The sequence below is a fragment of the Miscanthus floridulus genome, chromosome 14, assembly GCF_019320115.1.
Source record: "Miscanthus floridulus cultivar M001 chromosome 14, ASM1932011v1, whole genome shotgun sequence".
Lineage (NCBI taxonomy): Eukaryota > Viridiplantae > Streptophyta > Magnoliopsida > Poales > Poaceae > Miscanthus > Miscanthus floridulus.
Genome location: NC_089593.1, coordinates 27,987,322 through 28,059,164, shown reverse-complemented (window position 1 = coordinate 28,059,164; position 71,843 = coordinate 27,987,322). Strand labels below are relative to the sequence as shown.

Below are 71,843 nucleotides of genomic sequence, written 5' to 3'. Positions count from 1 at the left end.
GCCCCTACAAATGGAACAGCAGGGGCGGCTGGTGATATGAGCCGCCCCTACAAATGGAGTATGATTTTTAGGGGCGGCTCAATCACCAGCCGCCTCTAGAAATGGTATTTGTAGAGGCGGCTGGTGATTGAGCCGTCCCTAAAAATGGCCCGTATTTATAGCTTCTATTTGTAGGGGCGGCTCAATCACCAGCCGCCCCTACAAATGACCCCCATATAAAACTGAAGCAGCACCTTCTTCCTCCTCGGGTCATTCACTCCAACCCGTGAAAGAAAGTTGGGAAGGGCTTGGGCACCTCCCAAAAATGGCTCTACTAAGGGGGGAAGGTTTTAGTCTCAAATCCTTTGGTGGAGAGGTTGTAGAAGGTAAGAAAATGCTATTCCACATTTTTTTTGAAGTTTTAATGGTTGATTAGTGAATAATTAGAGTTTTGTTTTTCTCTCTTTTCTATGGTGCTTGAGCTATTTATGAGCAAATTAGACCCAACTTTTAAATGTACTAGGGTAAATTAGGGAGGGGAACAAGATCATACCCTTATTTGGTCTATGTTTCTTGATTTTAGTGAACCATTAGTTAGTTTTATGGATGTTTCATGTGCATGTGATCTAGATCTAGGGTTTGATTTTTTTATTAATTTCATTTTTGTAAATTTATGTTTGATAAAATTGGACTAGGGTTTGTACGAAAGATATTGTGTAAAGTATAATTATTGCTAATTGTTGTCTTTGAAATTGTTTATTGTAATCAATAAATATGTATTTTAATTATTTATGGATAAATGGGCCATTAATTAATTTTCCTCTACCATGGTGTGTTTGTATGCTTCATATAATTATATTAGATTTATATTCATATATATCTGAGGTATATACAATTATTCTCAAATAATTATTACTTTGATTAATTTTTATATATATCTGAATAAGTAGTCCTTTAATGTTTATTTTGTTGTTGTTGTAAAAGATGGAGTACAGGAACTCTTGGATGTATGGTTCGTTAAGGTTCAAGGCAGGTTTTCGTGAAGAGGTGGATAAATTTATTGAAGCCGCAACGAAGCATGCAACGACATTGAAAGAGAATAATGATACAATTATTTACCCCTGTAAAGATTGCAAGAATCGTATGGTATGGATAGATGTGACTATCATCAGATCACATTTGATTATACGAGGATTTGTTGAGGACTACACAGTGTGAATTCATCATGGTGAAACGGTTATTGTTAACGACGAGGATGAGGAGGAATACCACGATGAAACCATAGAATCCCTGTCCCAATATTCAGCCGAGCTTGATGCACAAATGGATTTCGAGTTTGGCAATGAACAAGGTGGTGATGCTGGTGGTTGGGATGGTAACGACGAAGGTGGTGCCAATAATGATGGTGGAGCACGTGTTGGAGTTGAAGATGATTTAGATGACATGATTCGAACCCTTGGACCAAAGATTTTACTAAATAGCCCGAAAAGTCTAGAAAATTTGGAAAGAGTGACAAAAGCATCGAAGGAGACTGTGTATGGTGTTGAAAAGGGTTGTCCGACACATTGGACATTGCTACGTTTTGTGCTTGAGCTGCTCATCCTGAAGGCTAAGTACGGCTGGTCAGACTGTAGTTTCAATGATCTATTGCATCTCCTGTCATGGGTGCTACCACAACCAAACTCAGTTCCCGCCAACACATACCAAGCGAAGAAGATCATAAGTCCATTGACAATGGGGGTTGAAAAAATACATGCATGCCCCAACCACTGTATACTTTTTCGTGGTGAAACGTTCAAGTCATTGGATAAATGTCCCCGGTGTGGGGCCAGCCGGTACAAGAACAATGACCTTTACGGTGGGGACGAACCATCCACGGGGAAAAAGAGGAATAAGAAGGGTACAAAAAAGGTGGTACAAGAATCTCAGCCTCCAGAGGACACTCCATTAGGCAACGATGCAAAGCAGAGAAGAATTCCTGCCCTGGTAATGTGGTACCTGCCATTGACCGACCTCTTGAGACGTATGTTCCTAAACCCTAAAGAAGCCGCACTCATGACATGGTGGGATGATGAGCGCAAGGTGGATGATGATAAGATTGCACACCCGGCTGATTGTAGTCAGTGGCAAAGGTTTGATGAGAAGCACAAAGAATTCAGCGATGACCCAAGGAATGTACGGTTTGGCCTGAGCACCGATGGAATGAATCCCTTCAATGAGAGGATGAGCAACCACAGCACATGGCTAGTGATCTTGACCATGTACAACATCCCAACATGGTTGTGTCAGAAGAGAAAGTACCTTCTCCTCACTATTCTTATTTCTAGCCCTAAACAACCAGGCATTGATATAGACGTGTTCCTCGAGCCCTTGATGCAAGAAATGGAGAGACTATGGAGGCATGGGGAGCAGATGTACGATGCGTTCCGAAAGGAGGACTTCATATGTAGAGGAATAATATTTGTTACTACAAATGATTACCCCACGTTGTTTGCTTTGTCTGGACAGATCAAAGGGAAGACGGGATGCTTGGTTTGCTTGGATGGTACTACATGGGTGTACCTGGATGCATCCAAGAAGATAGTTTACCTAAGGAACCGACGCTTCTTAAAGACAAGTCATAAGTACCGCAGCAAATTGTTCTTTAGATTTTATGACAACGCCCTAGAGATTGAACCCCCTTTGGAGAGACGTCATAACGGAGAACATGTGTACAGAATGGTGAAAAATATACGCGTCGTCTATGGAAAGAAGAATCCAGATGGGACGAACAGAGATAGAAGCACACCTCCTATCGAAGGCGTACCTTTCAAGAAACAATCGATCTTCTTTTAGTATCTACCTTATTGGCCAGACTTGGAGGTCCCCCATGCCATTGATGCTATGCACGTACAGAAGAATGTCTTTGAGAGTTTCATTGCTACCTTGATGGACATAGGCAAGTCAAAGGATGGTCTGAAAGCACAGAAAGACATGGTGCAGCTAAACATGATGCCACAGCTTCACCCGGTACCTGAGGCTAATGGAAAATACACTCTGCCCGTGGCGTGCTTCAACCAAACACCAGACGAGAAGAGAGCTATATGCACTTTCCTGAGGGGGATCAAAGTCCCGACTGGGTTTTCAGCAAATGTGAAGAAGCTAGTGTCGATAAAGGACTTGTCAATAACACACTGCAAGGCTCACGATTGCCATGTGATGCTGACAGTGTTTCTACCTATTGCAATCAGGGCTATAAAGCCAGAGTTCTTGAAAATGGCCATCACCCGCATGTGCTACTTCTTTTCGAAGATCTCACAGAAGACGATTAGCAAGGAAGAGCTGAGTGACCTACATGAATTTGTGGTGGAGACACAAAACCAACTGGAGATGTGTTTACCTCCTGCTTTTTTTGATATAATGCCACATCTCATGATTCACATGGTTCATCAAATACAGGCGCTTGGCCCTTGCTACTTGCATGAAATGTGGTCCTATGAGCGGTTCATGTCGGTTTTAAGTCGATACATGCATAATCGAGCATACCCAGAGGGCTCCATGATAGAGGGTTACAGTACTGAAGAAGTCGTCGAGTGCTGTCAAGAGTACCTAAAAGTACAGAAAGGGATTGGTAAACCCGATTCTCGTCACAAGGGTAGGCTGGCTGGGAAGGGCACCAGTGGTAGAAAAGTGTTCATCGACCATGATTACAAAGAGGTGAGTCGGGCGCATTACAGTGTCTTGCAGAGTACACAACTGATGCAACCGTATATTGATGAACACTTGGCTATCATTATGGCGGAGAGAAATGGCCGTTCGGATGATTGGGTCATGAAACAGCACAAGCAACGACTAACTATATGGTTGAAGGACCAAAACATACCGCCTGGAGAAACCATAGACTCTATTACCATCAGTAGGTTGGCGGAGGGGCCATCGAGACAAGTTACATCTTGGAATACTTATGATATCAATAGGTACACGTACTATACCCACGCAAAGGATAGTAAATATGTGAACCAAAACAGCGGCGTTCGAATAGAGGCTCTCGATAGATTAGGGCGAAAGATCCAATACTTTGGCATCATTGAAGAGATATGGGAACTTGACTATGGAAGGGATATAACGGTGGCAAAAATGTTTTCATGCTTTAAATGACCTTTTATGTGAACCTAGATAATATAAAAGTTGTAGATAATAATTTAAGTATCTTTGTTGTCCTAAAAATTTCATAATTTTATCCTATCTTTGCTGGTGTGTTGTACAGTTCTGAGATTTTGTATAATTCGACCATGTGGCTGCTGCTACTTGCTACTCCTAAGTGGCTGCTGCTCTTACTCTACTACTACCACTCCTTCTCTATTTTTTTGCTTATATACTGCTGGTGTGTAGTGGCTACTGTTGCTGCTACTACTACTACTACTACTACTACTCCTACCACTACTACTACTACTCCTCCTCCTACTCCTCTTACTACTCCTACTACTCCTCCTCTTACTACTCCTACTACTCCTCTTACTACTCGCTACTCCTAAGTGGTTGCTGCTCTTACTCTACTACTACCACTCCTTCTCTATTTTTTTGCTTATATACTGCTGGTGTGTAGTGGCTGCTGCTGTTACTACTATTACTACTACTACTACTACTACTACTACTCCTCCTACCACTACTACTACTACTCCTCGTCCTCCTCCTACTACTCCTCTTACTACTCCTACTACTACTCCTCTTACTACTCCTCCTCTTACTACTCCTACTACTCCTCTTACTACTCGCTACTCCTAAGTGGCTGCTGCTCTTACTCTACTACTACCACTCTACTCTACTACTTTCTACTTACTACTACTACTTGCTACTCCTAAGCGGCTGCTGCTCTTACTCTACTACTACCACTCCTTCTCTGTTTTTTTGCTTATATACTGCTGGTGTGTAGTGGCTGCTGCTGCTGCTGCTGCTGCTACTACTACTACTACTACTACTACTACTACTACTACTACTACTACTACTACTACTACTACTACTACTACTACTACTCCTCCTACTCCTCCTCCTCTTACTACTACCACTCCTTCTCTATTTTTTTGCTTATGCTGGTGTGTAGTGGCTGTTGCTACTACTACTACTTAACTACTACTACTCCTACCACTACTCCTACTAGTACTCCTCCTGCTCCTACTCCTCCTCCTCCTTCTACTCCTCCTCCTCTTACTACTCCTCCCTCTACTTGCTACTCCTACTGCTGCTCTTCTTTCATTGATGCTCCTACTACTACTCCTAAGTGGCTGCTTCTCTTACTCTACTACTACCACTCTACTGCTACACTTACTCTACTCTACTACTTTCTACTTACTACTACTACTTGCTACTCCTAAGTGGCTGCTGCTCTTACTCTACTACTACCACTCCTCTATTTTTTTGCTTATATACTGCTGGTGTGTAGTGGCTGCTGCTGCTGCTACTGCTACTACTACTCCTACCACTACTCCTACTACTAATCCTCTTACTACTCCTACTCCTCCTCTTACTACTCCTACTACTACTCCTCTTACTACTCCTACTACTCCTCTTATATACTGCTGGTTTGTTAAGCAGTAGTTGCTTTTTTTTTGCCAAATCTCCCCTCTCCTCTCCTCTCCTTTGTTTTGCCGATGATGAAATTGTCCAAGTCCATACATTATATGGAATATGAGCTGATGATCAAGAACTTGTGAGGAACTTGGCATCATTAGCAGCCGCCCCTTTTATATTGTTGTTTTATAGGACTACTTTGGTTTATAGACCTTTTTGATTTCTTATACCTTCTCGCATACCTAAAGCACACTTTCTTGCATCTTTTAGAACAAAGCGTGAAATAATGTCGCGGACAACAGACCGTGCAGCTCGATGCCCCGAGCATGATGAGTAGCCAACCCTTGAGGAGCAAGCACTAGAGGACCAGCTTACTCAGGAATAGTTCAATAACGAGGTAGAAAAAGATCTAGAAGTGATGCTTACTCAGGAGGAGTGTGACGAGGAGGAAGGCCCTAAAGGAGAGGCTGCTGAAGGCAAAGAAGAAGAGGATGATGAGTCAGAAGAGGGATATGAAAGTCCCGAGGATCCTTTCCCACCTGAAGCAAGAAGGAGGCCAACGGAGGAAGATTTGGACAAGGATTTTGACCCGAACGAGGAGGTAGGGAAGAAGTTTTAGCTTGTAAATTTTGCTAAAGCTTTGGCTGTGTTACCTCTGCTAACACTTTGACCTGTCCTATATATAGGTCCCTCCTGAAACTTAGAAAAGACGACGTCGATGTCCGCGACATCTCGCTAGACAAGACGGAGTAGAGGAAAGGAGAGCAGAGGCAACAACCATAGAGACGGATCACGATGCCTCTGCTCCACAAACTCAAGACACAACCACGACTACCAAGCCTAAGAGGAAACGAGGGGATAGAAAAGGAAATCTATATCCAGATAAGGCTTGCTATGTGATAACGGAGGTTGGGCTAGCAGGGGAGATCCTTGAGCCGAAGGAATTAAGAGGACGATTCCGTAATGCGATCGGGGCCCTAGTAAGAGATAAATTGAACCCAGCAATCCCTAACTGGAAAGAGGTACCAGAGAACATAAAGAATGCACTATGGGATAGGCAGCTGAAGGTTAATTTTAGATTTCCAGAGGGTAAGCACGAATTGGTAAAAAAAATGCTATCAGGATGATGGGAGAGTCATTGCAACGTTGGAGGTCAGAGCTTAACACGAAGTATATCCAAAAGGGGTTAACTCCCTTCAACAAGTTCGGCAAAATAACTCCTAGTCAATGGGAGGAGCTTGTGGCTCAGAAGACTTCAGCGGAGGCATTGGAGCTCAGTGCTCGTAACACCGAGCTAGCGAAGAGGAACAAACACCACCATCATCTAGGCCCCGGTGGCTACTATGCCAAGGAAGAGCAGTTTAGAAAGATGGATGAAGAGGCCGCAGCTGCTGGGAATATCGATGTGACGAAGTTGAAGGTATGCTCAAGGAACTGGATATATGCGAGGAGTATAGAACCATCCGACAGTAATCTTAAGTTTGATAAGCCGAAGACCCAAGAGGCGGTATCAAGGATACTGAAATATGCTGAAGACAAAGAGAAGGGCTCATTCAATCCTTCCAGAGAGAGGGACGAGCTTAGCCTTAGCTTGGGAAACAAGGAGCACACAGGCCGCACCAGGGGGCTAGGGAAAAGGATGACTTGGAAGCAAGGATTCGAAGAGGACAGGCACATGTACAAGAAACATGGCCAAGACCGGGAGACTAGTCTTGAGCTCCAAGTGAAGGCTCTAGTTGCGAAGGCGCTGGAGGAGCAAGGAATGTCTATGGAGCCACGTATATTAGTGACGCCACCGGGAGAACTGGCATTAGTTGGCAGCCCTCCGAAAGTTCCTAGCAGCCAAGGTTCCACTGCAGCCACAACCTCAGTCGATCTCATACGGGAACCTACTAGTTGCACCTTGGTGTTTCTCAGTGGCTGGCAGAACACTATGATGGAGGTGGCAACGGGTGTTGCACATCCTCCCAGTGGCTTACACCACAATAATAACATACCGCCGGACTACACTAGGGTCGAGGTGCATATAGTAAAGCCCGAGTTCATGCAGTGGAGGATAGACTACGCAACTCCCGAGGGGCTGGTGTTACTCGGAGATGTTATGGGGCAGTTCATCCTCTAGCACAAATGGGATATTATATTGACTGCTTCTTCGCCGCCTCCCCCTCTCCCAAATTTGGAGCGAGTTGTTGAGGCCGGGGAGATATTTTCACCGTCTCGTGACCCCCACATTCCTGAGATGCCACATTCTTCCTCGCCTCCTATCGAGCATGTGCCTGATGAGATGCCACAACCTTCTCCAGCTCGTACCGGGCAAGTGCATCATGAGATGTCACAGTCTTCTCAACAAGCACAACCGATACATGAACAACGAGTGCCTCCTGAAGAAGGTGATGCACAAGAAGATGAGGACGTGCCTGAATGGGAACTCCGAAAGAAGATTCCAATCCACATAAGGCCAGTTTATGTTCCGATCAAAGACGTCTCGTCGGTGTCCAAGTGGTATTCCCATGATCAGTTCAAGCCTGAAAACCAAGTTAAAAAAGTCCCATCACGGGGTTCTAAGGAGGCCGTCAGTAGCAAACTTCACCAAATTGCAAAGCAGTATCCAAATGTTGATGCCATCGAATGGTCAAAGGATTGCCCGAAAAAATATGAAAGAGGCAAGCCCTTCCTACCAAACCGGGACATCCAGCGCCTACCACTTGGAATGAGAAGGTTCCATGATTGGTACTTGCGTGTTCTCCCAACGAGCATAGATATCATACAAGCATGCTTTCCCACCGGCACATTTGGAAGCCCAGCCGGGAAAATTGTCTTTGACTTCAATGACATGCACACATGCTTTCACCTGGGAGAAATGGAGATGAATCTAATTCGCACATGGTGCCTATAAATCCTTGTCCTCCCGATATGATATGAATGTAATCTTTGAATTTTGTTGTAACTAACCCACGCCGTGATTTGTAGAATGCAAGTGCACATTGTCAAACAAATGCCAAGTGTGAAAGCCGGGTATGTAGACCCTCAAGCTATAGCCCAAACAAATTTTAATTACCCTAAACGGTGGACACTGGATGCCAAAGAGCTAGCAGCTGCAAAGACTCTTCGGGAGAAAGAGCGCATCCATAGTGCGAAGCTAAGGGAAGAGTCCCTTAAGGTTGCGGCATACATTGCTCTGGCTTTCAAAAATCTCCAACAACACTCTACTATATGGCTACCATACAACTTCGAGTAAGTTCAACTATAACTTAAAGCTATGTTCGATATATTTTATTCGATGTAAAAGAGCTTATCTAGTTCTATGATTAAATCCATGCAGCAACCACTGGATTTATATAGCCGTCGATGTCGGGAAGAGCATGGCATGGGTCTTTGATTCAATAGATAAGGACCCGGCGACATACAAAGACTTCATATCGATTCTCAAGACGTATACATATCGACAATCCTCATTAGCTTATATGTCTATATACATACTTGTAACGTTCACTTATGCATACTAACAAGTTGTATTTGCTAAAATAATTCGAACAGGGCATTTAGGTTCTATGTCTCTCATCATCATGGAAGGCATGATCCAGCGAGGAAGGAAAAGCTGGCTATAAAAACACTATGTGCGGTAAGTGTAACTTACTTCTTCAGTACTCCGTTACATGGCTGTCAAAAGCATTACCTAATATTTTCATATGCAAAACACAGTGCCCCAAGCAGAGGCCTGGGAGTGTACATTGTGGATACTATATATGTTCTATGATGAGTAACACCGGTGCCTACAGGAGACACCCCTTAAGGGTAAGTTTGAACCTCTTCACCCATAGTATAAAAACTTCATAAATGGTATGAAATACTAAACTGAAACTTGTTTTCTTGTAGTGGAGAGAAGAGAAAGGAATGAAAAGAGACCCATACAAGGATGACCAACTCTTAGAGCTCGTCGGCGACCTTTGCAACTTCATATTGGACCAGATTGTACACGTCAGAGGCGCCTACCATGATCGAGAGTCTGACTTAGGTACAAATCCTCAGTACCAACACCTTCGTGAGACTGAAAGGCTAGCTCTAGGACGTTGATAACAATGTGTATGAAATTTGTATATTTAATGATGGATTGTATATATATATATCATTATGAATTAGACTTGTAATTGTACTTTATATAATACTATTGTGCTTGTAGTCGTGTTTGGAACGTTGGTCGCGTGGCGTTCAGCAACGCGAACGCGGTTCGGAACGTTGGTCGCGGGGCATTCGGCAACGTGGATGCTGGATGGAATACGCAGAAACAAACAGTTCTGGTCGAATTTGAATTGTAAATTTGAATTTTTTTTGGCGGGAAAACGTACTGTAGGGGCGGTTCTAGATTGAACCGCCCCTGCAAACAGGTATTATAGAGGCGGCTGGCACTACAGCCGCCCCTACAAATAGATTTGTAGGGGCGGTTGGTTCTTGAGCCGCCCCTACAAATAGATTTGTAGGGGCGGTTCGTAATACTAGCCGCCCCTACAAATCGATTTGTAGGGGCGATCACCAACCGCCCCTATAAATCGATTTGTAGGGGCGGCCTGGGAACCGCCTCTACAAATGCATGATTTGTAGAGACAGTTCAGTAGGGGCGGCTGGCCAAACCGCCCCTACAAAGGGTTACCAGCCGCCCCTAAAAATGCTTTTTGTAGTAGTGGGATCGGATCGACGGAAAAGACGATACCTTTGACTTCTTCCACTTGCATTCATCACTGCATCATGCGCTTTCCAAATACTGCTATTACTCAAGTAGCCTATGCAAAGCAATTAGAGCAATTCCAGCAGACCCAAACTTGAGCCCTCATAGCTAAATATGGGTATTCAGGTCAAAAATATAGCTCCAACAGGGCCCATACTAGAACATCCAAATTTGGATGGGCACCAAAATCCACCCCAAGGACCGTATTCCTATGGCTCAGCTCCAGGCACCCAAAAGGCTGTTTTGGCCATTTCCATCCCAGCCCACTCGTGGAATCCAGTGCGGCAGCCTCTCCACGCCTCCAACAGAGCTCGCGACACGACAGACACGGTTGTGCAGGGCCACGCGGCTACCCAGAGGCATGGTGGCACAGATCTGGTCTTCCCAGGAGCTCCTCTAGTCCTGCGCGCAACTCCTCCCCTCCCTACAGCTCCCTGGCTCGTAGGTAACGTGACAGACGCGGTGGCGTAGCAGGCCTACACGCCCACCTACAGGCATAGCAGCGTGTGGATCTGGTCTTCTCGGCGGCTCCTACTGTCTACATGCGTGGCTCCTCTGGACCGCACTGCTCCAGCTCCTTCCCTCACTCAGCCTACATCACCGCCGGCTCCTTCCCCTCCCTTAGCCCGCCCCACCGCTCAAGGAGCGCTCCTTCGGTCTCCGCGGCTATGGCTCCTCCTCTCCGCCCTCTGACCTGCCGTAATCAAGGAGTCAGTGCGGCACTCCTTGGGTCGCTCCCCTTCTCTAATTGCGATAGCTCAGATGGTAAAGCATTGAAGATGACAAGTGGGTCCCAATTGTCACTGTCTATTGAAAGGATTTGAGAGCTTTAGTTCAGGGGCTTCTGCCGGAGGAGATGCAAAATACAGGACCAACAAGTAGGGAAGAGCACCCAAATAAGAAATAGGGGCCTAGTTTAGGTGCTTCTGCTAGAGTTGCTCTTGGCATTTACACACAAAAAATCTTTGTTTAGACATGTGCCAGGATGCACCAATTTGGGCATGTGTGTTACCATGACCCTTAGGTGTGTTGGCGGTCCTTAACTACTATTCTTAACCGCCAACACTCACATAAAACCTGCTAAAAAGAACACCAAACTTAGAATTAGGGCTTATAACTAACGAATTCCATAAGTTTTGGTGGTTGTTCATTTATAGGAGGACATGTCAGGATAAACACAAGAAATGTGCCAAAAGTACACAAGAAACACAACAAAATAAACACCCGACATGGGCCTAAGGGGGGAAGGCCCACTACCAGCAAATCAGGGTCCAAAAGAGGTGGAGAACAAGGCCAAACCCAAGTCAAAACATCTCAACTCTACGCAATACCACCATGGGCCAAGTCCAGGAGATAACAGGAGGCAGTCCAACAAAATTGGACTCAAGGTGGCCCACCTAGGGTGCGGCCGCACCCCAATGATGGTTACACAGGTGCTGGGCAGATTAAACGCACCTACAAGGCGGTTTGCTCCTTCCATAAAAGGATGAGGAATATTTCAAGGACCCCCTCCTCTCCGCCTGTAAAAGGAGGCCTCCACATCCTCATATCATCATCAATCACTTGGGAAAATACAACACAAAGGAGACACAATGTAGCAAGAAGAGAGAAAGAGCTCTATTCATATCTTAGTTCTCTAGCTAGCTTTAGTTTAGGGAGTGAGTGAGGAAGAGAAAGAGATGGTGAAGTACCGGCATTGTCAGCTACCTCCATTTGTGTACTTGGGGCCCCTTGTACACATAGCGGAAGGAATGCTGGGAATGTTAGCTCCCTCTTCACTGGTACCTCGGCGAATCTAGTACTATTTGGAGTGCAAAGGTTCGTGTTCTTTTATGGTGATGAGCTCTTACTTTAAGTTAGTCTTGTTTACTATTTACTAGCGGGTTCGTCGTCTGCCCCCGTGGAGGATACTCTAGTAGAGGGCTCCTAATAAAGACGGATAATCCTATATGGCGCTAGAGTAGTAGTTGATAGCATAGACGGGTGTCAAGGCTAGAGGCTACCTTCGTTTGCCTTGTATCCTCCGGTTGAGGGGTAGGCGGCAGGTGGTGACAGCCCTATCCATCCTTCATAATCCCCCACATTGAGATATGGCGTAGAGCCATAGTCCGGCAACGCTTGGCAGACCAAGTGTTATCCGGCGCTCGAAGCAAGTTTATAGTGGCAAAGCTATCTTAGCTTAGGATCTCTATCCCTAGAAAACCTCGCTACCCGAGATGGCTTTCTTCTTGTTCTCATAGGTGAACTAGCTAAGAGACTTTTACACATCCGTTCCCTGTGAAAATACGATACCCCGAATACTTCCGGGTGAAATGCTACAACGGTAATTCCATGCGCTTGTGGATTATTTTTATATGCATTAAGAAATACCAATAAGCATTTCTAGCACCGTTGCCAGATAACGGTTGTTGTAGTATCTCTGAATCTAGTTCACCGTGTATCTCTATGTTTTACCTTTCAAAAAAATTATTCCTTTTTCTTTTTTCTTCTCCAATGGAGCAACCTACCATTCCAAAATCTTTTTGCTCCTAAGGACGAGTTCTTAGAGCCACCACTATCAAAGAAAATTACAACTTCTGGCTATGAACTCCGTCCTGGCTTTATAGCCATGGTTGGGGAATAAAACCTTCTCAGGTTAAGTTTATGAAAACTCTTACCATCTTCTATGGGAGTTTGAGCATTCTTAGTTTTTCGCTAGCTTCAGAAGGAGCATAGGTGCTGGGCTAGAATTTCCAATCTGAGCACACTCTAGCCTAGCCTTGTCTATACCAGACCATGTGTTGTTACAACACTTTTGGTTAAGACTTAGCAAGGAATCTGCCATATAGCTTGATATCGCTGCCGGAGGATCTTTTAACCATAACGGAAGGAGAAGTGCTTCTAGATCACATCATAGAAAACTCTCTTTCCATCAAATCCCTCCGTATAGAACCTGAATCAAGTCATGACGAAGTCTTTCAGCTGAGGCCGAACCAATACCTCCCATCTAGAGACCCTCACCCAAACCAAAAACTCCAGAGGAAGGTTTTCAACCTTCGGACTTTTCCGAATATCTTGGAAATACCTCGAATCAATGAACAAAACTGAGGTTCATTCTGACTTCCACATCCTTGCTAGCCTCGATTTTGATCTTCTCATAGGCTACCCTTAAAAAAATTTAAGAAAAACCTTCCAATGGGAGCCTTGATGAATAGGTTGGGAAAATTGCTTTCGCCATGTTTATAACTCACCCAGAAAACCCTATGGCAAAGCATAATCCCAAAACACCAACTCTGGAGACCGGGGAGTAGGTTTTCGTCGTTGAGCATGAGAGTTTCCCTTCCAAGACCCCTCATGTTCTATGCTCACTTTTTGAAGTCTCCGGAGTTCATCTTACTTAGTGCCGCTTGCTTCTATGAGGATCGTAACCACCTTTTGACCCTCGTCTTCAAACTCTTTTTAAGAGGATGGTTGTGGATGCTTTTGTTTTCCACAAATATTTGTAAATCACGTAGAAGCGCTATGGCACTAACCTTGCAGCTTGAACATTAATACTAAATGTTTGGTGGTGAAGCTAGGAACTATACCACCATAGAGAGCTGCAAGATGAAGTTTCCGCGGTCAAGCTTATGACCATAAACTAAGCACTGTCGGGAGATACCCTGAATTATCATAAAAGAAAAAAAACACTTTTCTTATCAATAAAAGTAAGAACATGTTCTCAAGTTAGGATGCACCTTCGGGTATTCTTGTCGCTAACCATTTCAAGTTGAGACTAAGAAGAACAAGGAACATACAATACTAGAGAATATAAGAGCTATATCAACTAAAAACCTTGATGCCCTTCGTTGAGGGAACGCACTCAAATAGGAGATTCCGACCTTACATACTTGACTTTTACACAAAAGTCCAAGTGTGGGGGAGGATGGTCAGAGCCTCACTACAAGTTCCATTCATATCAAAGGCCATCCAAAAAATGATGATGTTAGCTCTACCGTGCTATATAAAAAAAGGGAAAGAAAATAAAATGATAAAAAAAGAATATATACATAGAAAGAGAGAAGAGAGAGAAGGAGCAGGTTAGCCCTACTAGACACCATAAACATCAGTGAGCCACCTGACTCCACCCAATTTTGCTATCACGCACATCCAAGCAAGAAGGGTTCTCCTCTTCTAAACCTTTGCTACTACACCAAGGCTCGTGGTCCTTACACGTTAATTGTGTGAGTGGCCTAGCCTTGTTACGCACCTGAGTGGAGTGGTGTGCCTTCCTCTGCTTTAACCTAGAGGATCGACGACCATACAAAATCATGCAACCGTTGTACCAGCCTCAAGCTTCCATCCGCATACGTTGTTGGTACATACACTCAGGTATGCAAGGGTATTGTTCATCAATTGTTTTACTCATTTTTTATCTCCATCTAACCTGATCATGAAAAATCATGCTTCCTTTGTTTCTATCATTTGCTCTGGTTTGGGTGTATTAAGCTAGTACATCCATAGGTCTTTTTAAATTAAGCATGGTGCTTAGGTTAATATGGCCTTCTTTAATAAAAAAAATTTAACTTAGTGTTGAATTTTGATTAATGAACTTTCAGTAATTTCTTTCATAAACAATAAAAGTAATTTACTATGGAGATAAATCAAGGCTATGTTTATTTCTGCAACTTTACTTTAGCTTGCTTGAGTTAAACTAAAAAAGTTGGATGAACAAATAAAATAAAATAAAAATAAAATATAATAATCATAAATAATAAATAGTAATTGAAATAAAAATTTATGCTCCCCAGTTTTCAACTGGTAGAGCCCTTGTTGTTTTGGTCTTTGTTTTTTCTAGAAAATAAATACAGGTACAAGAAACAAGTGAAGGGGAGATAATCAACTCAAGTATTTCTCCCCAAGATGCACAAAAGATCAAACATTTCCAAACTCGGTTTGTGCATCCTCGCTCCCTAAGTTTTGAATAAAAAATAAAATTGAACAAATTAAAATATGATTTTACGACAACGCTCCAACTCTATGCTACCTTTTTATTAAAGTTTACATACTCTTTATTCCTCGCCAATATTCCTACAACTTGTGAACACTTATCATAGGGACCCCATTTTATCTAAGTGATTGGAATGTGAGATATAGTAGGATGGAAATGAAACTTGCTCACTTTTGCAAAGTACTTGGGATTTATTTTACAAAGTCAAAAAATCAATTAGCATGCTCCTCAAATGATATTTAAATACCTACCAAGGCCAAAAGATGATTTCCTTTCAAAACCTTGTCAAATATGCTATTTATTCTTGTACTGAGCTTTGTCAAAATGTTGTGATACTTTGTGAAGAAATATTTCATGCTTTCTTGACTCAACAACAGTACACGCCACCCACAAAATAAAGCTAAGCTTCTACGCTGGAAGCTAGCACAAAAATCCCATCCGTCCACCCATAAAAAGAAAGCTCTATAAAAATTCTTGATCTCACTTCACCAAGGTTTCATTAAAAAAGATAGGCATGGCAATAAAAAAGAGAGAAAAGAAAAAATGGACAAAGAAAATCCAAAATAAAAAGGATTCAAAGAAGTCCAAAGAAAATGGACTCAAAAAGTCCAAGAAAAAAAAAGAAAAAAGATAGAATCAAAAGATTGCCATGGCCTCTGGAAAAAAAACTTATGGTGAAGAAAGAAAGATAAAAAACAATAAAGGAGTATTTCTTCCACAAAATACCACACACTTGCACCTCTTGATCAGATTGTATGATTTATTTCACCTTAGATCCGGATTTCGACTTCGCAACATGTGCAAGGTAAGTATGCCACACTTTACCCTACCTAAGAACTCCACATAAGCCTTTCTAGAGGTAGAAAGTAAAGGCAACATCTTTTGCCTAAGTGGGGAACCAAAAATAACAGATATGAGTGACCCAAGAGAATCATTTTGAGGAGCAAAGCTAACATTTACATTTTTAAAATCTAACAAAACCCAAGTTTCTAAGCAAGAGTAGAGTAGAAAGATTTGAATCGTTACTATTCCATTATCCAATCACTCAAGATTCTATGGTAATCACTTAAAAGTTCACAGGTGCAGGTGAAGCTTAGAATAACTTGTATGCAGATTATATATCAAGGAGATGACCCATCTTAGTCCTTTGAACTTTACTCGAGGACAAGCAAAGGGCTAAGTGTGGAGATCTTGTTGATGGTCCTTAACTACTATTCTTAACCACCAACACTCACATAAAACCTACTAAAAGGAACACCAAGCTTAGAATTAGGGCTTATAACTAACGAATTCCACAAGCTTTGGTGGTTGTTCATTTACAGGAGGAAATGTCAGGATAAACACAAGAAATGTGCCAAAAGTACACAAGAAACACAACAAAATAAACACCTGACATGAGCCAAAGTGGGGAAGGCCCACTACCAGCAAATCAGGGCCTAAAAGAGGTGGAGAACAAGGCCAAACCTAAGTCAAAATATCTCAACTTTGCGCAACACCACCATGGGCCAAGTCCAGGAGATAACAAGAGGCAGTCCAATAAAATTAGACTCAAGGTGGCCCACCTAGGCACCCCTAGTGGCCTGCCTCGAACCCAACCTTGCTAGGTCGGTTCATATCGCCATAGCAATGATGGTTACGCAGGTGCTGGGCAAATTCAACGTACCTATAAGGTTGTTTGCTCCTTCCATAAGAGGATGAGGAATATTTCAAGGACCCCTTCTCTCCACCTATAAAAGGAGGCCTCCCCCTCCTCATATCATCATCAATCAGTTGGGAAAATACAACACAAAGGAGAAACAATGTACAAGAAGAGAGAAGAGCTCCATTCATAACTTAGCTCTCTAGCTAGCTTTAGTTTAGGGAGTGAGGAAGAGAAAGAGATGGAGAAGTACCAGAGTTGTTAGCTACCTCTATTTGTGTACTTGGGGCCCCTTGTACACATAGTGGAAGGAATGCCAGGAATATCGGCTCCCTCTTCACTTGTACCTCAGCGAATCTAGTACTATTAGGAGTATAAAGGTTCGTGTTCTCCTACGGTGGTGAGCTCTTACTTTAAGTTAGTCTTGTTTACTATTTATTTGCGGGTTCGTCGTCCCCCCCCCCCACCCTCATGGTGGATACTCTAGTAGAGGGCTCCTAATAAAGATGGATAACCCTATATGACTCTAGAGTAGTAGTCGATAGCATAGACGTGGTGTCTAGGCTAGAGGATAGCTTCGTTTGCCTCGTATCCTCCAGTTGAGGGGTAGGCGGCAGGTGGTGATAGCCCTATCCGTCCTTCATAATCCCCCATGTTCAGATACGGCATAGAGCCATAGGTCGGCAACGCTTGGTAGACCAAGTGTTATCCGGTGCCCGAAGCGAGTCTATAGTGACAAAGCTATCTTAGCTTATGATCTCTATCCCTAGAAAACCTCGCTACCTGAGATGGATTTCTTCTTGTTACCCTAGGTGAACTAGCTAAGAGACTTTTACACATCTGTTCCCTGTGGAAATATGATACCCTGAATATTTCTGGGTGAAATGCTACAACGGTAATTTTGTGAGCTTACGGATTATTTCTATATGCGTTAAGAAATACCAACAAGGTGGATGAATTAGGTAATTTAAAATATATTTCTAAAACTATGGCCTGTAATCCACCTAGTCAAAACATATGCAATAAATAATCTATCTAGATGTGCAACCTAGGTTCAGCTAGTTGTGTTTCTATCTCTACTACAAAAGAGTTATGCAAGCTAGGTTCTAATCCTATCAACTAGCCTAACAATCTAAGCTAGAAAAGTAAAGCACACAACCAAAGTACATAAATTGAATCAGAACCTTAAGGGTGGACAACCTTAAGCTTCTCTACACTATCGTGCTTCCCGTTGTCTACACCATCGAGCTTCCCCACACACAAATGAGTCTCTAAGATGACCTATCTTAGACCGCTCCACGTTGTGTACACTATTGAGCTTCTGGCCAAATCATCGCTAGCTTCATTCCCTCGATACACGGTGGTAGCCACACCATAAACGTGGTTGGTGTGGTCTCGTAAGACTACAAACACCTCTGATGTACAACAAAGGTGCATGCCAGCACTGAGTAAGCAAGACATTTGCAAACCTCACTAACACTAAGCATAAACATAGAGCAAGCACTTTTAGCGGTGGTATAACTAGCCTAAACACATTGCAAAGCACTTACTCTAATCACCAAGTGACCTTTAAGCACTATATGTGGAAAGAGCTCTAAAACGGAGCAACAACTCTCTAGATATGTTTCCCAACTCCTCCATTACACATAGGCTACCCAATCCAAATGAGTTGTGCTATTCAGCCCGCGCTCTAGTGGACTTGGTGGTCCAACCATGAGGATGACCAACGGTCAACTACGCACCAACGGTCATCGGTGCCTCGATGACCCCACTCATCAGCGCCTCTTATCAGCAACTTCAAGAGGGCATGCTACAAATTAAAGGTGTTAGGCAGTAAAGTCATGGAGCCACCAGCGGCTTTCTAGTACCTGTCCGGGTGCCCATGGCAAGCACGATCTCCGGTGGCTTCACGCCCAACCACTCCAGGCATGCTCGGTCCTATCATAGCAGTATGCTATCACCAGTGGGGTAGAACTGATGGAGCTGGCCGACGTTGTCAACTCGCCAGATGCTCGCTGACACAGCGACACCGGCACTGAGCAGAGGCCCACTGGATGCCCGCCAGCTCTATGCCCTCCAGTGTATCGAGCGTTTTGAGGGTGAGGCCCAAGGAGGCTTCCATAGCCACCGTTGTGCGTGCCAACTGCTCACGCATGAGGTAATGGCTGCCCTTGCATGGGGAGGTAGGTTTGATTGTAGAGGAGCGCTAGTTAGGCGGTGAGGCACGGTCGTTGTCTTGCCTATGCAGTTCAGGGCTTAGAGAGCCTAGGTGAAAGCCGTGCACAATTTGTATGTGCTATTGAAGGCAATGGCTTTGGACGCCGCTAACCTCCTTGGAGGCATCATTATAGCCTCTCCTCCTTGCAATCGTTGGGTCCCTCTGGGTGAAAACCTAGCTCTAGTTCTCTAGGGCCGATGGCGGCAACGCCATCGACGTTGCATCCTACCTATAGGCGTTGCCATGGAGGGTCGTCTCAGCCTTATCACAACTATTTTGTAGTGCCCTTTTGTTGGTACTTCCTATACAGGAGCACAAGCTATTTGCTAGATAATGTCTGGTGTCGGTGTCTTATTTCTGGCGTTCTCTAGATTCCTTGATTGCATCTTCTCATCATATGCCAGGTTAGCAAGACCCTGATCACCTCTCTTGGATCTCCTCGTTCTCCAATCGTCGGTCATCCAACCGTGGAGTCTTCCTTCCCACTAGGGGTGTAGGTGGAAGGCCATAGAAGACATATATCAAGGCTATTGTCTATGTCAATCTTGACTCAGTGCCTTACAGTCGCCCATGGAATGGAGCTCATCGGAGTTTTGTCTATTAGTGGTGCAAAATTTGGTGCTCATCGACATGCCTACATAGTGGGAGTTGTAGCTTTGTTAGCTCTCCCTGTGGTTGTTGGTAATGGTTGTTTTTCTATGTATGTGATGTTGTTGTTGATAATGTTTGTCATCTCTCACCCCTCTCTCTTTGTAACTTATTGGACCTTTCAAGGTCATCCATGTACGATGTGCTTTACACCCTTTGTTATCGGTTTGACAGAATCTATTATAAATTTATCTAGGTGTAGAGCCTCTCGGCTTCTCCGATGTTTACGTAAAAAATAGTGGTTGCTACATTATTTAATCATATACATACTACCATATATAAGTAAGGTGTTGAAATGTCAAAAGAACAGTACGAACCTAACTTATTAATGTACATGCTAAATAATGTGTCGGTGCAGAAAGTGACCAACTAGTGAATATTTGTAGTTTTGCTGTACATTGTGATCGGAGGTGGCCTAGCACTCAATGACACATGATTTATACTGGTTCGGGCAACGTGCCCTACGTCTAGTCAGGGTTGGTCGGTGACTTTATTCCTGAGCCTAGGTGCTCGAAGTTTGCAGTGGGGTTACAAACAAGAGAGAGAAAGATGGGGTGTACAAGAGGTCCGGTCGGCTCCAACCGGAAGGGCTAAGAGTGATAGGAAATTCGCTATGAGCTAAGTGTTCAAGCGGATGCTTGCGGTCTGAACTTGGTGGTTCGATGGTTGTGAGCTATCGATCTAAGGAACTCTGGCCTACTGGAATCGGTCTCTTCTCTGTTGGAGGAAGCGCACCCCCTTTTATAGATGAAGGGGATGGCTTTACAAGTGAGAGGGTGAGGGTATGTATGCTGCCGAGCCTTGTCGCCCATGCCTACCGAGCCTTGTTGCCCACACCGGTGGGTACAAGATAGTGGTAGGCGCCTACAACACTGTTGTTGTCGCTGTAGAATGTCAGATACACACAAGAGGTCGTACTACCTTTTTCAGGGATGGTGGACGTTGGTACCTGCAAATATTGTTTGATGCTTAGAGGCATGTGAGGAGTTTTGCTATGTTCACCCGGTACGATAAATCCTGGTGCACATACTGTTGTTAATGTCTAGAGACACACGGGGGGTTTTACCATATGGGAGTTCTAGTGGCCCCTACAATACTATAGAGGGAGATGTCGGTGCCTATAATATTGTTTGTGTCAGGTGGCTACAGAGTACTATTCTGTGCAAGGTATGGTCCCTGGTATAGTGGTTTTAACTTGTGAGCCTTGCCTTGCCTTTCTCTGCATGTCTTCTGGTTCCTACCGAGCGGGCGTCCCCGGTCGAATGGCTCCAGTCGGCTCTGAATGCGCTGGTCGGAGAAGAGCGGTGAGCAGGGTTCCTACGAGCCCTGGTCGGAGGGATGTGGGGTTGGAGTCAGAAGTAGTGCTTTGGGCTAGGCCTTCCAATCGAAGAGGGCGTCCGGAGGTGGCTGGAGCCCGAATCGAGCGCTTCGATCGGATAGGTGGGCCGAAGTAGCTGACGAGCGGTCGTTGCTCTTCTTGGGCTAGGCCTTCCGGTCGGTCGCTGGACCACCCCTTTGCCCTATTGTTTTTAGACTCTTGGGCCCAGCCTTGGCGCAGGAGCCGGTCCCCGAGGGACCCCAGGTTTATGAACCCGACAGGAGCCCCCAAGCCCCATGTGATTCAGGTAGAATCATCCAGGGGATTTTTTTCTTGTTGATGGGTGTGTGCGAGTGCACCCACGGGTGTAGACCCTGAGCCCCCGGGCGGTTCGGGCAGAACTGTCTGGGGGTTTGTTTTAGCGGGCGTGTGTGCGTGTTTTTAGTCTAAGATGAAATTTTGTCAACCAAGGTGTCGTTGGGTAGCCGAGGCATTTTTAGGCGCGAAGATTGGATTGAAACAGAACTTACTGATCCCAGATGCGCGCCATGGATCGGGCGAGGAAGTTAGTTCGAACGTGAGAGAGCTCACTGATCCTGGCGTCGATGCGTGCCATGAGATCGGGTGAGGGAGTTAGTTCGGTTAGTTTTCACGCGAGTTCGGAGTCATGGTCCCTAGATTTTTGGAGCGCAGTCGGAAATGAAGTCGTTACACGAGTTCGGAGTCGTGGTCCCAAGCCGTAGCCGGATGTCGTAGATCCTGTCGACGCGAGTTTGGGGTCGTGGTCCCTGGATTTTTTGGAGTGCAGTCGGAAATGAAGCCGTTATGCGAGTTCAGAGTCATGGTCCCAAGCCATAGCCGGATGTCGTAGATCCTATCGACGCGAGTTCGGGGTTGCGGTCCCTAGATTTTTTGGAGTGCAGATGAAGTGTAGTTAGTGAGTTAAAGATTGGACGAGGTGGTGCTCATGGATCCTAGCGTCGGTGCGCGTCATGGGACTGGGCGAGTTGTAGTCGTGGATCTGGTGAGTTTGAGGTCGCTTCCTTGGTGTTTGTCTTGAGCCCCCGAGCCCTATTGGGCCTTCATGGGGGTCGATGTGAGTTGTGTGCGTTACCCCATCCGGTTCCTCACAAACTAGAGGGGCTAAGTTTTGTTGCTTATCCCGATCGCTCGGGCTCGAAGACTAGCTCGGCGAGTTCGCTAACGGGTGTGATCGAGTGTAATCCGGGTCCATCGTTCATGATGGGGTCGGCATAGCCCTCTTGTGACATTCCACTACTCCTTTACCTGCAACCCACTAGATGCCTAGGTCATTCCATAGACTGACCCGGGTGGCCTAACGGCCTCCCCTCGATGGAGATTCTGTGGGCCTGGAGAGAGGTTCAGGATCGAACGAGAAGGTTGAGATGACCCAGTCTATCAGACCAGGATAGGGCCGCACGGTGTTCATCTATGGTTTTCCCCCCTAGCTCTATAGGTTACTCATATTGAATGAGGCAACCGCCGCTTCATGACGCAACACAGAGCGTTCTAGTGCATTTTGCTGCACATGCGATGCTTAGTTCCTGAGCCCCCGGGTGATTCAGGTCCCGAATCGTCCAGGAGGCGCGGGCATATGGAATGAAATGCGCGTATGGATGTATGAAATGATTTATAAGGAAATAGAGGGGGTTCAGTACTGCTCACCTTGATGGCTAAAGTGACGGGGTTCAGAGAGCTTCAGTCAGAAATGTCCGACCGGGACCTGCGCTTGTCAATCGCGGGTGAGTCCTTGTGTGAACAATTTTTGTATTAATGAACACATGCTCACCTTGAGGGCCTGAGTGACGGGGTTTTGGAAAGCTTCGGTTGGAAATGTCCGACCAGAACCTTGACGACCTAAGTGATGGGGTTCGGAGAGCTTTAGTTAGAAATGTCTGACCAGGACCCATGCTCGTTGTTTGTGACGGAGTCGGCATGGCCTACAGGGGGCGCCCCTTCGCTTCCTTACCTGTCATTCGGTGTCTATCCTTACCTGTCATTTGGGTTCTTCTAGGACCAGCCTAGGAAAGCGGGGAGCCACCCGTGTGCGGTGGTGCTTCGGTTCCTGTTCCCGTCGTGTGGTAGTGGTTGATCATGTGGTAGTGGTGGGCCATGGCCAGGCCACGTCCCTTTTGATCAGGAGCCATTCCGTCGGGCAGAGCACGTCTCATCGGTCAGGGCACGTCTTATCTGCATTAAATGGAAAAGAGAGAAATTCTCGCTTCATCGTTCTGGCTTCCCTGACCGGCGCGTCCTTCCCTAACCGTTGTTCCCTTTTCCTTAAGTAGGAGAGGGGAGAGGGTTTTTGTTCCATTCTTTTGCCTGCTCTTCATCTACCGACGCCTTCTCTCTTCCTTTTTGTCGTGAGCATTCCTGAGAGCCATGGAGGTTTCTAGGGAAGGAAGGGGAGAGAGCGAGGGAGAAGAGAGGAAGTCATCGAAATGTCAGACTGGAGGTCGTCCACCATGAGGGCATCGGTGCTGGAGGCTTTCATCACGAAGGGGTTTCTGCCGCCATGAGAGGTGGCGCACTGGAGGGTCCCCGGGTGGGAGGAGTTCCTACAACCTCGTCCCGATGAGGTGGTTTCTTTCCTTACCTTCCAAGAGTGTGGATTAGGATACCCCACACACTAGTTCCTGCATGGGCTCCTCAATGAGTGGGGTCTGGAGCTGCAGCACCTCAATCCGATGGGGGTCCTGCACATTGCTGGCCTCGAGATGGAGCCGCACACGGATCTCTTCCGGCTCTTCTTTTCTAGGAGAGCTATGACAGTGGGGAATTTGGCCGAGACCGCACCGGTGGGAGGGTTCACCCTGCAGAAGAAGCCGAGCGTGGGAGGTGTGTATCCCGCGTACTACCCATGTGACTCCAACCGGGGATGGCATGGGGAGTGGTTTTACATCCAGAATCCGGCGGAGGCGTCGTTTCTGGCGTTCACCAGTGGGAGGCTGGTGAAACAGAAAAGTTGGTCGTGGGGTTGTGCCCGCACAGAGAGGCACAAGGTGGAGGTCATCGAGGAGGAGCTGTGGAAGCTCGTAAGGCTTGGGCTTGATGGGGTGCGGGTGTTCCACACCCTCTTCCGCTGCCGGGTTGCACCGTTGGCGGAGAGGATGCGACTGATGTGGATGTATGGTGGCCGGTCGAACCCAGACCGTGTGTCGTCGAAGGACCCGCTAGACGACGAGGTCTGGAGTCACCCTGGTCGGGTGCTGCAGCTAAGGCCCAAGGATACGGTTGCGGGGAAACCCATACCATTCAATGCCTCAGTCGTGTCCAACCTGGTATGATTCTTTATTTTGTTCGTGTTTCTTCCTCTGCTTTTGCTGTTTCTTGATCCTGGGCCATCTGTTTCGTAAGGGCTTGAAAGGTACAAGTCCCGGTCGCACCTTCCTAAGGGACCAGAGGGCAGGGCCCGACAGGCCGCCCAGAAGGAGGCGACAGATGCCTAGAAGAAGAAGAAAACCAGGGAGGTCCAGTGGAAGGAAGAGAAGAAGGAGGTTGCCCAGTGTGTGAGGGCCTAGGAACATAGGAGCAACGTTGAGTCAGAACTCGCGTCGGATGATCCTACAGACTTGGATGACATGGTCTTCTTCGATGAGGAGGAGAGTCAGGAGGTCGCTGTGACCTTGGCGGAGCGTCACGACCATACGGCAGCGTCCACTAGCGAGGAGCAGGAGGCCACGTGGCGTGCAGAGGTTCTTGCGTTGAGGAAGTGCGCAGCAAGCGTGGATGTCATCGGCGAATGGGCGACGAAGCGGACGCGGTCACCGCCCCCCTCGGTGGCGTCGCCGGTTCCATCGTCGCCTGTGGAATGTCAGATGCACACGGGAGGTCGTACTGCCTTTTTCAGGGATGGTGGACATTGGTACCTGCAAATATTGTTTGATGCCTAGAGGCATGTGAGGAGTTTCGCTATGTTCACCCGGTACGGTAAATCCTAGTGCCTATACCGCTATCGATGTCCAGAGACACGCAGGGGGTTTTACCGTATGGGAGTTCTAGCGGCCCCTACAATACTGTAGAGGGAGATGTCGGCGCCTACAATACTGTTTGTGTCAGGTGGCTGCAGAGTACTGTTCTGTGCAGGGTATGGTCCCTGGTATAGTGGTTTTGACTTGTGAGCCTTGCCTTGCCTTTCTCCGCACGTCTTCTGGTTCCTACCGAGCGGGCGTCCCCGGTCGGATGGCTCCAGTCGGCTCTGAGTGCGCTGGTCGGAGAAGAGCGGTGAGCAGGGTTGCTACGAGCCCCGGTCGGAGGGATGCTGGGTCGGAGTCGGAAGTAGCACTTTGGGCCAGGCCTTCCGATCGGAGAGGGCATCCGGAGGCGGCTGGAACCCGAATCGAGCGCTCCTGTCGGATAGGTGGGCCAAAGTAGCTGACGAGCGGACGTTGCTCTTCTTGGGCCAGGCCTTTCGGTCGGTCGCTTAACCGCCCCTTTGCCCTGTTGTTTTTAGACTCTTGGGCCGAGCCTTGGCGCAGGAGCCAGCCCCCGAGGAACTCCGGGTTTATAAACCCGACACAATGCGTAGCTAGAAAAAGACCGGCTAGGCATTACATGTGTGCTCCAACCTAAACCACGGATATTGTTCTAAAAAATGCCCAAAGAGAAAAGAGAAAACACTGATATCCCCATCAGTAGCACAAATGATATTCTCGACTGATCATTTTATTCAAAATCCAAATGATGGTCGAAGTTGATAGCACTGCACGACGTTATTAACGACTTCCACCACCATGTCGTCGTTTCATGCCAAAATATCCTCGAGAACAGTGAGTATATGCGCTATATGTCGGCCTTCGTGTAATAATTAATTAATTGATAAACTGAAAGAGAGTAAAGGGAAAATTATTTAATTTACATCCTTTTCATCCTCTTTATTAACCGTACCTTTACACATAAAGAAAACTATCTACGCTGGAATGATTGAAGTTACATGATGCAGTTAGTGGGCATAGAATAAGACTTCCAACAATTATCTCGTAGCCAAGCGGATGGATGTTGATGTACCTTTCCCTCATACCTCGTGCCTGCACACACGCACTAGCTAGCACAACACACTTTCAGGTACGTCTATGGATTCAACCAAGCTTTTTTAGATAATGGAATAAACATCCGGCTTCATCCTCTGCTCAAAGTGAGGAGTTTGACCACATTATTACAAAGAAGTTCTCACACTAATGCCTAAAGCAGACTCACAAAAGAAACAAAAAATTAGTTCGCAATCTTAGATATAATGGGCCATCCATAAGAGGAAAAAATGCCAAAGCCGATGTCTTCAAGGTCTGACAAGCCTCGTAGATGTATTTTTTCTTTTCTTCACTTCGTTAGCAACCCCAAAACCGGAACCAATGTGTTCCCCCTAAATAAGACATGCAAAATTATTTTAGGGACTGCACTTGTCAAAAACACTATCATTCCTAGTGAGCCATAAGGACCAACAGAAGGCAGCCACCCTGCTAGTAATATCAAGCTTGAATATTTTCCACGCTGCTTATACCAATTCACAAAAAGGTCTGCTACAATACCCGGTGAGGTAATACCAAACACCATATGCAACCCACGCCAGAAAAATTAGCATATTTACACTAAAGAGCAAATGTTGAATAGTCTTAAAGTTACTGCAAAAACAACAATGTTTACTTTCTTGCCAATTTCTTTTAGCTAGGTTGTATTTAGTTAGTATTACGCCCTTTTTTGGAACCAAAGAAATATCTTAATTTTAAGTGGCAGCTTTACATGCCAAATTTCCTATGTTACCTTGATGCCATTAGTAATTAGGTATTTGTACATCGACCTAATCGTAGAATTAAGGCCATATGATAGTATCCTTCCCTGCTTGTAGGTTTACATTCGCAATAGTTAGCAATCAGATTATTCCATTCCTAGCAATTTATTTCCAATTCGTGCCCTGCTAAAAGAGACATTAAGGGGAATAGTGCTGAATACTTTAGCTATTGTTGCATGTTTTTTTGTGAATTATGTTGAATAAGTTTGGGAATATGTAACTTAAGGGTTGGTTCCCTAATCAGATATCCTTTTAGAACCTAATTTGAGAACCGGCCCCTTAAGTTGAACCTTACCAAATCAAAAAAATTGATCCTTCACTGCCATTAAGCCCATCCAAAAATGGAAATCGTCAGCTTTCTTATTAACTTGGGAAAGTGTTTTATTGGAACCTATCAGATCTCACATCTACTAAAATGATTAGCACCTCGCTTAAACTTTCGTTCACGCTTCATGTAAAAAGGTTAACCCGAAAGTGATAAGTTTGGAATGAAAGTGGGACTAATTCTACCAAACAATACACATGGACCAAACGGGCCAAAACGTGAACACTAATGGGCTGAGGTATTCAAAGGGACCTCCAGAAATTCCATTTTAAGAGTTTGTTATCTTAAGCAACCACCTCTAGGAATAAAGCTAGTTCTAGAGGTGATCCTCTAAATAGTTGTTGCGCAAAAAGTTTATAATTATTTTTATATTAAGTAAGATGAAGATATAAATTTTATATTAAAATTATATGTCTCGACAAGATCTAAAACTCTTTGCGCGTGTTTAGTTTCAGGAAGTTGGAATTTGGGGCTACTGTAGCACTTTCATTTTTATTTGGCAATTAGTGTTCAATCATGGACTAATTAGGCTCAAAACGTTCGTCTCGCAATTTTCCACCAAACTGTGCAATTAGTTTTTTTTCGTCTACATTTAATGCTTCATGCACGGGCCGCAAACATTCGATGTGATAGGTACTGTAGCACTTTTTGGGAATTTGGGGTGGAACTAAACAAGGCGTTTATTGTTGTTAGGTTTTTCTTTGAGGTCATTTAGGAGGGCCAAGCCACCACCTCATTCAATTTTTTTCAGTGTCATCCTGTACCGTCAGGGGTAGACTAACAGGGAAAGTCGACCTTTTCTGACAGAAAACTGTCATGGAAGTCAGGAAAGGTCTAACATGTCGATTGGCAAGCTTCTCATCAGGGACGGTCCCTGACGGCTACTGACCCATCAGAGATAGTTCGAACTTTCCAATCGGTCACTAAACCGTCAACAAAGTTTTAAACTTTCACCGCAAGGGGAAAACAGGCTTTTCCGTTGGCCTGTCTACCATCAGGGTTGTGCAATTCCTATCGGTTTGGCTCCGTCAGGGAGCATCTTTCCTGTCAATTTGCATTTCTGGAAACACGAGTTATTTAGCCATTGAAACTGTCGTTCATAGCAACTAGTTAACCATTAAAAGTAATATTAACCGATCATCCAAACTAAAGTAATAAATATTATATTCAACAATCTTGGAACATCATTCAAGTTCTTCATAAATACTACAAAGCTATATAATAAATTTATTGCCTTGCTAGTTAGCCTTATAGGTAGGTACCTAACAGCCAGCACCATAATTATATATACCTCTCAACACAGCTACAGGCAGCTAGCTGCATACACAACCAAGCATATTCTAGGAGAAGAGAATCTGCATATGTTGCTTCACAACCTAAATACACAGTAGCTGATGCACAACTTAAATACTTTCCGGTGTACAAAATACTCAGCATAACACATATCCTTCAAACTTGCTAACCCGTAGTAGATAAACAAAAGACGACTACGGCTCCACAAAATACTTCCCCTCATCACACAACTCAATGACCATCGATGTTGTCTCTGTCCATAGTCAGCTGAGGCATGAGATGATGCATCTATAGTCCCCCCTACAACCAAAACAAAATAAATAAGACCATTCACGACCATATACAGACCAAATAAAATTTGAAAATAATTCACTATATAAGAATAAGGAACATACATATCACAATAAACATATATCCAAAGTATTAAAGTGTGTCAGGAAGATATATGGCAAGTTAACTTCAGAATTTAAATATGCATTTCAGAAGAAGAAAAAAGTTGCACACAACATTGATACACATGGAGCTAGCTGCTAGTTGTGGAGTATAAACCCTTTTTAGTATTTTAGTTACATGCAGTTCAGGTAGATAGCGTGAAAATTGTTTAAGATGCTAATCTTACCATGTCATTTTCTTCTTCCTGATGTAGGTGTGATGGTATATTGGTATCTCTATTTGTACTTTGTTAACAATAAGTTGCAACACCAAAATAGAATTGTATATATGTCAAGTACACGACCACCAGTAGCCTCCTCTATATATATATAGGCTCGTCCCTCCCCTCCCTTCTCCCACACAGCCTCGCCTCGCATGCATCTCCTCGATCACCTAGCATAGCAGGCTAGCACTAGCAGCCTCCCTCAACACTCGCAAGCGCTTGCCTGCTAGCTGCGTTGTTAAATTCACAACGATGAGGAGGCAGAGCTCGCTCGCTCGCTCATACTCCTCAGTGGCACCGGCACCGGCACCGGCATCGCCACCGCACAACGGAGGAGCTAATGGCAAGCACTTGGCTCCGCCCATGGAGGTGGCGGCGGAGGCCGGGAACGCATGTGCTGCCGAGTGGCTGGACGACGACGGCCGCCCTCGCCGCAAGGGCACGTTCTGGACAGCCAGCGCCCACATCATCACCGCCGTCATCGGCTCCGGCGTGCTATCCCTCGCCTGGGCCATCGCGCAGCTCGGCTGGGTCGCCGGCCCCTCCGCCATGCTCCTCTTCGCGTTCGTCACCTACTACACCGCCACGCTGCTCGCCGAGTGCTACCGGACCGGCGACCCCGACACGGGCAAGCGCAACTACACGTACATGGACGCCGTGCGCTCCAACCTCGGCGGCAAAAGGGTCGTGTTCTGCGGCGTCATCCAGTACGCCAACCTCGTCGGCGTCGCCATTGGCTACACCATCGCGTCGTCCATCAGCATGAAGGCCATCAGGAGAGCTGGCTGCTTCCACACCCACGGTCATGATGATCCCTGCAAGAGCTCGAGCACCCCGTACATGATCCTCTTCGGCGTTGTGCAGATTCTCTTCTCCCAGATACCGGACTTCGATGAGATATGGTGGCTCTCCATTGTCGCTGCAGTCATGTCCTTCACCTATTCTGCTATCGGACTGTCCCTCGGAATCGCACAGACCGCCTGTAAGTTATTGATTCTTCAATCGGATATTCGGAATCCTTAGACACTCATGCTTGCAGTTAGTTACTGGCTTACTGCTCGTTCTGAATGGATGGAATGAATTATTGCAGCCAACGGTGGGTTCAAGGGCACTCTCACCTAGCATCAGCTTCGGCGCCGGCGTCACCTCCACGCAGAAGATCTGGCACACCCTGCAGGCCTTCGGCGACATCGCCTTCGCCTACTCCTTCTCCAACATCCTCATCGAGATCCAAGTAAGCATGCACTACTGTTCTATTCCCTGCAAGCCTGCAAGGCTGCAACTCGATTCCTCTGTTTCTGCACTGGTTACCGCTGCTGGATGCTGCTCTGGTTCTTGTTCAGGACACGATCAAGGCGCCGCCACCGTCGGAGTCGAAGGTGATGCAGAAAGCGACGCGTCTCAGCGTGGCGACGACGACCGTCTTCTACATGCTGTGTGGGTGCATGGGGTACGCAGCTTTCGGTGACAACGCGCCGGATAACCTCCTCACGGGCTTCGGCTTCTACGAGCCCTTCTGGCTGCTCGACGTCGCCAACATCGCCATCGTCGTGCACCTCGTCGGCGCGTACCAGGTGTTCTGCCAGCCCATCTTCGCCTTCGTCGAGCGCCGCGCCGCCGCGGCCTGGCCGGACAGCGCCTTCATCTCACGGGAGCTCCGCGTGGGCCCCTTCGCGCTCAGCGTGTTCCGCCTCACGTGGCGGTCGTCCTTCGTGTGCGTCACCACCGTCGTGGCCATGCTGCTGCCGTTCTTCGGTGACGTGGCGGGGCTCCTCGGCGCCATCTCGTTCTGGCCGCTCACCGTCTACTTCCCCGTCGAGATGTACGTCAAGCAACGCCGCGTGCCTCGTGGCAGCCCCAGGTGGATCAGCCTCCAGACGCTCAGCTTCACCTGCCTCCTCGTCTCCATTGCCGCCGCCGCCGGTTCCATCGCCGATGTCGTAGATGCGCTCAAGGTGTACCGGCCGTTCAGCGGCTAACTTGGAAGAACGTGGAGGGATCTGTGTAAAACGCAGGACCGTGAACAACTCTTGAAACAATCGATCACTAGGCAAGCAAAGCAAGGCGACCTAGTGTTGAGCATCTCCACGGGAAAACTAATAACACCTTAAAACTGATATATTTGCGTGGTTACCAGTAAAACATCGGTCCAACAGCCGCACTGAAAAAACAAGTCAGCGCCTGCATCTCTGCAAAAGGAAGACGCGCCCCCACCGCGCCATTTTGCGGAGCTTTTGGCGTGCTCTGTAGGCATACCCGACGTCAAAGTTGCCTCCTATCTTCTTCCACCCAGTCGTCAAACGATTGGAAATCAGCTCGGCAGGAGCTGCTGGTTCTCTTTCATGGGCATGTGCATGTCCATCAACACGCAGATGTGGCAGCCCTTGTCCGTCAGTGTGCAGACGCGGCTTCCCCTGTCCGTCGACGCTTCGGTGAGGCCACTGCCACCAGTGCAGACGCCTCTGGCTCAGTCCGCCGGCAAGCATACCGTCCAGGGCTCTAGGCGATGAGCCGATGAGCGGACGGAAAAATTCATGATCCAACTAACTAATGACGTGGTGAGCTTAAATTATTTTTGGGTGCAAAGATTAGGGAGTTGTTGTGGAGGAAACTAATTTTAGAGGCTGACGAGAGGCCCGAATAAAGAGTTTTCAGGGTTAATTTTTTAGGAAGCTCTTGGATTGGTTCAATTAGGCTGGAACCAGCTCTAAACAATTTGGTCTATTCCTAATAAAATAAGAAAAACAAAAGATAAAATCGGCAAATAACTTTCCCCAACCATAACTGCACAAGTTGTGAAAATCAACCCCAAATAAGCAGCTCCCACATCAAGAAATCAAGCAAATCAAACACACATGACACATCAGAAAGGGAGTCATTTACCGGTTCAAACGGACGAAGAATGCAGTGCAATGTCGGGGTCAGGGATGGGTGGACGATGGCTTTTGCCCAAAAAAGAACCATTGGTGGTCAGCCGTAAACTTCGATGTCCCATCAGATATTTAACACATGCATTGAGTATTAAATATAGATTATTTATGAAACTAAATGTACAGATTTAGTTTGTTTTGCGAGACGAATGTTTTAAGCATAATTAGTCCATGATTTGACAATGTGGTGCTACAGTAAACATGTGCTAATGATGGGTTAATTAGGTTTAATAAATTCGTCTCACGGATTACTGACGGATTCTGTAATTTGTTTTTTTTTATATTAGTATCCGAACACCCTATTCGACACATCCTAAAGTTTAGTCACTGGATCCAAACAACCAAGCAACTGGATGTGAAAACATCCGACTGCTTGTTGTCCTTTGCAATTCGAAAAAAGTTATAGCTAGTGCATCAGAGGTCTGTCATGTGCCTCAATCAGGGGCAAAGTACTCACCTATAACAGCCACTAATACTGCCCACAGGCCTGTTTGCTTGAGCTTATCAGCCAGAATCAACCCTACTTTTTAGCTATGGGAATAATATTTTTCTCTTATAATAAATTAGCCCTACAAATCAATCGCAACAGCAATAAGTCCTGCCGAACAGAACCTGGCGATGCCTCTCCATTTACTGGATTCTTGCCGGCTCCAACCAGGCACGGTTCATCAGCTTGCCCTAACAGCTAACTCGTCAAACGAAGGTATGATTAGCACTAGTTCATTTATGTTCTCGTGTCCTAGTTTTACACCTTAAGATCCTATGAATCTACCAAGGGCACAAGAGCCTTTGTGTAAGCTCAAGTTTTTTCTTTAAACTCTGTGTAAGCTCAAGTTAGGACTAGCAGTTCTCTTGTTTATACCTAGTTCATGTTACGAAGCACAATAGTGCCTATCTTGGGTTTTCAGTGGTGTGTCACATCATCACGCATGAGGGTATTTAAAAGAAAGAACACCAAGTACTTCAAATTCCCAAGATCCAAAACCCTAGATCCCCAAATCCCCGAAATTTCCCCAGTTTTATCCAAACCCGAGCCCAAAAGGATGGCAGCAGACTACCATAGCCTTTCTTGATTTCCCGTCATCACGGCCCAGCTCGGCCTGAAATCTTCAATGGCCCGATTTTCTATTCATTTTTCCTATGCCGGCCGGCTTTTCCGTCTTTTTTTTTCGTCCACTCTTGCTTACCCGCTTGCACGGCCGAGTGGCCAAGCTTAGCCTTCCTGGAGCATTCGATCCAAGGCCCACCGGAGAAAAAAAATAACACAAACACGCACTGTGGGCAGAAGGGTTCGAACCTTGGGCCTGCACACCAAGGGCAATTTGCCTTACCACTGAGGTACAAACAGTGTTTATTCATATTTTTTAGATAATAAATTCATTAATCTGGCCTCTGAATATTTATTTATATAGGCCACAAAATGACCTGCCGCCAGGATAGAAGGAAATTTAAAATTAATGCTGTTGTTTGAATGATTGATTGGATTGTGTTGTGAAACATGTCGCTAACCTTTCTCTCTTCGTCTCTCACGATCAGCATAATAGTTAAAAGTAAAATATATAGACACAAGATAGAAAGACTATTTTTTATTTCTCTGAATATTGATGATTACAACATAGAACTCCCACGTATATATAGTCCTGTCAAGATATAAGAGTTTGGTAAGAGCCCACATAACAAACATACTAGGATTATGATTTTCCATTCTCCTTTCCTTCTATAATAGAGTCTATATTTTACAACAATCCCGCTGCTCCTCTAGGCCATTCCCCTGATATGCACATACCTGATATGTTGGGCCATGACTTTCCGAGATGGACACCTCATTTCTGTGCATGAAGTGTTCTGTCGAACTGTTAGGGAGAACCACCGGACTCTATGCCAAAAACATGTGTTCGTACAGATTGATAAGGGCATGTTTGGATCCACAAGCTAAATTTTAAATTTAGCTGCTAGGGATTAAAACGGCAAAGCTAAAATACCAGCTAAAATTTAGCTGAGTTTAGCTGTTTCAACTCAGCTAAACTCAACTGAGTCTGTAAGCCAGAGGATCAAACGCACTCACTAAAGTTTAGTTAGGAGAACTTTTAGTTGGTTAAAGTTTAACATTGAAATTTTAGCTAGCTAAATTTAGTTGGATGAATCCAAACCAAGCCTAAATCTAAAGCTATGTATTTCAGAATGATCCGGGTGATCTGCTGTCTGAGAACTTTTAGTTGGTTAAAGTTTAGCATTGAAATTTTAGCTAGCTAAATTTAGTTGGATGAATCCAAACCAAGCCTAAATCTAAAGCTATGTATTTCAGAATGATCCGGGTGATCTACTGTCTGAGAGTGCACTACAGAGTCTAGAAAATACATAATTTTATATACGATCTTTCCAAAATAGAGATTAAAATGTTAATGATGCTCATGATGTCGATGTTTATGCATTACTCACGACCGGGTCATGACACTGTGTTAGCCCATTAGTCATATTGTAGTCTATATAGGGGCGGAGGCTATATAAACTAGCCTTCCTCGTCATAGGAGGTTAGCCATGGGATTTACTAAAATTCAGGCGTCTGAATTTTAGTTTTTTTTTCAGACGATGGTTATTGCATATATTTTATATTAAAATTACATATTCTTTTTACAGCAATTTCTATAGGTGCAATCTGTAATTTTTGGTACCGAGAATAAAAAAACATATTAGACAAAATCATAAACCCGATCAAAATCTAATTTGCATTGTATTGGCACAAAGACAATTAACAATTACTTTTATAGAAAGACAAGGACAAAAATTTAATATGTTACGACACAAAGACAATAACAAATCACAAAAATAATAATTTACTTGTATTGGTTGGTGGCACGAGAGTGTTGCCTGAAATTACCATTAAAATTCAGGCACCTATAATATAGGAAGAAGTGGAACTCTATGGCTACCGAGAGAAGATGGGAGGAGGGAAAGAGAGAGAAAGATTAATGTTACTTTATTTCTTATATTATGGGTAATCCATATGTCTACGGCTACCTTTAGCTATGGACTGCATCTCTATTTATGATTTCTGCACTAAAAGTGGGCTAACGGATAGTGACCCCGTTCGCTTGGAGAAATTTGGAGAAATCTAGAGGCATTTAGATGAATCCGGAGAAATTTACGAGAGAAAAATATTGTTTCGCATTAAAAAAACAGATCAAACCGGGTTTAAAACACGCGAACTGGGCCAGTGCCATGTCGCTCGTAAACCCACTAGCCGTCGGATCAAGCCAAGGCACGATATGAACCATCCGATCGGAGGTGTAGCGGGTCTCGTTAAGCTGTCAACCCGGACGTTCGCGAACCCGCTCGCTCCTCCTTCCGGCGCGGGCGGGGCGCCAGCGGCCCCAGCGCGGGCGGGGTGCGGGCCGCGTGCGCGGTGTTCCCGGCCATCCCTGCGCGGGTGGGAGCCCCGGCGACCCCGGCGGGCCCGGCCATCCTGGTGCGGGCGGGGCCCAGCTGCCCCTACGACCCCGGCGCGTCGGGCGGTGCGGGTGTGGCGGCTCCGGCCACCCCAGAGTGGGCGGCGGGCGCAGACACGGCGGCTGCGGCCACCCCGGTGCGGTCGTGCCTACGCAGAGGCTCGCTTACGAGGCGTCCCTTGCGCCGCGGTGGTGACACGGGCTCGCACCACCTGCTGCGCGTGGCTCCGCTGCTCGACCGGCCGCCGCCGTTTGCCCTGCCAAGGATGCACGCCAGCCGTCCACAATCCAGCCTCAAGAAAATCCAAGGTCAGGACCGGTGACGGCGTTCAACCAAATTTTGGCTTCAAGCTCGATATGGACAACGCCCACAATGTGTTCGATAAAATGCCAGAAGGAGGAGAGAGCCCGCGGCGCGAGTGCGATGAACCAGCGAAGCGGCGCGCCGCGGGTCTGGTCCACTGGCGCGTGCCAGCGCAAGGCCTCTCGCCCGCCATTCTGCGACATCCGTAGCTCTCACCTGTCTCCCGCTTCCGCCTACACCGCCCGGCGGCCACTGGCCTTGAGTACAGGTCGTGCTTCTCCCCAGCTCCCCTTGCAGTGTAGCGCTGCTCCTAGCCCCTCTGCAGCGACGGCGAGCTGCTAGCAGCAATGCGCCTCTTCTTCCACCAGCATTCCGTCGCGCTTCCACAAACCAACAAATTCTTGCTGGAGCTTGCACTTCCCCTGCTGCTGGCCATCAGAATCACAACCAGGTACTCCTAATACTATCTCCAGGCGCCCTCTCCTATGAGCGCCCCCCCCCCCCCCCCCCCCCCCCCCCCCACCCACCCACCCACCCACCCACCCACCCACCCACCCACCACCAACTCCTTGGCTTCTCTCTCAACTTGCAGTGTCTGGAATACATCATAGCCATACTATAAATCAGAATTCTCTGAATTTCTGAACTTATCTCAAATCTCAACCATTCCAGAAAAGTTTAATACAGAGGAAGCCTAATCCAGTCACCATCTCAAATGACATGTTGCAGATAGCATTCAGTCCAGTGGTTAAAGCTGCTACGATTTGACTAATTCTCTCTATTGCAGTTTCAAGAGGGTGGTCACTGAGGCAGCTTGATGTCCAAAATGCATTCCTTCATTGAGTGTTAGAGGAGGAAGTATATATGCGACAACCGCCAGGATATGCAGATATGTCAAAACCAACATTCGTTTGCAAACTAGACAAAGCTTGTGGTCTCAAACAAGCACCACATGCTTGGTATGCTCGGCTATGTGGGAAACTTGCAGCACCGAGGTTTAGATCTTCCAAGGCAGATACATCCCTCTTCTATTATAATATAGGAAAGCATGTTATATTTGTTTTGGTTTATGTAGATGACATCATTGTGGCAAGTTCCTCACAAGAAGCCACAGATGCTCGACTCAAAGATCTAGAAAAAGAATTTACCTTGAAGGATCTTGGAGACTTGCATTACTTCCTTGGGATTGAAGTTAAAAGGAATTCAGATGGTTTGATTCTGTCTCAAGGTAAATATGCCGAAGAAATTGTCAAGCGGGCAGGCATGAGTAATAGCAAACCGATCAATACACCTTTGTCTAGTGTTGAGAAGCTTAGTGCAGCAGACAGAGATCCACTTGGACCTGAGGATTCTACAAATTATAGAAGTGTTGTGGGAGCTATGCAATACCTAACATTGACTAAACCTGACATTTCGTTTGCAGTAAAAAAGGTGTGTCAATTTCTCCACGCTCCTACAACTGTGCACAAGAGTGTTGTGAAACGTATACTTCGGTATATTCATGGAATGTCAAAACTTGGGCTTCACATCAGGAGGTCCAAGTCCATGATGGTAAGTTCTTCTTTAGATGCTGATTGGGCGGGGTGTGTTGATGATCGGTGATCTACTGGTGGTTTTGCCGTGTTCCTTAGTTGTAATATGATCTCATGGAGTGCAAGGAAACAAGCCACCGTCTCCCGCTCGAGTACAGAGGTAGAATACAAAGCACTTGCAGATGCAACAGGAGAGATGATGTGGGTTCAGAGATTGTTGACAGAGTTGAAAGTTCAGCACCCTTCCACGGCTCGGCTATGGTGTGACAACCTTGGAGCCACATATCTATCAGCAAATCCTATATTTCATGCAAGGACGAAGCATATTGAAATCGATTTCCACTTTGTCAGAGAAAGGGTGGCTCAAAAGTTGTTAGACATTAGACATATTTGCTCAGGTGATCAGTAAGCAGACGGGTTTACAAAGTCTTTACCAGTAGCTAAATTGATCCAATTTAGGAGCCATCTCAATCTTGTGTCCGGTTGAGATTGAGAGGGGGTGTTAAGATGATCACGGTTTCTATATCTAGCACAGATATAGTATTCTGTTGCTTTCTTGTATCTCAAGTAGATAGATAGATCTTGTTGTGATCTTTATCTTGTTGTAATCCTAACTTTGTGTACAAGCCACACGAGGGGTTGTTCCCCGCCTATATTAATATGAAGCCAAGACCCTAAGGGGTAACTCGTTCACTCAACTTCACACCTCCACCTCGTTGACGACCAGGGCTCAGCAACGCCGTTGGTGTGTTGTTCTTGATTTCTTCTTGTGATAGAATAAAGGAAGAAGAAACAATGGATTTATTGATTTGATTTGAGGAGTTGTTGCCTTATTGAGGTCGTCTGATTTGGATTTACATCATATTTGGGATTTGTATGGTATTTGGATCTTGGTGGGAGAGAGGCTATATTTGTTATTTATTTATTTTTGTTTATAAAAAATGGAGACAAAAAATCATGTACACAACCGAACGTGGGATTCTATCTGAGGGAGAAAAACAGAAAGGTCCCGTTTGCTGGTTTGAAACTGGCTGAAAAACACTGTTCCGGTTGAATTGTTGTGAGAGAAAAATACTGTTTCGGCTGAAAAAACAAGCCGAATATGGGGTAAGCTGAACAGGGCCAAAGAAACAAAAAAACCCAGAAAAAGAACATTCGGATGGAAATGTATTCCACTCAAAAAAAAGAAAGAAAAACAGACGGTTCTATAATGACCAAGACTAGACTGTTCGTTTGAATTTATCAGCCGACTTATCAGCTAGAATCTACAGTATTTTTCTCTCACAATAAAATAGCTTTAGCCGGCTTATCAGCCGATTTTAATACCAGCCGAACATGCCCTAGATTAGACGAAAAACTATTGGTAGCAGAAATTTTGCCTCTTATTATTAGAGAAGAAGGAATAGATTACGTGCAATGCAACAGCCGTTTTAGTGCATCTACGCCGATTAATGTGCTACAGTGCAGCAAGCATGCATTTTTTTTTTGCCTCTGTATGTCCACGTGCGCGGCCGCCGTTGCTCCCACGCCTGCGGAAGCGATCTGTGAAACCCAGCAGGGGTGGCGTCATCTACGCCCCTGCAGCGGATCGGGTTCGGGCAGATATCCATGGGTTTCGGGTCTGCAGGTTTCGGTTTTGGTGTCTGGTTTTCGTCCATGAATTTTTAGGTTTGGATACCCGAAATACCCTAGGTTTGGGGTGGATCCTTAATTTCACCCATGGAGCTCCATCGGGCCCAAAAGAATTAGCCCATTAGAAGCCCAATTAAAAACCCTAAATATATAAGCCTAAAATCCTCATCTGTTCCTCAATCCCTTAGCGTCAGCTGCTCAGCCTGCACCCGCAGCCCAGCGTCCGCATCCCACCAGGCGCCAGGCGCAGCGCAATTAGGCACCCCGCGTCCCCGACTCCCCGCACCCCGCATGAGCGTACGGTGGCCGCACCCACCCGACGGGCGACGACAGCTCGTCCGCTTTGGTGCTTCCCCTCATCCCGTTCGCGACCTCGTCGGCTCCCTAGTCCTCTACTCCTCCAGTCGGCGGTCACCCTCTCTCTCTCGGTCGCGGACGCGGAGTGCCCTAGTCGGCGGCTCCTCACGACGGCACGGCGCTCGGTCCTCGGCGACGGGCGACTTCCTTGGCCCTGCTCCCGCATCCCCCTGCTGCCGGCAGCCGGCGCCGCCAGGCACACGACGCGGGCACACCCTGCAGACGGCCCGCTGGCGCACGCTGCCCGCATGCTGGACTAGGGAGGCGTCGGCTGTGGATTTGCGAATTTTTTCTGGGTTTCAGATTATCCGTCAGGTTTCGGGATCCCTAGGTTTTGAGATAGAGTTTCACCCAAATTGATTTCGGTTTCGGATTCGGGTTTTAGTCCAGGTTTGGGTTATAAATGTACAGGCACTTCACCCGATCCGAACCTGCCCCGTCGCCAAGACTGGGCCGAAGAAGAGCCCATGATTCCATAACCTCATCACCCTCACTTGCTATTGGCGGGAAAAATCCCTTTCTCCCGCGCCTTTTCCCGTTCCCCTCCGCCTTCTCTATTACTCTCTGTTCCATTCTCACTTCCGCGACACGAAACCCCAAGCAAGTGCACGGAGAGGCGAGCCAACCCACCCAGCGATGCCTCCCAAGCGCAAGTCCCCAGCGACGGCTGCCCCTGCGGCGGGGTCCCCGAGGAAGACGCGGAGCATGGCTGCTGCAGGGAAGCGGGGAACGGAGCCTGCTCCGGCGAAGGCAGTGCCAGCTGCTAAGAAGGAAAACGAGGCGGCGGTTGCCGAGCCGAAGGCTAGGAAGAGAGCCAAGAAAGTCGAGGCGGTGACGGTGACCACCGAGCCGAAGGGGAGGAAGACAGGCAAGAAGGAAGCCGAGGCGGCGGCGCCAGCGGCAGAGGAGGAGGATGGGGGTGATGCGGTGGCAGGGGGGAAGCGTGTCATCGTCGAGGCCTGGTGAGTGCCTTCGTGTGTACTTTCAGGATATGCGGTGATTTGGCTGCTGACAGAGATAACAGATGATTTTGGGGGGACACGGGAAAAGATGGGATTTAGGTTATTTTGTTCTCATTTGATTACCCTCATTGTTTTTTTTTTCTGCCGGAGGAACAACGATATGCTGGTCTTTTAGCAAGGAAAAGCGGGTGAATAGATAGTGATAAACACAAATTGGAAGGAACAAACAATATGTGGTGTGGGCTTGTTTTTCTTTGCAGTTGTGAGGTGTCGTCAATTAATGCAATATAAGTTGGAATACACATTCTTTACATTGACAAACAACATGAGGAAGGAAGTTGTCCTGTGTACTTTTTATTGTTTTCATAGGAACAACAAATGGACTTAAATTTTTTTTTAAAAAAAATAGTTTTGAAGATGAAGAATGTATGCAACTCTATCCATTGCAGGCTATGCAATGTCACTGATCCAAACACATTTTTTATATCTCATGTCTGCAGGCTATAAAAATCACCTCTATTTTTCAAGACAATCTCACTTTGTAATAGCTAGTCCATAGTCACATAAAACAGGTTCACTACCATCTACAATCTAATCTCACTTCATAATAGCTAGTCTGGTTCTGGTGTTATCTATAATCTCATCTTAATAATTAATTTTACAATCCTTAGGTTTGTTGAATCCCTAGCTAGGATCTGACCTTGATATGGTCCTTGAAATATGTTTGTAGAATCTTTCTGGTATTTTGATAGCGTCCTACTTTATTTGACCGGTCATGTTGGTTAATTGCAAGGACTTGCCTATTTCCTTTCTGTTGTAGATGTTTTGCTTTGACCTTTCATCTAATATTTTCTTATATATACTACAAGAAATTAACTCCGCCTATGGTGGGGCGCCTTTGGTGTCCCAGCATAGCAGGTCCCAAGCCCTGGTAAAGGAGGAGGGTTGTGTTAGGCGTGGCGAGCCAATGTAAAAACTTAGCCACTTAAATGGAGATGAAACCCGAAAGAAAATCGTTGGGGCGTAACCCTCTTAGCGACGCGCCATATCGGAACCCGGGTATGGTGTTAAATGGGCAAGGGCCGGGTCGTCACCCCCGTGACGCGCCGTGTCGTGATCTGGGCATGGTGTCAAGTAACCAAGGATCGGGTCGTCGCTTCCTTAGTGGCGCGCTACATCGGCGCCCGGGTGTAGTGAAAAATGAGCAAGGGTCTTCGCATCAGAGTTGACGGGTGCGAAGGGTAAGGAAGCTAGTCGAACCAACTAGGATCCGTTTAGGTAGTTGGAATGTAGGGTCACTTACAGGTAAGTTAAGAGAATTAGTTGATACCGCGACTAGGAGGCGTGTAAATATATTATGCGTTCAAGAGACTAAATGGAAGGGTCAGAAGGCGAAGGAGGTGGACAATACAGGTTTCAAGCTTTGGTATACAGGGACAGTCGCGAATAGAAATGGAGTAGGAGTTTTGATTGATAAGAGCCTCAAGAATGGTGTGGTGGGAGTGAGAAGGCAAGGAGATAGGATTATCTTAGTCAAGCTTGTCGTTGGTGATATGGTCTTGAACGTAATTAGTGCGTATGCCCCCCAAGTAGGCCTCGACGAGAGTGCTAAGAGACAGTTCTGGGAAGACTTAGATGGCCTGGTTAGAGCTATACCTAGTAGTGAGAAGCTTTTTATAGGAGGAGATCTTAATGGGCATGTAGGTACTACAAGCGTAGGTTTCGAGGCAGTTCATGGAGGTTTTGGGTATGGTAGTAGGAATCAGGAGGGGGAGGAAGCTCTAGACTTCGCGGTAGCTTTTGACCTGATGATAGCCAACACTTTCTTTAGAAAGAGAGAATCTCATCTAGTGACCTTCAGTAGCGGACAACACTGTAGTTAGATTGATTTTGTCCTCGCAAGAAGAAAGGACAAACGAGCATGCTTGGATTGCAAGGTGATACCAGGGGAGTGTGTTGTTTCTCAACATAAGCTTTTGGTGGCAGATTTTCGTTTTCAGATACGTGCCCGTAGAGATAAACAAGCTAAGATTGAAAGAACAAAGTGGTGGAAACTGAAAGGGGAGACGTCAGAGGTATTTAGGGAAAGGGTTATCAAAGGGGGCTCTTGGAAGGAAGAAGACGACATAAACAATATGTGGGACAAGATGGCAACCAACATTCGGAAGGTAGCCTCAGAGGTGTGTGGAGTAACCAAAGGAAGGGGACGTGAGGCTAAAGATACTTGGTGGTGGAATGAGGAAGTCCAAAAGGCTATTAAGGAGAAGAAAGAATGCTATAGACGCTTGTACCATGACAGGAGTGTGGACAATATAGAGAAGTATAAGGTGGCAAAGAAGACTGCAAAGCGAGCTGTAAGTGTGGCAAAGGGTAGAGCGTACGAGGATCTTTACCAACATTTGAGTACGAAGGAAGGAGAGAAGGACATTTATAGGATGGCTAGGGTTCGTGAGAGAAAGACACGGGACTTCAACCAAGTTAAGTGCATTAAGGATGAAAGGGAGCATCTCTTGGTAAAGGAGGATGAGATCCGACATCGATGGCAAGAGTATTTTGACAAATTGTTCAATGGTGAGAATATGGACACAACCTTTCAGTTGGATGACTCTTTTGATGACACCAATAGGCGCTTTGTGCGGAGAATCCAAGAATCTGAGGTCAGAGAGGCGTTGAAAAGGATGAAAGGAGGTAAGGCGATGGGACCGGATGGTATCCCAATCGAGGTGTGGAGATGCCTCGGGGACATAGCTGTAGTATGGTTAACCAAGCTGTTCAACCATATTTTTCGATCGAACAAGATGCCTGATGAGTGGAGGAGAAGTATATTGGTACCGATCTACAAGAATAAAGGGGATATTCAAAGTTGTACAAATTACCGAGGAATTAAGTTGATGAGCCATACTATGAAGCTATGGGAGAGAGTTATCGAGCATCGCTTGAGAGCAATAACGCGGGTCTCTATGAACCAATTTGGTTTCATGCCCGGAAGGTCAACCATGGAAGCCATTTTCTTAATAAGACAAGTTATGGAGCGGTATAGGGAGAAGAAGAAGGACCTACACATGGTTTTTATTGACTTGGAGAAGGCTTATGATAAAATACCAAGGAATGTTATGTGGTGGGCGTTGGACAAACATAAAGTCCCAACGAAGTACGTCGGGCTCATTAAGGACATGTACAGCAATGTTGTGACTAGAGTTCGAACAAGTGATGGAGACACGGATGACTTCCCGATTAGGATAGGACTACATCAAGGGTCAGCTTTGAGCCCTTATTTGTTTGCTTTAGTGATGGATGAGGTCACAAGGGACATACAAGGGGACATCCCTTGGTGTATGCTTTTCGCGGACGATGTAGTGCTAGTTGATGAAAGCCGGACAGTAGTGAATCAGAAACTGGAGTTATGGCGGGAGACTTTGGAGTCCAAAGGTTTTAGACTTAGTAGAACTAAGACTGAGTATATGAGATGTGACTTCGGCACTACTACTCGGGAGGAGGAAGATGTTAGTTTGGAAGGTCAAGTAGTGCCTAGGAAGGATACCTTTCGATATTTAGGATCAATGCTACAGAGGGACGGGGATATTGATGAAGATGTTAGCCATAGAATCAAAGCAGGGTGGATGAAGTGGCGGCAAGCGTCTGGTGTCCTATGTGACAAAAGGGTACCACAGAAGCTAAAAGGCAAGTTTTATAGGACGGCGATTAGACCTGCTATGTTGTATGGTGCAGAATGTTGGCCTACGAAAAGACGACATATTCAACAGCTAAGTGTCGCGGAAATGCGTATGTTGCGTTGGATTTGCGGTCATACAAGAAGGGATCGAGTTCGGAACGATGATATACGTGAGAGATTAGGGGTAGCGCCAATTGAAGAAAAGCTTGTCCAACACCGGTTGAGATGGTTTGGACATGTGCAACGGAGACCTCTAGATGCACCGGTGCGTAGTGGAATCCTAAGTCAGGACAGTAACGTGAAGAGAGGCAGAGGAAGACCGAAGTTGACTTGGGTAGAGGCAATAAAAGGAGACTTGAAAGGATGGAATATACCCAAAGACTTAGCCTTAGATAGGAGTGCTTGGAAGACAGCTATTCACGTGCCTGAACCTTGATTGCTTCTGTTGGGTTTCAACTCTAGCCTACCCCAACTTGTTTGGGACTTAAAGGCTTTGTTGTTGTTGTTGATACTACAAGAAATTATTTATTTCTTGTATAAGTTTTAGTATATTTAAAAAAAATGCTATTTCAGAGACCTGTTGTCACAGTCCTAGACCGCGAAATCACAGTTACAGCAATATTTGATTGTTTGGGGATTCAATCTTAGGGGAATAAAAGGGAATTGGGTAGAGGAGGCAAAGAGTCAGAGAGATAACAAGTAAGAACAGCAGGGAGAGGTTCTTGGTGAGAGGTGAAAGATGACTCAAGATTCTCGTTCTGTTCGATCCTGTCTCTGAACGTTGTTCCTTGCTTTTGTAGCTAGAGTCCTTCAGCCCAGCCCACTTAGGTAGCCCGGTCTTGGCCCACATGGCCACATGTCAGCCCAGTCCATGACACCTGCCATCAGATTACAGTTTCTCATCCAATTTTACAAACTACACTTCTATGGTCATTAGTGTCACAGAACTGCAGTTTATAGAATCTATCCACTTTATCAGGTCATATTGCAAAACTAAATTTTATTCTCATTCAGCAGCTTACTATGTTGTTTCGGAAAAATGTTTAGTTTTGCAATATGGTAGCATAAGAAGATGGGTGTATTTTTGTAATTTTGTTTTTTAATGTCCAGATTTGCACGATATGGATGTAGGTTCTGCAGTAAGATTTCCAATCTTAGAACATTTATTTGAAGTTTACTCAAATTTATTATTCAAGTCTTTGAAATTTTTTTTGAATACATCATTGCTGAAATGCATGGTGAATTTGAAACAGTAATGTATATTTGGCTAAATTGGGTCTGCTTTTAGATTCTATGATGATTTGATCTAGTCATAGCATTTTCATTCTGTTATCTCAACCTTGTTATCCCGTTTTCCCATGATATATATATAGTTCACCAATTTCAGTAGATAGTTTCTATTTGGAACAAAGGGAACGGGGTTCCATTTCTTTTTCTGTAGAACAGAAGATTGGAGGATTATTCTATTTACTGCTGGGAACCTGGAGTAGGTTTAATGTAGGGTTACTCTTTTATGTATGAGTTTTTTGTTAGGTGGACAAAACTGGGAAAATACGAACTTTTTTCAAATTGGAAAAGGGTGTGGTGGTTATCAAACTTCTTGTTTTCCTCTTCTGTATATTGTCACAGTTTCCCCTGCTGTGTGGATAATAAACCAAAAAAAAAGTAGGTAGTGTTTCTTTCTCCTGTGGTCTTGCTTGTCAGCAAGTTTAATAGTCAAAATAGAGTTTTTTATTAGCATTAAACTTTGCAACAAATCTGGGTGAAGTTAAGCATTATGGATCTGTGTTTAAAAAAGGGAAGTTAGGCAGTGCCTAGTTGCTAGGCAGAGTAATACCGTTTTGTTGACACCTAAGGCATTTTCTCCATGTATTTCCCTGTTCTCTCTGTTATTTTGCTCTCATCTCTGAATCCCCCCTCCACCCACCACACACACACACACACACACGTCTTCATTTAACATGCAAAAAGTACAATCAAGAAGGCTTGCCTTGTCACTTAGCAGTCTGTATTGCCTTTCTAGTGCCTAGAACCTTCTGTAACATTGTTTTTGAGGTCACATGTCAGCAAATTTTGTTTCGGGGACAACACATTGCAAGGAATAGTTGCCTTCATTAGTTGAAGGCTTCCATTTGTTTCATCGTTCTTAATATATTTATTCCTGTCAATGCACTTTATTTAGAGATACTGAGCTGCAACTTTGGTTATAGTTCTTCTTTCTGCTATTCTATAGCACTCAATGCAGACAGTTTAAGATCCGAGCTCAGAAGGTGAAGGAGGACCTGGAAAGTTCTGTTCCGGGGGTGTCTGTGATAATCAACCCTCAGAAGGTATCCATACTGTGTTAATCGTCATGATCTTTGCCAAACCGTGGGTTTGTGTGATACCCTAAAACAGCTTCCATGTACATCCTACTTTCTTGATGGCCATTATACTGTTTTTTTTAATCCCCAGCCACGCCGTGGTTGCCTTGAGATACGTGAAGAAGGTGGCGAAGTGTTCATATCACTGTTGGTAATATTCTTAACTGTCATTTTCCTAAATCATATAGGTTCTCAGTGTGCTATATGTATTTTGTCTATTTTAGAGCTATTTATTATCTGAGGCCTATGCCAAATTCTATCTAATGATCTCATGGTAACATTTGACACATTTTTGTGCATAGCAATTAGCCTCAGACAGCACAGCCCATTATCCCATACTAGAGTGATTCATGAAATTTGACTTTAAAATACAAAATTCGAACATGTACCATTTTTGCTAACCATTTGTCCACTGTGTTACTTATGATAAAACCTTCCAAACAAAAGTTGCATACATTTAAATTATTCAGTATCAGCTTACCAAATTGTTGTACTTCTTTTCATTCTGCCATATGGAAAATCATATGGCGCCTAGGGGTGTTGGCGCCCTCGTTAGCTAAAATACCTTGTTACAATGTTTCAAAAATCATCACAAAAATCATGTATGTAGTACACCCATGGATTTAAATAGCGGGCTATAGCAACGCTATAGCGCCGCTATAGCCTCTAGAGAGAGCTCCCGCTACGCTATTTCTATTTTTCCGCTATGTCATTTATAACCACTATATTATGCTTTAACGTCGCTAAATTGAGTAGCTGTGACTTTAAAATAACGCTGCTATTTCAACTTTAGCTTTTAGAGTGATAATCTACTTATTATATATTTATCTTTTGTTGTTAAGTTGATCTTTTAGAAAATTGAACACTTGAGTCTCACAAATTGTGCTATAATGCCATATTAAATAATATTCCTTAGACTCCTAAAGCCTTGAAAACATATTTGTGTTCAGTAATTTTCACTATTCTTGTGTTTTTATGAAATAATTACTTGATTTTTTTATGGTTTTCTTAAAAACCGCTATCTGTCATAGCTCCGCTATAGCTGCGCTATAGCTTTATAGCTTCTGGAAAAAAGATGCCGCTATTTGCAATAACCCGCTATTTTAAACCTTGAGTACACCTAAAGTTAAGTGTAGCCGCAACAATTTAGATTGAAATTCATCTTTGATTCTGAGAATAAAAAACAAAAGTGTCAATGTCAGCACATGATGAACAGTACCAAGTTGATTGCTTGTCTAATTTGTTTCTTGGCATCTTAGGATTGATTTCAAACTAAATTGTTGCGGCTATATTTAACTTTATGTGTACTGCATACATGATTTTTCTAATGATTTTTGAAACATTGCAACATAGTATTTAGCTAAGGAGGGCACCAGCCCCCTGGGCACCAAATCTGCACTCCTGCCAGATATTTGGCTTCATTCCATGCTATACATTGTTCCTTAGAAGAACGTTAGAAAGGTTAAGATGAATAAATAGTAGTTTGCACCATCTAAGATGTCATGACGTTCTGAAAACAGTAGGGATAGCCCATCTTTGCATGTAATACCATAATGATGACATCCACATGATTTCATTTGGTTTATTTAAAACTGCATTTGATGCACAGAACATGCCACGCCCCTTCGCACCAATGAAGAAGCTCGACATGGACAAGGTTATCAAGGACATCGCCAAGAAAATCTCCTAAATCATGTTGGCTGGCTATGGCAGGATGACACCATTTTGTGCTTGAAATCTTCAAGCTAAGCTCGTAATCTTCAAAGTGTACGGTGTACGCGTAACTTAGGTCACCATTAGTGGCATTTCCTATTGCATTGGCCATGTGCCCACGTCTCTCGTAGAATTTAAACCCAGTGGCCCGTGCTTTGTTTAATGGAGTTAATACATGCCAAATTAGTACCTGTGGCCTGTGGCTATGTGTAACCTATATCTTTGCTTGTGTTTCATTGCTGGAGGTATATCATTTTCTGGTATATGCAATATGTCCTGAAGATTAGGTGACTTCTGATCTACGCTGTTCTCTGCCTCCTGCGTACGGAGCTTCGTAGTTTGAATTGTTCAGGTCGGTGAAAATCTACTTTTTCTTGGTATATAAGAGCATCTCCAAGACTGTTCAAAGAAAAAAAAAATAAAAAGCCAAAAAAAAATCATAGTTTTGGGTGGTTATACATGCCATGTCATGTCATCACGCGGATACTTTCCTGCTGCCTAAAACATGCCATGTCATATTTTTTCTCCAAGAGTCTTATTTTTTGAGCCTAAAACATGCCATGTCATCACGCGAATACCACACATCAAGGCCAGCTACCTCCCGCTCCTCTCAGCGGGATATCCAGGACTTCTGTGGCTAGTGCAGCCGTCCGATTAGTACCGTGTGAACCGCCTTTCAAACGAAACGACGGACAAGATCTCTCTCCGCCCTGGACGCGGCCACGATCGTGTCCATCTCGCCGTGCCTGCCGCACGTGGCGGCCGTGGCGCCGCCGCTGGCTGGCTCCCCGCCCGCACCCACCGACGCCTGCTGCGTCGCCTTCCTCCGCGCCGTAACCCCGTCGGCGGCGGGAGGCGGACAGGAGGGCTGCCTATGCCACCTGCTCCGCAACCCGCTTCTCCTCGGCTTCCCCATCGACGCCGCCAGCCTCGCCGCGCTCCTCCCTGCCTGCGCTGCGGGAAACGCCTTTGCCGCCGCCACCGTGGAGGCCGCCACCCTCTTCGCCGACGCCTTCCGTGGTGAGGGAGTCACGCCCCCTCGTGCCTTTCTCCCCTCTCGCACCATGATTGAAGAATCATCTGTGTTGTTGCGTCAGGTTCCTGGACACGTTCTCGTCGCAATGCTGCTGTCTTTGCGCGCTTTTGCTGTGTACAACCGCATATGGAGGACTAGCTCAAGTTGTGGATGACAAATAGCACTGGCTTGCTTGCTGCCTCCTAGACGCGCCATTCTCGTTCAGTTCTCTGCTAGTCGTCAACTTAATCAGTCGTCATTTTTTTTTTTCAAATTTTAGGGACTCTGTTTTGTCCTCACATTAATTGCTGCTGCAATAGTAGTATTTCTGCTCTTTGATACTGGTTCTTAGCATGATTTTCTTTTTGGCTTCAAGTCATATCCAGTTGTTTGGCAGATAAGTATTTTAGAATTCCTTGCTTGAGTTAGATTGTATGCGAGTCCGACAGGTTCTCTCATTTTAGTTTGTGTTCCTACTTCTTAGGGCCTGTTTGATGCATAGGGCTAATTATTAGCCAGCTAATTTTTAGCCCAAATTAGCTCTAGCCTATCCAAACAGGAAGCTAATATGTGAGCTAATTTGGGCTAATTTTTAGCCTCAACTAGTAACTAGGCTTAGCTGATTCAAATAGGCCCTTAGCAGGACTCGTTCATTTGTTGTGTTGCTTATCAACCGTTGTTTCGTGTTGTAGTGGAAAGGCAGCTAGCATGTTTCATTCTTGTAATATAAGGCAACATTACTTTTTTCACCCTTCTCTTTCATAATTTAAGATACACCATTAGTTTGGCATGTGCTAAACAAAATGTTTCTTTGGAACCATGATTAGTCATCTACTAATCTTAATAAATTTTTGACGCCTCGATTTATGAGAGTCCTTTCTGTTCTCAAAGAAATTTATTGTAACAATGTGATAGTTCTGTCTTGTCTTCATGTCATATCCTGATGCTAAATCTTCAAGTCATATCCTGATGGTTTAGCAGGAGACAAACATTACCTGATGCTTGGCAAATTTGTCTCTCTTACTATAAGTTCACCTATTTTTGTTATGTTAGAAGCTGCCATCTTTCTTCTTGACATGCAGATCGCGCATGTACTGCTTGTGGTGTTTATCCTAATCATATGACTGAACAAGATAAAGAGTATAAAAAAGAGATAAGAGTATAATATTGCACAATCCATTAACTTCTCACTGATCATTTTGTTGTTTCATTTCCTGAACATAGAACTGAAGGCGCTGCCGGAATTGCATTTCATGCCCCAGTCAACAACCAGGCAAGAAATTTCCCCATGTGAACATATTTCTTCAGATTACCACTCCATTTTTTTTTAAAAAAGGTTCTCACTGCTTTTCTGTCCACACAAATGTTAGTTTGTTGTGCAATTACAGTTTAGTATCTTAACTACACGACACATCATGTGATGCACATTTCATAGTTCATAACTCTTTAGTACTTTGTGTTATTGTTTATATTAACTATTCTTACTGTGTCGTAATGAAGAATGCTTTGTAATTTGTGTTATTATGTATGGACTATTGTGTATTGAGTTTCTCTTTAGCATGGTTGCCTTCCTATGAAGGTTATGTATGAATTAATCTTTTGATACATATGTGTTGGTGCAGCTGCTGTCCCTGAGTTGATGTCCAAGCCAATGGAGGCAGTTCCACCAGCTGGGTCAATGGTTCGTTCAGGCGCTGAGGTCTCCAGTTCGTGTGGCATTCCCATCGCTGCATTGATCCTCGTGGCAGCAGGAGCTGTTATCACGCAGTTCTTGTGATGTTTAAGTGCCACTTAATACTCTCGTTGACCTCGATCTTGAACTGCATTTTGTCATGCCTAGCTTTGACGATTCATATGGCCATTGTATATCGCTAAGAGTCATGGTGTAGCGAAGAGATGTCTCTGAAAAACCCTTTCTGACCGCGGTGGATTCTGTCTACCTTATTTTACCAGTGCTACTCCTATCATATGTTCATGCACCGCTTGCAAAGAGTCGCACCAATAGATGCAGTTTCTTCTGTGCTGAGTTTCTCTTCACCTGAAAAGGAGTGGCGCCAATAGCAGTTTCTGCTGTGCTGAGATTAACTTTCAAAAAAAAAAAGTTTCTCTTCAGCTGAGTGTCTCTCTTGTTGGTGGCGATACATTCGAACCAAGCTCCCATAGAAATGACGTATTTTGGTTCAGACATTTGCTCATATAATCTCACTAAAGAAGGAGCCATTTTCATTGTTACCATACCGGCTGTGAAAATTAGGTTTAGGTCCGCTTGCCTAGGACTTGATCTTCTTGGTACCAATCCATAATGATCAAAGTCGAATCGCAAGCTTGAAGCAAATTCAATGAAACAACAACAGGTACTATATAGAATAGAAGGGGCCATAAACAGGAGAGTCTTGACCAATTCAAAAGATCATTTGGTGTTTTCGCAAAAAGAAAAAGATCATTTGGTGTAGTTGAAATAACATAATTGAAAGTTGTTCAGTCAAGTATAGGAAATTAATATAAGATTGAATAACTTTCTCAATTTTCTTGGTATCTTTTATTTATCTTAATATTCATTCCATTCCAATGCTCACCACCTTTCCGGTGGCCTCACATTTGGTAGGCGTATTGGCCTCGCATTTGATATGCATTTGATTGGCGTATTAGACTAGAAAGAAGTCAAATTTATAAAGTTTGATCAACAATTAGTTAAATTATGTGCAAGTTTAGAGCATGAAATTTACATGAATAGATCTATGTTCATAGTGGCTTTAAGATGATATTGATTCTCTAGCAATTGACTACGTACTACAAGAAAAAGTGCGGATAAATCTATTTATATGATATTTTCCAGTCAAATATGTCTATTGTTTCTGGATAGAGGGAGTTTAGCTGCTATTAATTAGTTTGGTCCAACTAGTGAAATAGTTGTTAGTTGGATATTCAGCTAACAATTAGCTAGACATATTTGAATCTAATGAGCTAATTATTAGCAGCTAACTATTATCTCTGTGGATCCAAATAAGCCCTAAGAGCACAACATACTAACCTTGCATTTGAGTCCCTTCCACTCATCCGGGCGAGTTGAAGCGTCGGTCTTGATGGTTCTCCTTCCGATGCGTGGTTACGATTGGAAAACCTGCCCCGCTGGGAGTCGTGGGGTGTGTGGCGTAGCGTGGCTGTAACTTCCACGGCAGTGGGAGTTCGACGGCCACCAGAGACGTTTTTGAGGCTATAAAAGAGGAAGAAAAGGAGGAGGTGATTAGCTGCCGAGCTCTCGGACTCACCTTCCCCTTTGCGATCTCTACTCAATCCTCTGCTCTGCCCCGACAAGATCGATGGACCGCGATAAGCAACCAATGGAGTCGTCACCTGAGTCGAGCAGTCGTCCTCCTCTTCGCGCCCTGATCCGGTAAGCTCATCTGTCATCCTTTGTCTCATTCGAGTTGCCCTGACACCGTCTGCTTTATAGGGCCCACTCCACAGCCGGTCCGCCGTCGGCTGGTCGCCTTGCCTCGCACGAGCCTGCCACCTCTTCGCCACTCCATTCCTCCCCCGTCGTTCTACCGTGTCTGACGACTCTGATGATTGGGGCGATGGATAAGACTGGAGCACGGTGATCTGGGACCTCGACCGGAGCTACACCACTGTCTCGGAAATGCACAGGGAAGCGGAGTGGCTGCGGTCTTCCTTGAAGGCTGCGGAGGTGGCGCTGTCCGTGGCTCACCGAGAGAGGGTTGCGGCGCAGGCACAGCTTGTCGGTAATTACTACTACGATCACATTTGAATCTACATCGATCCCATTGCATCCTGCCATTGACCTGTTTGTTGTTCTTTCCAGCCCTCTGAGAATAGCTGGTTGCGGAGCGCCGGAACGCGGGGCACCATCTTGTCGACGTGGTGAATTCCAGGCGTGAGCGCCGCGTTCTCGAGGACAGACAGCTCGTGCTGCAGGGTCTCATCAATCAGCGGAATGAAGACCTTGTAACCCTCTATGGGGCGACAGGCGTTGCTTGCAACACGGTGTCCCATGCGGAGGAGCACGGTAATCCGACGGAAGTTAAGGAGCGCCTCCGCGCAATGCCTGTGCATGTCACGCGCGTGGTCTCACATGGCGTTCGGGTGGGGACCACCAGAGCTCTGGCTGTCGCCCAGCTCCGGTTCGGGGATGCGGTGGACTTTCGTCAAGCGTACCGGGGATTCCCGCCACAATCGTCCCGGACGACAATTGAATCATTGGTAGCTGACTTCGGTGCCGCTGGTCACGCAATCCTTGCTGCAGTGGATGTGGAGCGGATCCTCCTTTCTGCTCTTAATGAAGAGTAGATATAGGGGGTGATTTCCTCCTCCCTGCAATTTGTATCCTGCTAGTTATCTTATTAATTTGCAACTTGCTACACCTTCAGTTGTTTGGTATGATATTTTGTGAACTTGGGTGTGTCTAAACTATATCTTGGGTGCCCACCACTGTTATTATACTACGATTTTGTACTTATCTAAATGTGAGATCGCGAACTATATACCCACCAGGTTATTGAATTCCTCTCGTTAATGGTGGAGCCAAACTGGGCAGGTTCTGATGCTTTGTGTGCCGTACGATCTTGGTGTCCATGCGGCGAGATTGTGGGACGAGTGTCGAACGACTTTGTTGTCCTCCTACTATATGGTGATGATCTGATTACTCATTGGAGTATGATCCAGTCGTTGCTCTTCACTCAATTCGTACCTAGAAATTAGAATGAGTGTTTAGCTTCCTTTGGCAGAAATGTTGTCTTTGCTTTGCACATAACATAAATCTTTATAGCCGCATTGTCTGCGACTCATACATGTTGGGTACAATATGTTCCATAGCATAATAAGGAGTTCAATCTAAGGATCTCATGCAAGATGAACTGGTGGTGTCCCGGGAGCTTGTTGATGAAGAACATGCATGGGGAAGTATCTATGACAAAATGAAAAATAATCATTTTTACAATCAAATTCATGGATGAATATCAATCATTGACTCATTGTAGTCCATGGGGTATGTTTGGATCCAAGGATGGTGCAATAAGCTGAGTCTACCAAGATTTATATGTGTCGGTTGCGTATCATCCGGGCGAGCTGTGCTTCACCCATCGGAGTATCATCCGGTCGTTGTGCTTCACTCAATTCCTACTAGAATGAATGTTTAGCTTCCTTTGCAATCATCGTTGTCTGTGCGTTGCACTTATGTTTGGATCCAAGGATGGTGCAATAAGTTTATCAAGATTTTATGCAAAATGACTTCAGGAAACTGACCATTGTATTAACCGTGTCACATTTTCTCGGTTGCGTATCATCCGGTGCACATGTCATCCTGCTTCAGATTGTCTTGACAAGCTGATCCAGTGATGTTATCTAATGAGTGGCATATCGTCTGGCTATGCACTCCTTTGTGGCACTTTTGGTCGTTGGACGCGATCTGGACGGCTCAGCCCAAAACAATGCGGGTTTGGAATCCAAAGCGACCAACGATGAGGCCGCCCCGATTGTGGTTCCTAAGGCACCGCCCCAACGCTCCCCGTCATATCACATTGAATCGGAGTGACGCTCCCATTAAACGGCCTCAGTCGGCTACTCCACCCGCACACACCTGGCCTCACCAATCTCATCACCCCTAAACTCCGAGTCCCCCATCCACATCCTCCGCAGCGCGTCTCCATGTTGAGCTCCCACTCCCGTTCCTGTTCACCTTTGGCCTCTGAAAGGTCCTTGTTTGGTTTTAGTAATTGAGTGACAACCTTAGGTGGACTAATGTGTTTAAGTGAGATACATAGGTGATTAGTCCAACATATGTGAGAGCAACATATGCCATGACAGTGAAAATGGCCTAGAGATGTTGCAAAGCTCACACATGTGATGAAGGAGCTCATTGCATATGAACATGACATTGAGTCATGTGACCAAGGTGGAGAAGATCAAGACAAGGCTTGGCTTGATGGACTGGTTGCAAGTGTGAAAGGCAAGTTGAGTGATGACTTAGCGCTGATGGACCGAAGAAACGGTGAAGAGCAAGTAAAGTCAAGATCGATGAACCGATATGGTCACATGATGATATGGAGTGGATCATATCATTGTTGATCTTGTTGGTGCATATGTTGCATCAATGTCGGAGGAGTAGGAATGGAATGCGCAAGGCAAAGGTATAACCTAGGGCATTTCATTTCACACCGGTCATAGGCATGTAGAGAAGTTGATGACCGGGTTTAAGATAGATGGCCATACTATCAAGAGGGTCAAACTTGTTTGCATATCGGTCATCTAGTGCCACTCGAGTGATCTAACTTTGCATCGTGCTTGGGGTAGCGTCAGGTCTGGCGTGGTACGTCAAGTCGTTGGGTTCGTGGCATGGCACAACCATGATCGGACTCTGGCATTGGCACGTCAGGTGCTCGTGTGGAGGTGCGTTCGGTGATACTTTTGACTGTTGGCACGCGCGGGCGATAGAGAGCCGGTGGGATCGCGTGGCCAGGGTTGAACGATGGATGCCACGTGGACGGCACAGCACGACCGGATGCTGGCTGTGTGCAATTTGGTCATGTTAAAAAAATGCCCTGTGAAGGGGTAACGGCTATTTTAGCCCTTGGGGCTATAAATAGAAGTGTTGGCCGGCCTTTGCCAGCAGCTGAGCACCCTTGAGCCTTCGTGGCTTGTGTAGGTGTGCTTGGGAGCCCTCTAACTCACTTGTGCTTGATAGTGATCATTCGATCGAGTGAGTGAGCGATTCTAGTGTGATTGTATCCTGAGGTTGGATCGAGTGGCACTAGGTGATCGTGTTGCAAGCTGGTGGTGCTTGTTAGTCTTAGAGGTTGCCACCTCCTAGATGGCTTGGTGGCTTGTGACTCTGTTGAAGCACACGAGAAGATTGTGCGGTGCTATAGAGGAGGATTTGTGAGGGGGATTGTGCTCACCCCCCGTGAGGATAGCGAAGAGCAACTCTAGTAGAGCATGTTATTGAGCTACCCTCACTTCCAGGGTAGGTTCTTGCGGTGCCCGACATGTGGGCATGGTGGGTGATGCCAATTACCCGCTGAACCACCAAATGAGCGATCGACACAACAGGGACGTAGCATGGTGGCAACCAACTAAACCTCAGGAGAAAATCATCGTGTCAACATTGTCTTCATCATCTTCTCGGTGGTTTGCTTTGCGTGAAACACAAGCTTGTATTACTTTCATTTACATTGTGCTTGTGTAGTTGCTCTTGTGACTAGCTTAGCTTTAGTAGCTTGCTAGTTGCCTTCTTTCTTGTGTAGCATAGAAAGTAGCTCCCTTGTGTAGCTAATTTGGTTTAGTAACCTTATTAGTCACATTGCTTAGTTTGTGTAGCTAAGTAATTTATGCTCTCTAATTTGGCTTGTGTAGCCTTGTTATTGAGCATTGCTAGTGAGCTTTGTGCTTTTGATTCACTAGTTGTATAGGAGCTCCCTCGGTTGTGTGAAGTACTAGTGCATAGGTTTGTGTGACCTTGCTCTAAAATTGATTAGGTGAGCTCTAGCTAACCCAGCACTGTTGTTGCCTAATTAGGATCTTTTTAAAGTGCTTGTGAACTTAGATAGAGGGGTGTAGTATTGGCTAGATTGATAGTTTTAATTCCGCATTTATTTTGGTTAGCCGGCGCGATTAATTTTAGAAAGGACTATTCACCCCCCTCTAGTTTGCCATCTCGCCCCAACACGTGGTATCAGAGCTTGGTCTCTCATTTGTGGTCTTCACCGACTTGAGAGGATGGCATCTAGTGGGATAGTTGATTGTGAGACACATTTTTGATGGCACAAATTTTGCACTTTGAAAAAATCACATGCTTAATCATTTTCGTGCAAAGGGACCTAAGTTTTGGTGGGTTGCCACTGGTGGTCTCACTCATGTCTTGGACCATAGAAATCTCACCAAAGCTCAAAGAGTTCTCTATGAACTTGATGCACATGCTTGTTGTTATCTAATGGACACTTTGAGCTTTGATTTGATGAAAAGGATAAACTACGTGGGAACCGCTTGTGAGATATGGGAATCAATCATGGACACCTTGGTGACTCCACATGGGACGATGGCAAGTTCAAGAAGGAGGATAAGCCCAAGGATGAGGTTGTGCATGAGCGTGTTGAGCATGACCACAATTTGGTGATTGTGGAAGATTGCTTCACCTCATGGTCAAGTGATGATGATGATCGATCCACTACAAGTTTACTTGACAAGATTGAGGATGATGATGCCTCAAGTGATGCCGATTGATGATGCTACTTCATGCACACTTGATGGTGATGATGATGGATCATGCTCGGATGATATTGCTACCACAAGCTCTCCTACATCACCACATTGCTTCATGTCACAAGGTGACACTAAGGTATCTAATGCTAATGTGGTTGATCATGTTGATTCATATGATGAGCTTGTGAGTAGACTTGCTAGCATGACTTTGTCTTTAGAAAATGAGAAAGCTAAAATAATGAAATTAGAAAATGAAAACTCATTTCTAAAGAACTCATGTGAAGAACACAAGAAATTACTTGATGTTCTTAAATCTTCACATGGTGAGCTAAAATTGACTCATGAGACACTACTTGCATCTCATGAAGAATTATTAGATCAACATGTTTCTCTCATTAAAGTATTTACAAAAAAACTTAAAAATAGTGAGAGCTCATCACATGGGTCACATGATCAATCACATATTATTGCTAACCCTTGTGATATAGGGAAGAAGCATGTATCCACCTCCTGTGATGATTTATTAGAAATGCTATGCTCTTTATATATAGATGTTTGTTCTACTTCCTTGTCTTATGAGACTAACCTTTTGAAGGAGAACAATGAGCTCAAGAATGAAGTAAAGAAATTGAGCAACAAGTTAGAGAGGTGCTGTAACTCAAAAGTCACCTTTGAGCATATGTTGAGGACTCAAAGAAACTTCGGTGACAAGAGTGGCCTTGGCTTCAACTAGAAGATGACAAAGGACAAAAGGAAAAGGGCAAAGAAGATGAAGAAGCAACTACAATTTAAGTTGTCTCACTCCATGTGCTACCGGTGTCATAAAGCGGGACATCTGGCAAATGTTTGCCTAAACATTGAGAAGCTCAAGAAGATGAAGGAAGAAGAGAGGCTCAAGTATGTGAAGTGCTTCAAGTGCCGCACTTGGGGTCACCTTACCTCAATGCGCCCAACCAAGCAATTGGTGAAGCAACAAGAAGAGCCTCAACTAAAGCCACAAGATGAGCAAGAGAAGACACCCCAAGAGCAAATCAAGATCCACCATGAAGAAGGTGGTGACTTGAAGAAAAAGATGAAGAAAACAAGAATGGGTGGAAAGGCAAGGCATCCAATGCTTATTCAAGATGCCAAGATGATGAGCAAGAATGAAGATGAGAAGGTGTATGCCCACATCAAGTGCTTTAAGTGTGAGGATATGGGAGACTTTACCTCGAGGTGTCCTACCAAGCTTGAGAAGAAGGTTCAAGCAACTCATGAGAGGCAAGGCAATGAGAAGCACCACATGAGCAAGGAAGAAAAGGCTCAATCAAAGAAGTGCTACTCATGCTAGGAAAAGGGACATATGGCACATTCATGTCCCCTAGGTAACTCTCCTAAGCCTATTTCAATTGATGATGATTCTTTGCTTAGGAAGGATGGCAATGATACCTTATTGGTTGCAATTACAAAACATCCTGCTGCTCATACTAAGGCAATGCCTAAGTATGTTGCTCCTAACTTGAGAGGACCCAAACTTATTTGGGTACCATCAAAAAGTGGATGAATGTATGTAGTTACCATGGCATTGTAGGCTTGATTCAATTGATCTCACATTGTTCATCATATATTGAGTCAAGTTATGAAGCTTAGTGCACATCCAAACCCAATACCAAGTGAAAATTGAGTGAAGTCCAAGTGCTACAACATAGAAGTGGAATATTCATATTGCGGATGATTTATTGATATATTTGATGGCTTGCAAAGATATTAGTTGAAGCTTGCTAATTGGATGATCATGAGCCAACCAAGGTATATCTCTTGTTGATCATTTCATTTGGGTGCATATGAGTTGATTGAATTGGATAAATATGCAAGGTTGCTTGTTATGAGATGTTTGAATGGATAAATGCTTAGTGTTCATGTTTGGATTGATTTGTGTTGGATAAATTCATGATATGATATTTAGTAAGTGGATTGAATGGATATATGTCTTGTGAAAGTATTCAAACAAGTTAGTTTCAAGTTTGATTCATATTTGATGAAGTACAACTCAAGTGATTGAAATCTGTCCTATATTGCAAAATCTGAGTGAGCTGTTATGGTAGCCATGTTTGAGTGATCAAATTTATTTAGATTGTTTTTAAATTTAGTATTCATGCTATAGACTTATTGTATAATATATTGTACAAATTTAAAGAGAATTGGATAAGAGATGCTTCGGTTTTGGAGTAGGCCTTGCCAGCTATAGTGCAGCAGTTTTCAGCATGTAGCAGTGGTGGAAGAATTGAAATCTGGTAGCAATCGAGAAGTCAAATGATGCCCAAATTTCCACAGCTGCTAGATGACTTAGTGAACCACATCTGTACCAAATTTTGTGGCATTTGGGTCTGTACATTGAGAGATATGTATTTTTCTTTGAAGGGTACAGAATCTATCAGAAAAGTGACAATCATTGGATTGATCAAGTGTCACTTTGATTGAAAGGTCCTCAAGTTGGAAACATGTTTACAAGTGTTTGAGGTACCTAAGTTTGGTTTTGGATTGATCTAGAAACATGACAAGCAGAGAGTACAAGGCTATTTGATTATAGAGTGTAGTTAGCACATAATTGGTACTCAACTGAAGATCAAAACCAAGCTCAAGATGAAGATGAAGTTTAAGTTCTAATGATCATTGGGGATCATTTGGTAGAAAGAAAAGGACTTAAAGAAGAAATCAAGGTTACTCATCAAGTTAAGTCCATCACTTGGATCAATCAATCAAGTCATTTCAAGTGAGTATCAAGGATAGTTCTTTAGAGAGAGGTCACTTCTCCCTAGTGTAGGGGCTTGCCGCCTTTGTGTCGGTAAACCAAGTGTGGTACTTGGAAGGCTAACATGGAAGTGGTGATCTGAAGAACATTTGAGATGCTTAGTTGAAGCAATCAAAAGGATTGATGAAGTAAAACAAGCAACACCCAAAATAGAGCTAGTCATGTTATTTCAAGTGGTATTCTCACATTGATGCTTTCATGCAAACAAAGATGAAATGAAGAAGCAAGCCAACCACAACAAGAAAGTGCGCTTGATCATTAGTGGTTCACATTTCATATAGGTGAAGAATGGATTTCAATATTGATGATTAGTCTTCACCAAGCTATAAATTAGACTTCACATTACTATTGGAGTAATGATTTGGAATCTATATGACTATCCTCTACTCCAACAAGCAAAGGTATCATTGTAATTTGCATGATCATTTCATCCCTTACTAGTATGAGGTTAGTGCATATAGTACATGCCTATTAGGATCATGCATGACAAATGAAAATTTTAAAATTCATAGCTTACCACTATTGCTTGAATGGTTAGTTGAATCTAGTGGTAGTATATGAGTTTGTTCATGAGCTAGTGAACCCAAGTACTTGATTTACTTTGGATTGCAAACAAGTGACAAGTACAACATTGGCAAGATAACCCTTGTAAGATGTGTGAAGAAGTTTGTCATTGGTTCAAACTAGACTTGGAAGCTTAGGCAAATCAATTTAGTTCAAGTCATATTAAAGGCTCATGACAATGATAGTGACAAGAGTACAAGCACAAGACAATAATGCAAATGGATATCTGGTTTGTTTCAAGTGGTATATAGACTCAAATATTTCATCAAGAATTCACAAGTGGTGTCCAGGAAATGGTTTTCATTGACAAATCAATCATACATGTGGTATCACATCTCTACACATGGTATCATTCATACAAGATGGTGGTTCCACAAGTGATCCTCAACCTTAAGTGATCATCAAATAAAGAATGCTTTCCTCATCTAGAAGAGCTCAAGATTATCAAGAGAATGACCCATGCTTGGACATAGGGGGAGGAGCCCCACTACAATTGGTATCAAGGTCACAAGATCCTACACATGGTGTCTAAAGAGCTATACAAGTGGTGTCCATAAAAAATGAAGATTCAAGTGTCAACCATCTACCCCAATACAAGCCTTTGCATAAATGAGATGCACACCTTTTATGGAAATTGATGACAAAGGGGGAGAGATTGTACAAAGATATGAAAGCTTTGGGAGAAATTGAGACAAAGAAGTAGAGGTTGGACATGGACATGGACAAAGAGGGAGCAACATTGAGGAATTGAGAAGGATCAAAATTCTTGGATAAGAGAAGCACACAAGTAGGGGGAGCAAGCTCATGAACTTTGATTGGTTGCATTTGATTTGTGCATATTCATGTGCTTGCTTGCATTGCATAAGTTTTAAATTTGATATGCATGCTTGTGTGGTGTATGCTAGTTGTAGAATTTGATTGATGATATGATAACTAGCATGCATAGGTTGGTAGCTAGACTTGCATTTCTACACGTGGTACTAGAACCTTGCTTATAATATTGATCTCACGGGATTTCTAGTATTTTTGTTGTCTAGCTACTCATGGTGCTATGGATGGTCTTAAAAGTGCAACTCCAATGAGTGTCATGCATCAAAGGTTAATTCTTTTACACCTTAGCATCATTGGTAGTAATTACTCTCCCATACTTCCAATCTATGCATATGTGTGAGTTTCAAACCAAACACTCTAGCACATATGTAGGGGAAGTTAATACTACCAATTCAGGCTTGTGGTACTTGTCCAAAATTATTTACACAACGTAAAATTGCTTGGGCAAGCAACATGAATCCAAAAGTGCTTAATATCCATATCTTTGTAGAGTTGTCATCAATTACTAAAATGGGGGAGATTGAAAGGTCCTTGTTTGATTTTGATAATTGAGTGACAACCTTAGGTGGACTAATGTATTTAAGTGAGATACACAGGTGATTAGTCCACAAGTACATATGTGAGAGCAACATATGCCATGATGTTGAAAATGGGCCGGAGATGTTGCAAAGCTCACACATGTGATGAAGGAGCTCATTGCATATGAAACATGACATTGAGTCATGTGACTGTCAACATAGAATTTTCGTCCCTTGCTGAGGACACACGCAGCAAGCCGGAAGGGTCTGCTCGATGGAGCTATAGATCCACCTAGCTTCAGCGTAGGGATGGTCGATCCTACGCACTCCTCCCGAGACATGCCAGTCAATTTGACCCTGTAATTAACAAGGAGAGAAAGCTTATCAGTAATTAAGGGCAGAACTTGCCAGTGTTGCCAGACAACCCCAAATGTGTGGCTCTGAGAGCCGATATGAAAGGAGATCGGACTAAACAGTCAATTCCAGCATATTCATGAGAATAAATCAGTTAAAGCTCATTAGGTTGTATAAGAAGAATCGATTATCATTCAAGATAAATGTCGTTATTTGAGCAGATATTAATCAATGGCAATAAGATGTCAACAATGATTGGTTTATGCTGAGCCAATGATTATAAGCAACCAAACCCCTTTTATATAAAGAAACAATTCAACACCATTTAACCGTTTAATAAAGATAAATCTAATAAACATGTTAGATCTCATCTATCGCTATGACCAGTGGGGCATGAGGCAGAATCATGCAGGCCGTAGATATAACAATAGACTCAACGACCCTAACTCATTACTAATATCAGTAGGGCATGAGGTAGAATCATGCAGGCCGTAATACAATAATAAGATCATGGGGCTAACACATCTTTCAACCTATCTTTACTTCAACGGTCTCATGATGCGAACTGCTTGTGAAAGCACTCGATATCGGCTAAAACAACCAATTCAGGCATAGCGCACAGTTAAAGTCATGCCTTATCAGGAATAGATCTATCGAATAACGATCCCCATTTCACGATGCTAGCAGTGGGGTGTGAGGCAAAATCATACAGGCCGTGATAACGAGCCATGGAACAGTTTTCACTAGCCAATAAATCTACTCAAGACGCAACATGCTTTAACCGCACGCTATACATGATCAAGATTGATGTAAAACAGCCGATAAAACGTAACTCATCGTTTAATGTATAGATTAGATCAGTTTTAGATTAACAAACGATGGGCTAAATAGGATATAAGGCTGATCTAGATCAATCCCAATCGGGCAGAGTGATATTGCTGTAATTTAGATGAATAATGAAAGCAATAAGCAATATCGGTAACTTAATGAATCTACTAAAGACTGCCATTCTAAGGTAGAGCCGATAACTTGACCTTGATCTAGTTCATGTAGTGGGGGTCGATCGGATCGATGCAGCTATACTTGAACTAGGCAAGAATCGATAACTAAGTTATACCAGAGTCGCAGTGGAGGTCGACCAGATTGATGTAGCCGTACGAATAGAGGTATAAGCCATGATGGTACTTACAACAAGCAGTGGAGGTCGACTGGATGGATGCAGCCGTACTTGCTGAAGAACTCGTCGAGATCTACTCTACTCCTATTCCTAAGGGGTGGCCGGAGCCAAAAAAGTAAATGACTTGTATATTGGATTGATTGTTGTTTTTTACAATAGCCGTGGTTTGGTATTTATACCCAGAGTCTAAACATGAGTCCTACTCGGGCACGATTCGTTACAATTTTCCGACATAAAAGAAAACATTCCTAATTTAAGATAACTTGGACCCTAACCCTTCCCTCTTTTGTAGAGTCTGATATGTAGTTTCCTATTGCCAACCGTAGCTCATCATCGTTAACTACTAACGTCATCCTAGGAGATCCGATTCTAGATTCGTATCTGAATCGGCTGATGCGATCCTTCCGCAATCGATTCCTTGATTGGCACAATTTCAAAAGCCAGAGAGTTCCCTCATTCTTCTCCCAAATTTTGGTGTAAACACATGCCCCCCAATTTTGGGATAAAAGTGATTTTATTCCAAAATTCCTATTTATCCGTTTACCATGCCGCAACCAATTTGCCCCGAGATATACGCGTGAGTCCTGGCTTCCTAGGCCAAATCTTACATAATGTCCCAATAGTATTTTTTCGACTCATTCGGCCTGTTTGCTCTCTCCTTCCTTCTCAAGCCAACCTTAATCGCCGACGCCATCATTGCCATAGCCTCAAACCCTAGCCAATCCGTTGTTTCATCAAGCCATCATTCAAGCTATCTTCGTCAGATCCGAACCTATTCCAGCTGCGATGGCAGCCAACGACCATGTCCCTAAGGTACGCTTCCAAATTTCTATTCTCCAAGTACTGGCTGCTACCCCGTATTTCTTCTCTTTCTGAACTTATTTCATCCGATTGCTAGGAAATAAGGAACGAAATCTTGATTCCATCAGCTATCGTCCCTAATGTTTATTTTCTCGGGCCTATGGGTGATCCTGATCCATCTAATTTTATTCATCAAGAAACCAACCAGATCCCCTTTAAACAGTCTGTAGTGGATTCATCCTCCTAGAATAAAACTCCCTTCAGAAACTAGCCCAAAGCGCCTAAGGGATGGAGAAATTGGTTTCATAGGATATTCGAGAAAAGGGGTGGAGATTGGGAGCTTTATGATCTGAATCAATGCTTGACACTCTCGTTGTCCGACATGGAGAGGAATGATTCACTCTTGATCTCTGATTCTTATTTCTAGTCCAACGCTCTGAATGCTTTTATTTTTGGTCACGGTCCAATGACCATCACCTTGGCCGATGTTTACATTTTGACCGGCCTTAGAGTCACCGGATCAGTGCAACCTTACGAGTACTTGAGTGTTGGCTCCAAGAGGTTAGCTAAAATAGCAGACTGTATAGGATGGGCCAGTTATATTTTGAACCACGTTGGAGATGGATCAATTATCAGTGAAAGGGAATACATGGCCTTCCTGAATATGTGGCTGGAGAGATTTGTTTTTTGTGGGTCATCTTGTGGTCCAACCTATAATCACAAACTCATGGCGGAGCACCTAGCATTAGGCAAGGATATTCCTCTTGGAAAATATCTGCTAGGAGCTGCTTATCATCTGATGTACCAGGTGGCTGCCCAATTACTGAAGAATGAACCAATTCAGACTATCAGCGGTCCTTGGTCACTGATACAACTATGGCTCAATTTGTATATTCATAAGATTGTAAGTCCTAATCTTAGAGACTTGAGCTTCCCTTCCTCTAACTTTGATGAGGAATATAGAGGCGAAGAAGGAAGAACTCGTCAGTGTACGAGCTATGGTGAGGCTGCATCGGCCATAATAATTGACTTAGATGTTGGCCATCTCTTCAAAAAGTTCTACAGGGGGTTTGATGTAGTTGTCCTGACTTGGCTACCTTATAACGAGGATGATGAACTGACTTTCCCATTTAAATTCTGATTTGAATCTGGCTGTTCGGACGAGACAACGGCTGTGATCTTTAATTCCTTTATCAAGCCCTGTGTTCTTCCAGCCAAATTTCATCATGGTCATGGCAAAATGGTTAAAGGCTCTTCCATCCCAGGCAACCCTCCAACCTATGAATTTTACAACCCTTTGTTTGTGGCCCGTCAGTTTGGTCTCGGTCAACTCCCCCCTCGCCTGTTTTTTCAAGAACATACTGAAGTCAAGAGAAGATATTAGTGAGGTGTTCGAAGCTTCTAGAGTCTTTCAATTGGGATCAGACCTTCCTTCCCTTTACTTGCATGACCGGGTCAGGGCTAGCTTTTCTTCCAATCTCTTTGACTCTTGGTGGCAAGAATGGCGCTCCCATCTCTTCTGTGGGTCAGTCCACCCTCTGCATAGCTCTAGACAGGGAGTTTACTTCTGATAGTGAGGTAATCTTTCATTCCCTTTTCAAAGAGATTACTCGGTGACTTCTCTTGCCAACTGTTCTAATTGACCCTTTTAGGACATTGAAATCGATCCTCCGAGCCTAGATAGGAGAGGGTGTCCTATAGATTACCAGCCGCCATGCCCAGTTTCAAGGATGGGATCAACCGCACCCTCATCGAAGAAGTTGATGAGGACTCATGTTGCTCTCATGATTATGACATGTCAATCCCCAAAGCGCAAGGTGGTCCAAGGAGCAACTCAAAAGGCCACTACTGGAAAAAGACTCCATAGGGCAAGACCATTAGCTGCTCAGGTGAACGATCCATATTTTCCTTGAACTAATGTTCAACTTCCTGACCCCATTCATTCACAATTATCGAGCATCATGTCTCAACCTGCCCTGGGTGTGGAATTGTTGTCTCAGGCGTTTGACTTAGCACCAATCGAACCTCCTTCGGTTGATCCTCAAAAGGAGCCAATTTCAGTGGAAGTAACCGATGCTTCCACAACGGTAGAAAATGTGAATTTTTTCTTTGATGCTTGTTGAAGTATTTCCTTTAACTTCTTGATTTGCTTAGTATTTTACCCTTCACCTGACCTTTTACTGTGCTAGATACTTCCTGATGAAACACCTATGCAAGATCGAGAGCTTGACAGTCTGCTCAACGATCCTGTCGGCGTTGAAGGTTATCTTGTTACCATCAACACTCAGACTGTTGATTCTCTAGTCCGGCAAACAACTGATGGTGAGGGATTCATTCGCTCAATTTGTCTCTCTATGACAGGCATGAACTAAAAACCTTCTGATGTTTGTAGATGCCGATGTTGAAACTTCTAGGCCGATTCAACTAGATATCACTGGTGTATCATTAGCTATTCCTTCCCTTTAGATAGAAGTTACCACAGAAAAGGTACTGTATCTCATCTTACTCGTCCATTCTATTATAAGCTAATCTGATCCTTCTGATCAAGATTTCCCTTATACATAGGTACTCGATCCTCTAGCCCGAAGCTACTCTCTCAATCTTGAGGAATATTTTGATGAAGATGAGATCAGATCATCAGCTACTTCCTCTAGCGAAGCTCTATCGGAAGAGACCAGAAATCGGCTAAGACACATATTGCCAATGCTTGAGAAGAACGTAGCCGATTTGGTCCAAGATACTGATTCAATACAGAGAGCCTTCTTGGCTATAAAGGGCGATCCATCTCCAGCCCTCTCCAGATTCTTGTCATATTTGTCTGCTTTTAAAGATCAAGCCCTGAAGGTGAAAAAGACTCAGAGGAACCTGTCCAATCATGAAGCTCTGATGACCAAGGATAACTCTAACAGGCAAGAGGCTAAAGAGTTGATGCGACTGATTGATGATTTGAAAAATTCTTCCCTCAGGACCGACCCAGAGCTTTTCCTTCTAGAAATCAGACGTGCTGAACTTGAGAAGGAACTAGAAAACATGAAGGCTACTATTGATCATCGCAAGTCTACTCTGGTCCAAATACCTGATGCCATCAAATAGAAGAAACATGAACTGTTGGCCAAAGTAAAAGGAAGCAGAGCCATCCATAGTAGTCTTGAGAACATTCCTAGAATAGCCGAAGAATACGAGCAAAAGATTGCAGAAGCTGATGTTGTCTGGCTAGAAATATTGAAAATTATCCAAGATGTTTTGAACTTGTAATCCATAGGTTAACATATGTATCTTGTGTAAAACTGACGATAACCATACTTTCCTACTGTCTCATTGTATCTCTTTTTTTGGCTAAAGAACCGATTTAAAACAACCGATCCTAGACTTCTGATCTCAATCCAATTGAGTCTGAAAACATGGCTTTCATTAAGGGAACCCTTTGATTTTCTGCCTTTAGTCACCCAATGCCTTATTCTCTTCAGCATTAGTGAGGCGACGATTCACCTTCTATTAATTGTGGTTGTCTACCGCACTTCCCAAGACGTTCACCTCTTCGCTTCGTGGCTTCAAATACCAGCCGATGGTTCGGCCTCGAACACATCTCCACTCACAACTGTTCCTTTGCACTTCTCTACCTTCCAAAACCCTATAGCGGTTCCCTTCACTTCTTGTAGATCCAGTGAAATCCATGGCCTGCGAGGATAACCACGGCAAGCGAGCGGCGGAGGAGATCCCAAAGGGGAATATGCCGATGAACCAGCATCTCCAACGCATGAGGTGAGGTTGACATTTCCCATTTATGATGATGAACTGTTCTGACTCGCCTACAGGTTTGTTGTGAATGACAGTCTTCGTCCTCTTCCTAGGGCTAGTGGGCCCTTTGACGCTGTATCTTCCGCGCCGGCCTCGTCGTCGGACTCCTCCGACTCATACAATGGCGACGACGCTCGACGCTTTCTCCATGAGTGGAGGGTGGCCCAGAACCGCTATTCCAAAGCAACTCAAGAAAATGGCCAGCTTGAGATCCGTCTCGAGGTCTCTCAGGCGGCCCTTCATGCCACTGAAGAGGAGGCCAATGCCATTCGGGCACGGCTGGCCAAATCCGATGCCACAGTGGTGGGTGAGATGAACTCCATGAATGCTTCTTACTCCGACTTCCATTGTCTTCATCTTGATAGTCTTTTTGTTCCCATGATTGTCAGCCCTGACAGCGCAGTTGGGATCTCTCCAACTAGCGGCGAATGCGGCCGTAGATGCTATCAATGCCCGGGGTTCCCCTATCGACGCTCGTCTCCAAGATGTCCTAGTCCACGTTTGGGAAATCACGCTCCACAACGTTTGTCATGGTGCGGCGGTGGTGCTGACCGTGGCACAAGTCCAAACTGGGTACGAGCTCCACACCATGGAAACTGGTTTCCCAATGGGTGACGGTCCTGAGGAGCATGTGGACCTACTTGAAGAATTCATCATGGCAGCAGAGGCCATAGTAGACATCACATCCGCTTAGGATTTGGTGAACAAGGTCTTTGATTAGTCTGTACTTAGGGTAATCTGATGAACAAAAACTCATGTTCTTTCATGTATGCGCCTTAGTGCAATGCCCTTGTGTATGACTATTTTTGCCTTTTGTTTTTCCTCTATAGGCGATACATATCATATCGGTTTTCATTGTCTTTGAAGATTTTCATTTTTTGAACTAGAGGCGATACCCTCCTGGTACCGGCTATTAGAGCCAAGAACGAATCAGCTATCAAGTGTTGATCAAATGTTAGGATAACACCCCGCATAACTTTTCATATCAAAGGTCAAACAATTAACCAACCCAGGTCAAGCGTCCTATTAAGCAAAACAGAACTCCTTTGAGAAATCCATTAACTCTGAATCACGCTTACACTTTGACTCAGTATTCACATACGTCGACGTAAATCCATCTCCAAGACTCAATGCTTATTTTTCCTTTAATCCAATGGCCGATGTGAAGCCGTGACTTTTCTACTAAAACAAACTCTCAGAGCCGATCGCTTGCATCAGCTGTTTGGTTTCATTGCTGATCTTAATGAAGCCTTCTTCCCATGACTTGCTAGAAAAACATTCGAAGTCTCCTAGTTCCCAAAAGACTGGATCGATTGTTGCGATGCTCACAAACTCATCAGCATGAACTAATTCAACATCATCTCCATGCCATTGAATCAAACACTGATGCATGGTCAATGGTATATAGCAGTTCACATGAATCCAATCGCGGTCGAGGAGCAAACTGTACGACCCTTTTCCATCGATGACGAAGAATGTTGTGAGGAGAGTCTTGCTTCTAATTGTTAGTTCAACGTTTATTGCCCCCTGGGTCTTAGACATATTACTTCCGAAGTCTTTAAGCATCATGTTAGTCTCCATCAGATCTTCTGGTCCTTAGCCAAGTTTATGAAAAGTAGTGTAAGGCATAAGTTGACAAAAGCACCTCCGTCCACCAACATCTTGTTCATCGGCATCCCACCAACAAGACCTTTTATATATAAAACTTTTAAGTGCCAATGTTTGACTGGTTTGTCAAATGTTGCTTGTTGTACAACCGTTAACTTGGCAACTATTTTCTCATACTCTGATTCATCAAAATCCAAATAAACTTCTTGATCTGCCGGAGCTCTGAATTCTGATGGCAATAGAAAAGCCATTTGGATATTAGCCAATGGTTGCTTTCTATCAGTTGTCTGCTTGGTATGCCATACTTGAGGTTTACCGGATGCCTGAGCCTATTCCATCTCTTTATTCCTTAGGTGTTGCACCATTCTCTTCTGGCTTCTTGTTAAACCTCTTGGACACCATTGACCCTCCTACCAAACATATTTTCTTTCATTGCCTTTCTCTTCATGATCAGCCCAGTCCTAGTCAACAATTCTTTTTCCAAGCCGATCATGAACACTTTTATTTTTTAAGCGCTGATCCATGTTATTATGATGATATGCATCTTGTGCATGGATAGACCGGCGGCTGGTTTGAGACTGCCTATACTCCCGATATTGATTGCTATATTTTGGACAGTCATGTCTGGTAGGTAACTTCAAACCTTCATTCCAGCAATGTCTGAAGAAAGGATAATTCCAATGTAATTCGGCTTGTTTTCTTTCATACCTCTCTTCTTTCAGTTGATGCTAGTACGCTTGATCCCTTAACCAACGCTGATAATTCTTTTCTTTCTGCCGCTGCCACTTATTCAACAAAATCCGAGATGTAACCTGCGGCTTTGTCGTCTCTGCTTTTGATGTCTCTCCCTGCTCGTATCGGCTCTTTTGCTCGGCACGACGTCTCCTAATCTCTTTGTTCTCGTCAGTCGATATTTGCATCTTGGGATCGACTGTTCTAGCTTCTTTTGATTTGGTTGATGTTAGGACCTTAGTTTTTCCTTTGAATAGCCCAGCATCAACCATGTTTTGATCTCCTAGGAAAGGATTATCGTCAACTTTCATTTTCTAAGGCGTATCAAATTTGAGCCTCCCCTGCTGAATAGCCCTCTGAACATGCTGCTGGAAAATTCTACATTCGTTGGTGGAATGAAAAGTAGCATTATGGAATTTGCAGAACTTCTTATTCTTTAATTGATCAGGGGCAACATGACATGACCATCGGGGAACTTGATCTGCCCTTTCTCAAGCAAGAAATCGAAGAGCTTATCTGATTTGGTGACATCAAAGTCATAGCTCTCCTCGACTCCTCTTCCCCAAGGATTTGGCACCATCACTGTCTTCTTGCCCCAATTCCATTCAGCCGCAGCAACCTCTTCTTCTTCATCTTCATAGCTGTCATCGACTGAGTATGGATAATAAGCTTTGGCTACTGTGGTACTCTTCTGGTACCGGATATCTCTGTGCATACTCTGGAATTGGCTATTGAGTGCTGCTATTCATTGAGCCAATTGACCCAAGTTGTCAAATTCTTGTCCCAGTAGCTTTTCTTTCCACATCGACCGCATTCCTTGAACAGCAAAAGCAGCTAGTTGATCATCGGCCAAGTTTAAGGAGAAGCATAAGTTCCTGGTTTCTCAAAACCTCTGAAGAAATTCAGTGCCCGATTCATTAGTCTTTTGTCTTATAGTTGTCAGATCGGCAATCTTCTTTTCTCCAGTCCTAGTGTAAAAATATGTATGAAATTTCTTCTTCAGGTCAGCCCAATTGGCAATGGAATTGACTGGCAATGATGAAAACCAAGTGAAGGCTGGCCCTGATATGGACAAGGAGAAGAAACGAACTCGATGGTGTCACACCCAATTTTAAGGATAAAATTGAATGCACAAAACTCATGTGTGCCCAGGAATCAGTCACACACACAAGTCGACAAATCATATAAAGTATCATCACGATGTCACTTACATCACAAATAATAACATTAAGTAGTCTTACACAACACAGCGGAATAGTAAAGGATAACTCTCTCGTGGAACACCATCACAGGGATGGTCAACTGGTTGACCACAAGCCTAAAAATCCTTAGGGAATTCCTCATACCCGTTGTCATCTGTTACCCATCCGGGATTTTTATCCAAATAAAGAAAATAAACAAGTGTAAG

The 71,843-nt window shown here is 44.5% G+C and overlaps 3 protein-coding genes and 1 pseudogene across 3 annotated transcripts; all 4 read left to right on the top strand.

The window, feature by feature from the left end:
- The first annotated feature begins 29,267 nt into the window (after positions 1 to 29,267).
- LOC136504508 (amino acid permease 3-like) lies at positions 29,268 to 31,256 on the top strand (annotated as a pseudogene).
- A 236-nt stretch (positions 31,257 to 31,492) lies between these two features.
- LOC136503255 (uncharacterized) lies at positions 31,493 to 37,999 on the top strand. The gene is made up of 3 exons (XM_066498392.1): positions 31,493 to 31,598; positions 35,356 to 35,805; positions 36,588 to 37,999. Exons 1-3 carry the CDS (start codon positions 31,493 to 31,495, stop codon positions 36,641 to 36,643), a joined length of 612 nt encoding a protein of 203 aa, XP_066354489.1. The 3' UTR covers positions 36,644 to 37,999.
- A 1,948-nt stretch (positions 38,000 to 39,947) lies between these two features.
- On the top strand, positions 39,948 to 48,239 carry LOC136502558 (uncharacterized). The gene is made up of 4 exons (XM_066497817.1): positions 39,948 to 40,283; positions 46,190 to 46,286; positions 46,411 to 46,470; positions 47,929 to 48,239. The coding sequence occupies exons 1-4, from the start codon at positions 39,958 to 39,960 to the stop codon at positions 48,007 to 48,009; spliced, it is 564 nt and encodes a 187-aa protein (XP_066353914.1). The 5' UTR covers positions 39,948 to 39,957; the 3' UTR covers positions 48,010 to 48,239.
- Positions 48,240 to 48,592: 353 nt separating this feature from the next.
- On the top strand, positions 48,593 to 51,056 carry LOC136503254 (uncharacterized). Its single transcript, XM_066498391.1, has 4 exons — positions 48,593 to 48,621; positions 48,730 to 49,052; positions 50,272 to 50,337; positions 50,670 to 51,056. Exons 1-4 carry the CDS (start codon positions 48,593 to 48,595, stop codon positions 50,822 to 50,824), a joined length of 573 nt encoding a protein of 190 aa, XP_066354488.1. The 3' UTR covers positions 50,825 to 51,056.
- The last annotated feature ends 20,787 nt before the right edge of the window (positions 51,057 to 71,843 follow it).

Excerpts from the sequence above, each read along its gene's own strand:
- LOC136503254 (XM_066498391.1), top strand. The coding sequence starts at position 48,593 with ATGTCATCACGCGAATACCACACATCAAG. Across the intron at positions 48,622-48,729 it reads CGCGAATACCACACATCAAG|ATCTCTCTCCGCCCTGGACG; the intron begins GCCAGCTACCTC and ends ACGACGGACAAG. Across the intron at positions 50,338-50,669 it reads CAGGCAAGAAATTTCCCCAT|CTGCTGTCCCTGAGTTGATG; the intron begins GTGAACATATTT and ends GTGTTGGTGCAG.
- LOC136502558 (XM_066497817.1), top strand. The coding sequence starts at position 39,958 with ATGCCTCCCAAGCGCAAGTCCCCAGCGACGGCTGCCCCTGCGGCGGGG. Across the intron at positions 46,287-46,410 it reads TGATAATCAACCCTCAGAAG|CCACGCCGTGGTTGCCTTGA; the intron begins GTATCCATACTG and ends TTTAATCCCCAG. Across the intron at positions 46,471-47,928 it reads AAGTGTTCATATCACTGTTG|AACATGCCACGCCCCTTCGC; the intron begins GTAATATTCTTA and ends TTTGATGCACAG.
- LOC136503255 (XM_066498392.1), top strand. The coding sequence starts at position 31,493 with ATGTGGCAGCCCTTGTCCGTCAGTGTGCAGACGCGGCTTCCCCTGTCC. Across the intron at positions 31,599-35,355 it reads GCCTCTGGCTCAGTCCGCCG|CTGTCAACCCGGACGTTCGC; the intron begins GCAAGCATACCG and ends GGTCTCGTTAAG. Across the intron at positions 35,806-36,587 it reads CAGCCTCAAGAAAATCCAAG|TTTCAAGAGGGTGGTCACTG; the intron begins GTCAGGACCGGT and ends TCTCTATTGCAG.